The sequence below is a fragment of the Taudactylus pleione genome, unplaced genomic scaffold, assembly GCF_031769625.1.
Source record: "Taudactylus pleione unplaced genomic scaffold, aTauple2 ptg000007l, whole genome shotgun sequence".
NCBI classification, from domain to species: domain Eukaryota; kingdom Metazoa; phylum Chordata; class Amphibia; order Anura; family Myobatrachidae; genus Taudactylus; species Taudactylus pleione.
In genome coordinates this window covers 23,614,045-23,686,133 of record NW_028284410.1, presented here as the reverse complement: position 1 = coordinate 23,686,133, position 72,089 = coordinate 23,614,045, and the positions used below count along the sequence as shown (strand labels likewise).

General features: G+C 45.7%; 1 long non-coding RNA gene and 1 pseudogene across 3 annotated transcripts in view; both read left to right on the top strand.

Moving 5' to 3' along the window:
- LOC148542978 (uncharacterized) overlaps positions 1-5,175 on the top strand; it is a 7,898-nt gene extending 2,723 nt beyond the window's left edge. For all 3 annotated transcript variants that reach the window (XR_015875246.1, XR_015875249.1, XR_015875248.1), the window contains exon 3: positions 4,656-5,175. This is a non-coding gene — a long non-coding RNA (uncharacterized LOC148542978). The remainder of the gene's footprint in view (positions 1-4,655) is intronic.
- Positions 5,176-32,682: 27,507 nt separating this feature from the next.
- On the top strand, positions 32,683-55,224 carry LOC148542977 (protein kinase C delta type-like; annotated as a pseudogene).
- The last annotated feature ends 16,865 nt before the right edge of the window (positions 55,225-72,089 follow it).

Genomic DNA, 72,089 nt, shown 5'->3' with positions numbered 1-72,089 from the left:
TTGAACAAGGGGATAAGTGGGGACAAGCACGATACTTTTTCGCACTTAAAAAACCGGCGATGTCGACTAAAAGTCCTGCATGCGAAAAGTACGGGACTTTTCACACCTAAGTGAATATGCCACTATATTGGGTTGACCTCCTTGTGTGTAAAATAAGAGGCATATAGGTTTCATCCTCTGTGTTCACCTGTGATTGGCTAGGTGACCTAACACCCGGCACTGAAATATGTGGTCCTAGTAAGCTGCACATGTACAGGACAGCCCATCTTTATTTGCTTATGTTTGCTCATTTCCCTATTGCTTTGTGGACCAGGCTGCAACAAAAATGTTACAATCTTGCAGCACCTCGTCGTCAGAATTTTCAAACTGGGTGTTTTCAATTGAGGAACGCAGAGTGCGCCACTTGTATTTAGACTGGCTCTAGTGACCTGTGGCTAGTACACTAGTTGTCAATGACAAGCAGTACATAACTTGTTATTGACTTTACTTGGCGCTAGGATTTTGATGGCAACACTAGTTTTTATTGTGTATAAACAAGGCAGTGATATTGGTAAATTTAAGCTAGCATTGTCTTTCTATCCTCACTCAAATGGAAGGGTTAACTCCGAAAAGGAGTCAGTCTATTTCTGACAAGTATTAGAAACTAAAATTGGCAGGTATTTCTGTTTGTAAAGGTGGAAACAAGAAATCTCATGCGCTACAACACAACAGCTTTGTTAGCTGAGAATGAGCTGTCCATTTAAATCTCCGTTATTGCTTGCATGAGTATTGCGCTGTGCATTCACAGTTTTAGCAGATAAAGGGGCCTATGTATCAATAATTGCTGCAGTTATCACTCTGTATCGCAACACTGTCATTTTTTACTTAAAGGTTCAGTTGCCATAGCCAGATGGAGGCTGTGGAAGATCCCCCTCCCCTTCGAGAATACCACCATAGGCATAAAGCGGTTTACGCCATCTGAGGATGGTATAAACCAAAGGGGCCAAACTCCGCTTTTTGGAGTTTGGTACTTAGGGGTCAGATCGTAATCCCTATTGCAGTAGGCTCCCATGTTTACTGCATGTTAGTGTAAACCAGAACAATTAGTGTTCCAATAACACAGAGGGTCTCATTCAGATGCAAGCGGGTCGATGGTACCCAAATGTGCATGCGCCCGACGGAGGCTGCTCCGTTGTGCGCATGCGCGAGACCCGGCGAGCGACGGGGAAGCCGTCGCTCGGGGTCTCGCACCAAAGGGGGCGTGCTGTCGATGGTGAGTGACAGCACGCCCCCTTTGGTGGGCGTGCCGGGGGGCGTGGCTGCTCAGACAGAGGCGTTCCCATGGGAACGCCTACCGTCTGGGTCCGGCCCCACTGACATCACTAGTGATGTCAGTGGGAGTGATTTTGGCTCTGATAGAGCCAAAATCACTCCAGGGCTTGCGGCAGCGAGACCCTACCGCAGGGTCTCGTCGCAAGCCCGATGGTCTTGACCATCGCGACCATCATCATGGACGCTCGAATAAGCTGTGGGTGGTAACCCACAGCTATGCGAGCGTCCAGGAGGACGCAACAAAAAAAACAAAACGCCCTGATTCAGAGCGGGCGCTCGTTCAGATCGTCCGGCTCTGAATCAGGCCCAGAGTGAAAAATAGTGTTGGGCGTGTTTCCATACAATAAAAGCAATAAAAGAAAAAAAAAATGCTTGTGGTTATGAAGTTGGCTATTGTGGAAATCCTACTGAGAAAGTTGATCTTAGACTATCCACATGAGACTCCATTTTGTAACATGATGGTGTATTCCTTTAAAAGTTATACATAAGTGTGTAAATTCTGAATTCAGCTAGAGACCAGTTTTAGTGACCTTCGTAGACTAGAGAGATTGGATTGTTCCATAGATAATGATTTATGCTTACGCCCTATAATGTGCTTCACTCCTGCAATTATAGAAAAGGAACAATGAGTGTTTTTAGAAGAATTTTAGAAGAATTGCTTATGTTACATTGGGCTCTATTTATCAACATTATTTTTACTAAAATAATGTGAAAAAGGGTGTTTTCACACCCTTTTCACATTATTTTAGTATCACCTATAGTTATTACAGGGCAATTGGAGTAGAATTCGTAAAATTCTACTCCAACCCCTAAGTATCACTTATTTTTAGTAAAGCAGATCGCATTTCCCATAATTGTAATGGGAAATGTGATCTGACCATAGTTACTAAAAATAAATGTGAAAAACATACCGGGGAAAGCCCTGTGATAATAATGCCACCTGGAGGTGGCGTTATCCAGGGTCTCCCCCGGTTACCGGCCTCCTGCCCTGCTCTAACGGGGAGAGCAGAGCCGGGAGTCGGTCCCTGTAATCAGCTGTGTGGTCTAAACAGACCGCAAGCTGATTACTGTAAAAAAAAAGAAAAAAAAAATAGTAAAAAAAAAAAATTACTTACCTGACTCCAGGGACCGGTGATCGGGCCTCCGGTGATGACTCCCCTCCGGTCAGCTGGTCTCCCACAGTGCACTGCTGCCCGGTCATCAGGTGATCGGGCCCCAGTGCAGTATGGGAGATCACTTGACCGGAGGAATGGAAGACATCACCGGAGGCCTGGAGCATGCAGGTAAGTGCTATTAAGGGAGGGGGGGTCGCGGGGAGGGGGGGGGCCGCGATCGTGGGGGAGGGGCTTAGCGCCATGGGCGGGGCTTAGCGCCGGAGGGGGGGTAGCTGCGGCGAACGGTCGGCGCATGCGCGGGCACTTAATCACGGTATTTTTTGCGAAAATACCGTGATAAGGCTCCGAAGGGGATTAGCAGGGACAGAGCTTTATCGCAAGCTCTGTCCCTGCAAGGGATTTGTAGTAAATCCCTGTGATATTGCCTGAATTCGCAAAGCGAATTCCCTCGGTAATATCACACTACAATCTGCATTACCAATGCGGATTGTAGTAAATAGAGCCCCATGTGAGATCATTCTGTCTGTAGAAATCTATAAAACTGTATGACCTGTAGTTAGAGCTCAGAACAAACTCTTGAACACATAACTGGTATTGTGTTGTTTTTTTTTCTCCTCAGCTGAGTACAAAATTGAATGAGCGTTCACCACTGACCACATAACAAGATCTATCACTACTCTTGGATAAGTGTGTGGAAGTCTGCTGTATAGTTTTGTAGATTGCTGTAATAAGCTTTATCTGGATGTTCTACAACAGTCTCCACTTTAAGGGGCCTATGTCAGTGTTCTCCCCAGGCTGTTTTTGGCGGGTGCACCACCCGGTAAGAAACCGCGTACCACCCGCCACATTGGGAGCCGCAAGTGGGGACAGTATCTGGGAGCTGTATAAAAAGGACCAGCTCTTACAGACTTTGCAGCTTATTCATAATCAGACGACTGGGCCTCTAATAATAAGAGAATTAATATATAAAATGTTAATTCAAATCATTATAAGGTCAGGGTTTAAAACATTTTATTATTGCGAAGGCCCCCACCCGGCTACTTCTTGATGCCACCCGGCTGGAAAGATTTTCTGGGAAGAACACTGTATGTATCAAGCTATTTTCATAAAGTTATGTAGAAACTGTAGTTTCTGCATAATTTTTATGAATTGTTATGTACTAATATCACAATGCAGGAGACTTCACAGAAATCGGCAACAGAGTGCTAATTAGCACTGCAGATCACATTCCCCATTATTTTCAATGGGGACTACAATCTGCCCCCCTATGTAACAAACTCCAAAAAGTGAAGCTTATCGAAGTTTGGCCCCTTCGGTTTACACCATCTACAGATGGTGTAAACTGCTTTTAAGCCGACTTACAAGTAGGAAGGAAATCTTCCTCCGGCTGGTGGCTAGAGTTGTCACTGTGTGCATGCGTTGTGCCAGCTTCCCCCAGAGAAATATTTTACAAATGTGAAAGACTTCAACAAAATGCCGGGAATATAACTCACAGGGACAGCGGTTACAGCAACCACTGTCCCTGCAAGTTCCCCTGTGTACATAGTGGGGATATTTTCATTAAAAATTGTCTGCCGCGATTGGGATCCAGAACAATAGTGGCATTTCTGCACTTAATACATGGCCTCCCTGAATCTCTCTATGGTGGCTGGCTTACTGCAATAAAGTTTGTTAGATGTAAACATTTGGATTCAGCTCTGAAGTATGTCCAGTATATTGAACTGTTGACAGTACCAAGGAATGCAGGAAGTCTGAACAAGCTTTCACAAAGCACACTATGGGCTGGTTATGGGGAGTTATCATTAATAGAAGCCACCTGACACTTTGGTTCTCTCGAGCTCCCCCCACGTGTTCAAGATCATATATTTTTGTCACCACTCATACCATGGTGGAAAATGGTGCATATATAATTGAAACCTTTGAATTTTTTTTATATGCATGTGTAAAGAGGCTAAATTGATGATCTTATTTTTGTCAGATGCATTAGGTTAATGCAGGGGTAATACTGCAGTTAGAAAATACCTCTACTAAGCTGTCATTATTTCCCCTCCCTCCTATACCTTCAACCTCCTCTCCCTCCTGCCTCTACTTTCCACTGATACTCATTACTCCCTCCCATCTTCCAGACTTCTCCCATGTTACCCCCCAATCTTTACCCACTTTGTCTCCCAGTTATCACAGTTTTTCATTGTCAACCCAATTCACTTTTTTGTTTCTTCTAATATACAGGGTTCAGACACTGACTCTTCAAAGAAGGCAGAAAATGTTATCAGAGACCAAGTATTGAAATCCAAACATAAGAGCCCTTACATGCTGTGGCACCCTGTGACCAATGAAGCTAAAATCTTTTCAAAAAGCTTGTCTCCAAAATCTATGCACAAAAGCAGAGCATGATCACCTTTGTTTATGGACATTTTGGGGGGTAAGGGTATTGTACTGGTTGCTGAACCAGACATTTGGGGAAAGGTTTGTATGTTGGTAGTTTTATTGAATATCAGGTCTTATTTTGAAGATTTTGGCCTAGTTCGTGATGGATACAAGATTTTCAGGTGGGGAACCATGTTTATTTGTAAATACCTATATAGTATATATTTTTTTCAGTGCATGGAGATAGATTCTGACATCTCATTTTTTCATATGTAGACTTTGCACACGCCATATTGTTACTTATACACTGTATTGCAATAGTTGAGACTTTTTTTTTTTCATTCTAAATTTCTTTTTTTAAACCTCCTGAGTATAAACATTACACTGCTTGAGTTGCTAATTTGATTAAAGAAATACTCTTAATAAAAAAAAATTTAACTTGTGGTATTTATCTTGTTATTATTAAGGGCTCATACATTACATCTAGCAATAACCATTTGTTTAAGGTCCTATGTAAAACTAGAATGATTTAATGCATACAGTGAGTTCCTGATGCTAGTAAGACACAAGTTTGGGCTTGTTCTCTAAATGTAAGTAACAAAAATTAAATCAGACCTCCCCACCATGCTTCCAACCTGCATTTCCCTTTGTAACAATTTCAGATGGGAGCATCTTCGCATTTTAACACTAGATGGTGTTATCCCATTGTAGCCTATTAGTCTAGGAGTCTAATGCTGGGTACACACTTGGCTTACCGATTTTAAAGATTGGTAAGTGCATACCTATTTACCAATATGGCTTATGTGTGGCCAGAAGACCCATTTGAATATGCCCGCCCACTTGTGACTTAATTTATTGGCTTCTGTAGGCGACATATTGACAGGTCGGCAGTACAGCCAGCCAGATGAAACTACATAGCCACTAGATCACAGGTTCTCAAACTTGGGCCTCAGGACCCCAAACAGTGCATGTTTTCCAAATCTCACAGAATCACAAGTGAAATAATTAGGTCCACCTGTGGGTCTTTTAAAATTTGTCAGTGAGTAATGACTACACCTGTGCACCTGCCAGGAGACCTGGAAAACGTGACCTGTGTGGGGTCCTGAGAACCGAGTTTGAGAAACTCTGCACTAGATATATCATCATCGGCTGTACTGCAGTACCAATCACAAAATTCTGTGAATGACCTCGTTCAGACACCAGGTGTACTCAACTGCCGACGCACTAATGATATATAGTTTGTTGCTTGAACGAACAACATATAGCGTTCAGGTGTGTACCTAGCATAGCGAATGCCTAGATAAATTTACCCTTTGGATAGTATTGTGTAGAGGTATAATAATAATAATAATCATTTTATTTATATAGCGCTTTTCTCCTTAAGGACTCAAAGTGCTTTACATTTACAGTACAAAATACAAAATAAGCTTAAACAAGGGACATTAGTGAAATGCTTGGGTGAATAGGTGAGTTTTGAGTCTATTTTTGAAGGATTCTAGAGTGGAGGCCTCTCGAACTGTGCGGGGAAGTGAGTTCCAAAAGGTTGGAGCCACAAAACTGAAAGCTCGACCCCCAGACGAATTCCGTGAGATTCTAGGTACTGTTAATAGTCCTTCGTCAATGGATCGCAGTAATCGAGTGGGACAGTAAGGAATCAGAAGCTGTTTCAGGTACCCTGGGCCATGGTCATGAAGGGCTTTGTAAGTTATTAATCCAATCTTGAAAGCAATTCGCCATCTGACAGGCAGCCAGTGAAGGGAGTAGAGAATGGGTGTTATGTGGCTGGAACGGGGCTGGTTGGTTAATAGCCTGGCAGCTGCATTTTGTACCATCTGCAAGCGGTGTAATTCTTTTGCTGGGAGACCGAGGTAGAGGGCGTTGCAGTAGTCTAGGCGTGATGATATAAATGCATGTATGACTTTAGGCAGATCTTCTGTATGCTAACAGTATGAAAGTGGTGTATGGCTACAATATACACACAGCATTTACACACATCTAGCACTTCTGATCTGCACACATGTTCATATTGATGGCTAAAGTAATGAGGTCCACATGAAAAATTATCCAAATCACCCATTTATATAGTCATTTGCACATTAGAGTTTTACAGAGAAACGACTTTTTGGTTACAGGGCTCTCCTGGCCACCAAAAACAAACATTTTGTACTGGATATGCAATTCGTACGCAAGGAAACGTAGCTCATTGAGCTACCTTATTAAATATGGTTGGACTAACCCTGCTGCACCGCAATCACTGTGGGCAAAGGATAGAAGGAAAGCCCAAGATTTCAGATTTGGTCCAAATTCTATTTACACTGCTGCAGATGACAAAAGCTGTGGATTCAAAAGATTTGTCTTTGTTTGTCCATCCGATGTGCATTCAATCAATCCCAACGCACCCTTCTTTTCAGCCTAGTGTTAGGGATGTTCTTCCTCACCTTACGCTGCCGAGTACTATAGCCCTGAGTTGAAAGGAAGAGAGGTGGATTCTGGCTGTCCATCTTAATCAATCAGGACACCTGAACTGGACATTGCAATGCTTACTCACCATTGGAAGAAAATTATCAAACAACCATCAATGGCTAAACCATTGAATATATACCATTGAGTCTATCCTGGACTCCCCTCTCCTTCAAACCACACATCCAGAACCTCTCACAGTCCTGTCGTTTCCATCTCAAATATATTTCCAGGATCAGACCCTTTCTCACCCAGGATGCTACTAAGACTCTAATACACTCACTGGTCATGTCCAGATTGGATTACTGTAACCTCCTCCTATCTGGCCTCCCCAACTCCCATCTCCTCTCCAATCTGTCCTCAATGCTGCCGCTCGACTCATCTTTCTCTCCAAACGCTGTACATCTGCCTCCCCTCTCTTACAAGCCCTCCACTGGCTCCCCTTCCCCTTCAGAACCCAATTCAAGGTTCTCAGACTCGCTTACAAAACCCTCACCCAATCCTCTCCCATTTACATCTCTGACCTCATCTCCCTTCACTCTTGTCCGCCCTCTTCGTTCAACAAATGCACGTTGCCTCTCATGCCAACTGATTACTTCCTCCCACTCCCACCTCCAAGATTTTGCCTGTGCTGCTCCCCACCTTTGGAACTCTCCCCATCAGATTCTCCACCTCTCTACAATCCTTCAAACGGGCTCTCAAGACACACTACTTTCATCAATGCTTTCCAGCTCTCATCCTAACTTGCTGCTACAGTACATGCTCCCTCCTCCCTGTCTTCCCCATCTGTATCATGCCTGTCTGTCTGCCCCTCCCCTTGAGAATTAAGCTCTTGCGAGCAGGGCCCTCTACCCTCTTGTGCTTCTCACTTTATTTTCATCTACTTCTTACCACTAGGACACTTAACACTTGGTTGCTTATGCGCTGTTGCTTATTTGGGTGTTATGGCCACCAATGTATCAATGTATATTATCTATATCCTTTTCCTGCACTGTATTGTATTGCACTGTAAGTCACTTTTTTGGTTATGTACTTTGTAAAGCGCTGCGGAACACTTGTGGCGCCATATAAATAAACGATAATAATAATATTGTACCCAGAAACTGATGTAGATGGGGAGTTCCTGGGATTTTACAATCTAAGGATGGGTAGACATGAAGAGGGAAGATCAGAAGTTGGGCAGTTAGGAGTAGGAGTATAAGGGGTGGGTCATAATGACTTGGAAGTTGGAGGCAAGTCTGATAGGTCATTCCAGAGGGGGTGAGTGGAGATTTAAGAAGAGTGGTTGGTGCTTTTGTAGGTGAGTGGAAGAAATCTGAGAGGAACATGGAGCTGATGGCGCAAGTAGCAGAACAGGAAAAGGGAACACTAGTATGAAACATTTTGGACTGGAAAGGCTCTAGGGTGGAGTTCAGGAAGTCATTGACAAGTAGTTTGCATAAAACCAGGTGAGAATTCATTTCAGTGGGCTCCAGGCTGAGAATCGGAGTTGCAAATTGTGCATTGCTGGCTTGTCTGCTTCCTCAAGCTCTTAAAACAAGTAACACACCTAGCTCCCACTAGTAGTTACCACTGACTGAGGAGGCTGGGCTCTAATTATGTAAATTGAATGGGGAAAAGTCCCCTATCTACTGTCTATCCACGCATATTAGTCTAACATTTCAGTCATTAATGACTTTTGAAAGGGATAACAAATGTTTTACCTTATAAATACAAGATCACCCCACATGCAGTACCATTGGCAGCTCCGTTCCAGCTTCCATCCGTGTATGTGATAATGTAGTCAAAAGGAGAAACAAGTGACGCCCACCAGCATAAAGTTACTACGGCAAGACAACAAAACAATATTAGTCAAATTTAAATGCATATATATTGTGGGAACAGTATGGACACTATACGGAACCCGTGTACAAATCTTATGTATATAAAATTTATTGGTCTGTTCGTTTGTTTGTCCGGTTATGCATTCGTCACCCCTGCACCGTTTAGGATAAAACCAATGCTAAGTGATCCAGTTGGATCTTAGCCATGTTTTAGGAGGCTTATGGTTCCGGTCGGACCTCCCGTTGGTGTACACTGGGCAGAATTTTGACCCAGGGAGCCTATTCTGGGCCTTCCACTTGATGGATTTGGATGAAAACTTCACAGAGGGGTTGCAATTGATCAGGGATGCCTAATGGAGTGTTTGGGGTCCCAGTCGGACTTCATGGCAGAGTTTACCGGGCAGAACTTTGACCCAGGGAGCCTTTCTTATACCATTGCGTAGAATGGAAACATTTATGTATTTGGGTTTTTATATCTCCTGATAATGAATCTATACACCCCTCCCAGAAGTGTGTTCCTCCTTGTGTAAGGAAGCTTCCAGCCAATCCATGTGGAATACATAGAATCATTTAGTTTGGAAGAGAGACAAGGAGGGAGGGTCACCATGGATCCATTGATGTAGGATACATTTGCGGGCAACTTCTGATATTATTAACATTAGGATTTTGCTGCCTTGCAGTTGAGGGTACAAATCCCAGGATTGCCCATTCCACAGTAAGAGGTAAGCGGTTATGGAGAAAAGTGAGACTTGGAACTTGACATTCGTCTGAGATGACATCGGTAAAATGACACTGTCTACCCCCTAGGTGTGGTCTCTATTAGGTTCCCCCAGCATTGGATATTTCCAAGGGAACATTAAAAAGAGAAAAAAGAAAGTCCACCCTATACCTGAAGCTGAAGTAAGCTTTTATCCCTGTTGCTTCCACAGATAAAAATATTGATGTGATACACTATTCTGTAGCTCAGAGTTGCTAGTGAATGTCTGTGTTTCTTAAAATGATGAGCAAAAACCTGTTCAACATCTTTCCATTGCTTGGGGGCATTTCAATTGTTTCCAACCACGGCTGGGAGTATTGGGCGCATGACAAAGCAATTCAATTGTTGCTCCGATCGCACGAATGCCACAGATGGACACATTTCTGCTCGCGCCTTCCTGTGGTGGCAAGCGGAAATGTGGTAAAAGTACTGGTTTTGGATGGTCGTTTTGAATGCGACGTACGCAAAAAGGCATGGGCGCCTAAAAACAATTCAATATCACTCCCTGATTGCTCATCACTTTAGACGGGAGATCAGGCGCGATTAAACAGTTGAATCGCCACCCCCACCCCCCCTAGTCTGATAGCAGAGCGGTGTTGGGCCATTCTTTACTTATACTTGCACACATATGCTAACCCACAGGCATTTAATAACATAAACAACATATCTGCTTGTGCAGGTCAGAACAAATTTAATTTGTATTCTTGTGCCAGAGTGAATTTAGGAAGGGATGTAGTTATGATCCTAGCGGTCAGGATACTGGTGCGTTCTCACCTAGTTGGGATTCTGAGCACCGGGATCCTAAGCGTCGGCATACCGTACCCAACCCTTTAGAAAACGTAGTGCGTCCTGAACACGTATAACATTCCCCGCTGCTTTAGATAAGGAATGTTTTGTTCTGTCTGTACGTTTAGAAGTTATGTCACTATGTACAAACCAGGCTCTTACATTTTTGGCACTTTTTTGATATGGTAATAACTGAGTATTCCTTAGTTGTGGGATGCGATTTTTAGTTAATAGAAGTAATAGCTGTTAAGTAATAATTGACAAATGGAAATTTCTTCGATAAAGACTTTTTCTCCTTCATCCACTAGGGGACACAGGAGTATACACTGGGGATATAGACAGGTTTTGAGTGGAAACAAGAGGGTGAGTCCGCACTAGTAGTTGAATTCAAGCGACTCATTGAAGAGTCACTATAACGCAATTAAGATACCAACATATTAAGTCACTGGAACAAAATGATTTCAGATAGCTCTAGGTTGCTGGTGCCTCCCCAAGATTTGTGCTGAACACATATACAAAATTCTTTAGATGCAAGGAGCAAAAAAAGAAAACGACAAATATGCCTTTGTGGGGGCACTCTTATACAGAAGTTAAGAATCGTGATGTATACAATAGTAAGGTGAAAATAAAACTTAACATTTAATGATTTGCTTATTAAAAAGGATTCCCATCTGAGGGTGAAAAATGTATATCAATGAATAGATATCAATAAATAGAAGGTCATATATATATAAACAAAGATAATAATAATAAATAAAATAAAATATTTATAAAAATGAAAAACAAGAATGGAGAGTGTGTCCTGGTATCAGAAGATTAAATGAGACATTTGCGCATCATACATGAAGAGTGCCCTAATACAAATAGTGAAAAGATATGTAAAAAATGTGAAATATTAGGAATTGAAAAGGATGGATGATAACGAAAAAACAAAGAAAAAATGGTTTTGTGTGATCTAAGTGTTTAAAATGTGAAATGTTAAAAGTATTGGGTTACAGATATAAATTAAGTGTAGAAGGAAACAAAGGGCCTGATTCAGACCCACTTGCGAGCGGCTGTCCGCTCGCAAGTGGGTCGATGGTGTGCACTGCGCATGCGCACGACGGAGGGAGCTCCGTCGTGCGCATGCGCGAGACGCGAGGAGCGGAGGACTTTCCTTCGCTCGTTGTGTCTGATCAAAGGGGGCGTGCTGTCGATGTTGATTGACAGCACGCCCCCTTTGGTGGGCGTGCCGGGGGCGTGCCTCCCAGACGGGGGCGTTCCCAAGGGAACGCCTACCGTCAGAAGCCGGCCCACTGACATCACTAGTGATGTCAGTGGGAGTGATTTTGGCTCTGATAGAGCCAAAATCACTCCGGGCCTTGCGGTTGAGAAACTCAACCACAGGCTCCGGCTCGCAGTGGCGATGGTCGCGATGGTCAAGACCATCGCGACCATCAACCTGCACACTCGTATAGGCTGTGGGTGGTGACCCACAGCTATACGAGCGTCCAGGAGGACGCTCCATAATTATGGAGGTGGGCCCTGATTCAGAGCGAGCGCTCTGGTCAGAGCGTCCGGCTCTGAATCAGGGCCAAAGACACAAGGTCTATGTGAAAAGTGTTTTTCTTCCTTAGGGTCTGTTATTGATATATTTTGCCATTTATGTACATCTAATGTCATTTAGATCTATTATAAGGTCACCTTAACACACAGCAGAATATTTCATATATTCATAATATTCTGTAATATTTATTGATTTATGTATATGTGTTGACCTTCTATTTATTGATATCTATTCATTGATATACATTTTTCACCCTCAGATGGGAATCCTTTTTAATAAGCAAATCATTAAATGTTAAGTTTTATTTTCACCTTACTATTGTATACATCACGATTCTTAACTTCTGTATAAGAGTGCCCCCACAAAGGCATATTTGTCTTTTTCTTTTTTTGCTCCTTGCATCTAAAGAATTTTGTATATAGGTTTTGAGTAGAGCCTTGCTTTTTAAATATTATTGAAATAGAAGTTGCCCCCCCTTCTATACCCCACCGGCCTCAGTTTTAGATTAGTGCCCAAGGAAGCCGGGTGCTTGTCTCCAGCCCTGTTGTTTTATTTAACATTTCTATTTATTCTTTAATGATCTTCACACGCAGAATGCATGCTGCTGCAGTCTGCCTACACCGTGGAAGCTGCCAGTGGCTAGGGTAGGCTAGTGTCCGGGTCCCTGGCCACAAGATCAAGGGACCCTGGTGGCCCCGTGCACTGGATGGCCATGCGGTGGTAAGTGTAACCCACCACCCTTGATTAGAAGGGGTGATGGGCTTGTCACGCAGGTCCCCCAGCCCAACTAGGGAAGCGGAGCACAGCGCAGCACAGTGTAACAGGTTCTGAGTCACGAGTCCCGTCGCAGCTCACCGGTAGTTGGGCATGGAGCATAGCGGCGATATGGTCACATCTCATACCTCCAAATCTGATGGCTTTGCCAGGGGCTTCCATTGCTGTGGGGAGCTCCATAATAGCCCGGCCATGCTACAAGCCCAGGATGGAACTGGACTCTGTCTCCCCTAAAAGGGCGTGCGTTCTACATACAAACTCTGCTATTTTCTCTGCATTACCCACTCATACTATTATTATTATACATCTGCAGGCTCAAACGTTGGTATATATTGCTCTGCATCTCTGTGAGCCCCCTCTCTCATGCAGTCGGGATCTAAGTTATACTGAAGTGTATGTGAAAGAGCAACAGTGACAGCAGCTGGGTTAGCATACTTTTGTCTCTGACTAGGCACCCTCCCTACTGAGGTGATAGGGAATACGCCTTAGGTTCTATCTCTGCTTACAAAGGCAGTTGACATGATTGCATTATTGTAGCTATTTCAAACTCTACCTTACGGTTGAGAGGTTTTACCTAATTTACTCCTCACTGGGATTATGGCTTTGCCTGACATTCCATATCCCTCCTACATGCTGGACCTCTATACTCTCTTAAGCAGATGAATTGGCAGTACTCGGCACCTGTTATATTTATATGTCTCTTGGTACTTTTTACAGTTTTTATATGCACCAAAGGAGCACTCTTATGCTATACCACTTTCACGCAGTAAAAAGACAAAAATCTGGCTTTTACTCGGCATTTGATGCAGAGGTTTTTTAGTGCCGGTCCCAGCCTGTACCCCCCTTCACACAGAAAAGCCCGATAATTTGCGGATCAATCCTGGTATTTCTTCTCCGTGAAAGGGTCATCCCAGGTTGCAATTCCAGGCACTTCGACCTTGGTAAAAACCAGGGTCGAAGTCCCGGGAATTTCAACCCGGGTTGACATTTTCCGGTGGAAAAAGGACCTGTGTTGATCCACAAATTACCAGGTTCAAATGCTTGTTCTGTCAATTTGCTTTTCTGTGTGAAGGGGGGTACAGACACTGCTTCAGATAAGCAGCACATCCCTGCATCACTGACAGACACACACATCAGTAACAGAAATACATTTCTGACAGAAATTTTTTTTCAAAATGACTACAGAATTCAAAGCCTGAAATCAATCCATACTTGACGACTTTTTTTATCTTCTCCCCTAGAGAAGCCTGTAGGGGAGACAAAGCTGGTCACTTCGGGGGCAGGGCCGGCTCCTATGTCATTAGGCCTCATCAAGTATCTGCTATGTTGGTGTTAGACGTGCGTCCGGTATCCGCCATTGGTGCAGTGGGATTTAGACAATTGATGGAGGTAGTGTGTCCCCGGTACCAAATCCCATCTAGATTCCACTTCACTAGGCAGGCGATACCGAGACTGTACAGAAACGTCAGAAAAAGTGTCCTCAGTGTCCTAAAAATGCGGTTGTACCCAATGTCCACTTAACCACGGACATGTGGACAAATTGAACAGGGCAGACTAAGAACTATATGACTGCGACAGCTCACTGGGTAGATGTATCACCTTACGCAGCAACAACAGCAGCGTCACCAGTAGCAGCATTTCAGAAACGCCAGCTCTATCCAAGGCTGGCTACGCTGTGTATCACCGGTTTCAGTAAGAGGCACACCGCCGACAACCTCTTACAGAAACTGAGGGAAATCATCGCCCAGTGGCTTACCCCACTTAGACTTTCCTGGGGATTTGTGATATCTGACAACGCCACCAATATTGTTCGGGCATTACATCTGGGCAAATTCCAGCACATCCCATGTTTTGCTCACACAATAAATTTGGTGGTGCAGAATTTTCTGAAAAATGACAAGAGCGTGCAGGGGACGCTTTGGGTTGCCCCAAAATTTCTGGCCACTTTCACCATTCAGCGACAGCGTGCCGAAGACTGGAGCGCCAGCAAACACTCTTGAACCTGCCCCGCCATCACCTGAAGCAAGAGGTTGTGACGCGGTGGAACTCAACACTCTATATGCTTCAGAGGATGGAGGAGCAGCAAAAGGCCATTCAAGCCTATACATCCACCTATGACATAGGCAAAGGAGGGGGTATGCACCTGACTTAAGCGCAGTGGAGAATGATTTCCGTGTTGTGCAAGGTTCTCCAGCCCTTCGAACTTGCCACACGTGAAGTCAATTCAGACACTGCCAGCTTGAGTCAGGTTATTCCCCTCATCAGGCTTTTGCAGAAGCAGCTGGAGAAAGTGAAGGAGGAGCTAAGACAGAGCGATTCCGCTAAGCATGTGGGACTTGTGGATGAAGCCCTTCATTCGCTTTGCCAGTATTGAAATCAGACCACTACATTTTGGCCACCATGCTCAATCCTAAGTTTAAAGCCTACGTGGTGTCTCTCTTTCCGGCCAACACAAGCCTGCAGAAGTGAAAAGACCTGCTGGTGAAAACACTGTCAGCTGAAGCAGAACGTGACACGTCAACAGCTCCTTCATTTTCTCCTGCAACTGGGGCTGCCAGGAAACAACTTAGGTATCCTAAGCAACCCACTGGCGGTATGGCAGGGCAGGCAGGACCAAGTCTGGACATCTGGTCCGGACTGAAGGAGCTGGCAACAATTTCTGACATGTCTACTGTCACTGCATATGATACTGTCACCATTGACAGAATGGTGGAGGATTACATCGGTGACAGTATCCAAGGAGGCATGTCATACAGTCCGTACCTGTACTGGCAGGAAAAAGAGGCAATTTGTAGGCCCCTGTACAAACTGGCTCTATTTTACCTGAGTTGCCCCCCCTCCAGTGTGTACTCCGAAAGAGTGTTTAGTGCAGCCGGGAACCTTGTCAGCGAAAGGCGTAGGAGGTTGCTTCCACAAAATGTGGAGAAGATGATGTTCATAAAAATTAATTATCAAGTCTTCCAGGGAGACCAGCCTCCAGAACGTACAGAGGGACCTGTGGTGGTGGATTCCAGCGGGGACGAGTTAATAGTCTGTGAGGATGAGGATGTACACAATACTGAAGAGGGTGAGGTTGAGGACGACAACTTGCCTCCGTAGAGCCAGTTTTGTGCAGGGACAGATTAATTGCCAGCTTGTTTTGTGGGGGCCCAAATGAACCAATCATTTCAGCCACAGTCGTGTGGCAGACCCTGGCGCTGAAATGATTGTTTTGTTAAAGTGTGCATGTCCTGTTTATACAACATAAGGGCGGGTCGGAGGGCCAAAGGACAATTCCATCTTGCACCTCTTTTTGTTCTTTGCATTATGTACTGTTTGGGGCCTAGTTTTTCAAACTGCCATCCTGTCTGCCACAGCAGTGTCACTCCTAGATGGGCCAGGTGTTTGTGCCGCCCACTTGTGTCGCTTAGCATAGTCATCCAGCTACCTCGGTGCAACCTTTTGGCCTAAAAACAATATAGTGAGGTGTTTAGAATAGACTGGAAATGAGTGGAAATTAATGTTATTGAGGTTAATAATAGCATAGGAACAGAAAAACCCACAAATCCTGTGATTTTAGCTGTTTTTATGCTTTTTTCCCCAAAAAATACAGATCCAAAACACAAAACCCAGAACCCAAAACACGGAAGGGTGGTTTTGGCAAAACCAATCCAGATCCAAAACACGAAGAAAGATCCAAAACCAAAACACGAAAAGTGGCTGGTGCACACCCCTAGTGCATATGTGCATGAATGCTGGCAGGGTGAGTGTGTGTGTATGAGTGCTGACAGGGTTAGTGTATGTGTGTATGAATGCTGACAGTGAGTGCGTGTGTATGATTGCTGACAGGGTTACTTCCTCTTTTTAGAGAGGTCATTGCTGAGATGATTAGAACATTTTCGTTTAGCATCTCCTATGACCTAAAAAAGGTGGTGTATATGGGGCGATTCAATTGTTTCTGGGTATTTAAGCTCCCGTCTAAAGTGACCAGGAGATATTTAATTGTTTGCATGTCCTGCCCTGCGCCGGACATGACGGCTGCAATCTCGCGTGAGTATGCACAGGATTAGCCGTGTTAACCGTCTTCTCCCATGCTAAGTGGCGGGGATGCTATGGCTTTATGCGGAGTACTGCTCGCACCTCAGGAGGGTGCGCAATGACTGCAGCCTCTGGGGTGGGGGGAGGTTTGCACTTAGGTGCAAGTCCAGCTACTAATGATGATGGCTGCGGCTGTGGACGTAAAATCAGTGGGCAGGATAGACCCCCACATGCAGACACACAGATGGCATACATCAATGGATTCCTGCATTAGCATAACACAGTAAGGTAAAACCAATCACAATTTGTCAGTGTTACTATCAGTACTGTAAATTAAGCCACCCTCACACTAGACCCAGATGGTTAATAACAAAGTCATTGGTAATACAATTAAACGTGATACATCCCATAGATGCACAGGAAAACTTGCAATGTTGATGCCTAAAGTAATAGACATATATGATATTTGGCAGTACATTGCATTTCATTGAATTGGCCCCATAATGTCCATCCAGCATAAAAGAGTAAATATAAAATAGACAAGAAATATACCCGATTAAAAAGGATGAAGACCAGATTAAGGGGCATATTTATTAAACAATAATTGCTGGATGTCCTTTAAAAACAGCTATTTTCCTGGGGTACCCACAAATATTAGGGATCCATCAGAAGTACCATGGAAGGAAAACGGACAAATACGGTAGTTCGGACAAATTGGTTACATCAAACGGATTTAACTAATTTGTCTAAACACCAATTTTTGTCTGTTTTCCAGTGTTTGGGAACAAATGGTGGATTGTCATCCCATACATTACCAGATTTTCCTTCCAACCAGCCAGATTGGACAGATAATATTATAGAGTGTACCTAGCTTTAGAAATAGCTAGAACCATGCCGTTTGATAAAACCGCAATTTAATAATTTTCTACTTATTATAAAAAAAATAAAATTATATTCTATACTTTTGTAAGTTATGTTTAATCAACTGTTATTTGTATTGAAATTGGGTTTTCTTTACATTTTGGTATGTTAGCTTTTGAATAAACCATTAAAATGTAATTTAATTATAGCATTTATTTAAAAGATCATTTTATACTTTAAATAAATGTTTTATAGTTAAGCTAGCATACACATACATATATAAGCTGCCTGAACCTATTGCCATATAGTGCACATTGGGTCTGATTCATCACATATCGCAATTGCAACAGCGTATGCAGATCGGTGTGTACAACGCATGCTTATGCATCGCAGTGCGCTTGCGTGAGTTAGCATTGCAATAGAACTGCGATCACTTATGCAGATACAAAGCTATTGCAGAGTGAGTGACAGAAGGTCAGCGTTTGGGGGTGGTGACGGGGAGAGGTCGGAGAAACACAGGTGTGCCTGTCCGTTTGAACACCGTTACTTGGGCGTGCAGAAATTAGCCATTGCGACGGCATATGCAGCTTGTGTACTCACTGCGTGTGACGAGGTTAGCAATTCCAGAGTAAGGTCAGACCTGCTGTAATTCTGCTTGAGGGGCTGATGTTACTTGATGTTTCCGATGTTTATGCAGGACTGCAAGGTATTACGGATGCGAGATAGCGGTAGTGGGTGGTAGTGGGCGTCTCTGTGCTGGCTGTGCGACAGCTTTACTATTGCATTCATTAGCATATTTTCGCAGCAGACCTGCGTACGGATTTGCAGCTGCGATCACAATAGCGATCCGTAGTGAATCAGGCCCAGGGGATGGCTGGCAACTTTTAGCCTGGGGGGTAAATGCATGCAGGCGGCCCTGGCAGAGGAGTAGCGTGTAGCCAGGGTGCCCGGAGCATGTGCATGCTACGGCCACCCCCCCCCCTCAAGTGTTCCAGGGAGGAGGCAGGTCCATATGGGATTAATGTAAAGTAAAAAAAAAGATTAGAGGCAGCCCCCTTTAGTACCCATATGCAGTGCCCCCCTGGCCCCAGGAGAGGACCCCCTTATGCAGGCCTCCAGTAATGCCCCCAGTAGTGATCCCTCCTATGCAGTGCCCCTTATACAGTGCCCCCAGTAGTGGTTCCCCCTGTGCAGTGCCCCTTGTGCCCCCAGTAGTAAGCCCCTTATATAATGCTCCAGTAGTGGTCCCCCATGTGCAGTGCCCCTTGTGCCCCCAGTAGTAAGCCCCTTATATAGTGCCCCCAGTAGTGGTACCCCTATGCAGTGCCCCCAGTAGTGGTACCCCTATGCAGTGCCCCTTATATAGTGCCCCCAGTAGCAATCCACCCCCCATGCAGTGCCCCCAATAGTGGTTACCCTTATGCAGTGCCCCTTAAATAGTGGCCCCAGTTGTAGTCTCCCCCTTATGCAGTACCCCCAGTACAGTGGTCCCCCGATGCAGTGCCCCCAATGGTATTCCCCTCCCCCCTATGCAGTGCCCCTAGTAGTAGTTCCCTCCCCTTGTAGTGCCCCTAGTAGTAGTCCCCCCCTTGCAGTGTCCCTAGTAGTAGTCCCCTCTTGCAGTGCCCCCAGTAGTAGTAGTCCCCCCCTTGTAGTGCCCCCAGTAGTAATCTCCCCCTTGTAGTGCCCCCAGTAGTAGTCCCCCACCCTTGTAGTGCCCCCAGTAGTGATCTCCCCCTTGTAGTGGTCTCCCCCCTTGTAGTTCCCCCCCCCCAGTAGACACACGTTATAAAAAAAACAAAAACACTTACCTGAATCCCCGCTCCCGCCGCCGCCAGCCGCTCCTCCGTCTGTCCTCCCAGGCCGGCCCGCTCTGCATTAATTATGGGAGAGACGTCATGACGTCTCTCACATTACCCACTGTAGGAGCCGGAAGATGGAGTGGCTCCGGCAGTGGGCGCAGCAGCAGTCAGTGAGAGTCTCACAGACTCTCATTGGCTGCTACTTAAAACAAACACACAGCTGCCGGTGCCGGTGGCTGTGTGATTGTCAGTCACTGTGTAGCGCTGACCGATCAGCGCTACACGCGCGGTGCAGGCAGCTGTGACACAGAGACACAGACAGCCCGCGGGCCGCATGGCGCTGCAGCCCGGGGGGCACATGGCACCCTGCCCCCCGGCCCAGCCCGCCTCTGATCAGGCCCATTGTTCCAACACTGATTTATTTTAAATTGATACTTGGTGATGTAAGGCTTATTCTGTTGTAAACTATGCTTTAGCAAAACCATGACAGCTATTTCATTATTTAATTCAAGTAGGAATTCTTCTCTTTAACCACTTGCCTGGCATGGACACATCGGATGCAATCACACCAGGCTGGGCTTTCCCTGACATTGTCGCATCTGATGCGACCAGTCAGAAACGCCCAGTCGGTGGCTGCTGGAATATAATCTTCCAGTACCCGCCCATGTTAAAGGGACCGCCTGGTCACTGTAACCAGCAGCTGCAGAAACAAGCAGCCGCTGGATATAGGTGCTTGCAGCTGCGCCTCTCCACATCTAGCCGGCCCCCTAGTGTGTATACCCGGCGGCTTCAAATGATCAACTGCTGGGTAACATCAGCCCTCCACCTAGTGTGCATTCCCAGCCCCCGAATGTGTGTACACCCGGCGGCTACAGTGGAGCAGCTGCTGGGGAAATCAATCCGGCCCCTACTGTATATACTCGGCAGCTACAATGGAGCAGCCATCAGGGAGAATTGGCCAGCCCCCTAGAGTATATAACTGGTGGCTACACTAGAGCAGCCACCGGGAAAATGTGATGAAGGAGCAGCTTTGCTCCTGTGTATGCCCGGCTGCTGCTCTTCTCTGCAGCCACCGGGATAAGAATAATATGACAGGGACCCGGGTGAACAGTGGTGGGGGGTAGCGCGGGCTGGCTCGGCACCCACTGACACACTGGCATGAAGAAATGTAAATACAGTTACAGTAGGGATTGCCATCAGTGTTATAGCCATCTATGGTTACCACCAATGTGTGTAACCATTAGCCTGAAACCATCGATGGTCAGCCCTATTTGTCAGTGGCTAGTGCAGGTGAAAAAAAACAAATATATATTTTTGGGGGGGGGGAAATCGATATTAGTATCATTAATCCTTTGAATATTGTGAACCTGTATTGATCAAGAATATCAATACAGGACCGACCGATTCGGAATGGTTAGATAGTTGAAAGTTCAAATTTTCTAAAATTGTGTTGGATAAGTGTTTAAATAGATGTTCTGGACCTAATTCAATAATAAAAAAAACGACAACTTCTGAGCAGTTTTTGGAAAAATATTCGGCAGTTAAGTGGTTAAAGTTCTGTAACTTATAGTATAATGTGCATTGTCTGTGATCAAGAGAGGTTAGATAAATAGTGATTATGTTACAATCAGGACAATATAGGGGGTGATTCAGCACTGGCCGAACTTACAAAATTGTACACAAGACGTTTTGCAATTCCGTTCTTGCTATTATGTTAATATACTTTAGTAGGAAGCGTCATGCACGGACGTCATCCACAGGGAGTCCAGAATAATTTCAGTTGTCTTTAAAGTGCCCTGATTTGTTCCAGTTGTTCTAAGGTGACCTGATTTGATCCTATTATTCTAGGTGTCTGCATTTATTTCTCACAAGCCGAATATCCACTACACGATCCACTACCACCATAGGGTCTTAAATGATGTGGTTGAAACTTGTATTAATACAATAAACACACAGTAAATATATGCCCATGATATCACAGTTGATGTATATTGTATTCCTTTTTTAACTATATCTGTTCATGACACTGATTATATGTATGATATTTTGATGCAAACTGTTGGTATATTATGTTGGGTGGTGGCTCGTCTATGCCTGTGTAAATTTACATGTTTATACATATTGTCATTTAGGTTTCAGCAACAGAACACTTTGTACACAGAGTGTACAGGTAACTGTTTTTTGTCCAATTTGGCTAAATCAATAATTTCTGGAACCTACAGTAGTACAAATATATTTATGGTGTTATTTTAGAGAAGCTATCTCTATAACAGCATTACTACAATGGAAGTGATAACCTGTGTATTTTAGACAATTTTTTCCTACTTTCCATTAACACCTGGATTTTTCTTCTCCCTGTGATATTGCAATTTTGTGTATAATTTAAGGGATAAACTTTAATATATTCGACCTATCTTTTTCTGCTACTGAAAGGCAATTATTACTTTCTAAAAACAGATTTTGTTATCACATTCTATGTGATTGAATTGATACGTAATTTTATTTGCACTTTATTTTATGAGTATATAAATAAAAATTGTGATTTTAACTCCTTAACATACACACTACAGTGATATTAAGAGTGCCCCAGAAAGGGGTCTTCTTGTCTTGTCTTGTCTGTGCAAGAAATTTGGTATTTCAATGGACTATTTTCTGACTCCAGGGAGCACCACCAACAATTTATAAACAGAAGGAGACAAGTATTCTCCCTATATATTTTCCACAGTTGGTTTATAGAATACATAACAATTTTTCCTGTGCATTATCTTTTCCCAGATATCCTTACGCTTTTCTTACTATGTTTAAAAATGGGGCAGACTAGATGGGCCAAGTGGTTCTTATCTGCCGTCAAATTCTGTTTCTATGCTGCAAGCTATGCAATACAGATGGAAGCTCTTGGTCACATCAATCTCCAATCAAATAGATAAAATGCCAGCCCAAAGCATTCGTTAAGAATACAGCCCAAGGGGCACATTGAAATGATAGAGTAGGCAGAATGAAAGAGTATGGTGGATTCAGTCTGGTCACTGTGCCATAGAACTGGCAGAAAGAAAGCGCTTGGTGGAGACACACACATTTTGGCACCAATAATGCCAGATTGTCACTTTGCCATTACTTTTTCATCTTCCTCTTCTACAGTTTTTTCTAATGGCAGAATCTATGGATGTTGGTATCCGTGTCAGTGGTGTGTGATGGAGGTCAGTCCACAAGATGAATACTTAACCAAGTTGAGGTTTATTACCCAGCAGGGACAGGATGCAGGTAACAGAAACATTAATGCAGAAATGCACACATAACAGATCACGGTTGGCAGAGGAACACATGTCACACAGTGCCAGATGCAGCCAGGAACAACAGGGTTAATAGCAGCCTATATAATATAATGTTGGCAGTGGCACTTACATAAATATATACAAAGCGGTGTTTGTATAATGGTAATTTCAGGTTATATTGGGTGAGGTGCATAACGCATCGCATTTTGAATGAGAGGCATCCCGCATATCATCTCAACCATAACTGTATTTATTAACGCTGTAAGCTTGAAAAAAATCACAAAGGACAGTAAGAACTGTCTTTTGCGATTGAAGGATTTCTGAGTTTAGGACCGAGAAGTCCTTCTGCGCATGCGTCCAGTGACGCACGCATCGCGTGGGGTGCTGGCAGGAGGAATTGCATATAGAAGCCCATAGGCTTCTACTGGGCAACGCCATCTAGTGATGGCGTTGCCCACTGCATTCCGGAGGTTGGTGTATATGCGGTAAGTGGCCAAACCTCCGAAAACATCATTTTCAGGTGTTTGACCAGAAAATCTGCATTGATACATCCCATTCACAATGTGGTATATGGGGAGATGTATCAAACCTTCAAAAGAGATGAAGTAGAAAAGTTGCCCATAGCAACCAGATAGTAACTGTCACTTTATAGACTGTGACTGTGCTAGATAAGTGCACTTTAGCAACTTAAACATAGTTCAAACCTTAAAGCGTAAATAGCAGAGCCTTTAAGTTCCCAATTTAAAAACGGCTATAGAAGGGGTTATGTGTAGCCATGATTGCTGCTACTGATTGGTCCTCCCACTGACAATACCCTCCGCAGTGCTATACCACCCTGGTCTGGTCTTATGGGGCTGCAAGATTAACAATTGTCTGGGGCAAAACTGCTGCATAGAACCATCCTGAGGGCACCAGAGTGGGGAAGAGGTATATTGATAATACTTGGAAATGCATTTAAATATGTGTATTTTTAGATGTTACCGTATATAGTAGGATTTACTCATGTGGTGGTACATCATTTTTTTTTTTAAGTCTGCAGTGTCTGAGGGAAGCCAAAGTATGCTTTCTACTATTTTGCTAAAACAACTTGTCACCTTAAGTCAGTGCTTCATTGAAGTGGTCATACAGTAGCACACAGTATACCATACCAGCAGGTACAGGGAAAAGTCAGGCACCTATCCCTAGCCTGCAAACCAGGGGCTGGCTAGCAACTTTCAGCCTGGGGGGCAACACAAGCAAGTGGCCCTAGTGTTGTCAACCTCGACTAGAGGTTGCATGTAAAAAACAATAGCCCTCACAAGAAAAAAATAAAAAACATTTGCCCTCATTCAGAGGCGGTCGCAAGAAGCGATCACTCTCTCTGAATGAGGGCAGCCGCTTCTTTTTTTTTAGTGCGGCCTCCTGGTCGCTAGCTAAACTGTGGGTTACCACCCACAGCTTAGCGACCGACCAGGGTGATGGTCGCGATGCTCAAGACCATCGTGACCATCGGGGCTTGCGACGAGACCCTAAGGCTGGGTCTCGGCAACCGCAAGCCCCAGGGAGCTTCCTGCTCTGATCGAGCAGGAAACTCCCCTCTGACATCACTGCTGATGTCAGTGCAGCCGCCCACAAAACGGTAGGCGTTCCTTAAGGAACGCCTCCTTTTGTAAAACCACCCCTCCGCCCCGCCTACAAAACGGGCTGAGCTGTCGATCAACATCGACAGCCGGTCCTTTTGTAGCGAGCTCCGGAGCTCCAGGACTTGCGCACATGCAGTGCGGCCGCTGCGCATGCGCAGGACCAAAACATCAACCCGGTTGCGAGCGCTCAGCGCTTGCGACCGGGTCTGAATGAGGTCCATCGTCCCCTACAGGAAAAACAAATCTAATGCAATGGCCCTCACAGGAAAAAAAATAAGACACATATTCATTGCCCATGCCACACTACAAATGTCTGACCTGACCTCTCATACTCACATAGCAGTCAATCAGACTGACAGACATTTTATCTGGCAGCCTGACACTCAGCAGATATCGCGGGCATACACTGTAAGACATCTCACAGTGTATTGGTCCTGATGTCTGCACTACGCCCGCGGGGAGGAGATATTTCCCTGTTCCTTCCCTGTGAAAGAACAGGGGAAATGTCTGTCGGCCATGGGTGGGCATACACTACCGACATTTAACTTACAAAATATTGCATCAGATGGGCATGCAGGACATCCCGACTGATCAATATTTTACTCTCGGTCACCCGCACACACAGTACAAATATTGGGGCGATTCACTGATATCGGGTGGAATGCCCGGATAATTGTATAGTGTATGCTCAGCATTAGCGTTAGGGGCAGGGTTAGTGTGTGACAGTAACATTTTGGGTAATTGTGTGGTGCTTAGCGTTAGGGCCAGGGTGAGTGTGTGGTGCTTAGTGTGAGTGATAGTGTGCCTAGCAGGAATACAGTAAATGATGAGTGTAGAAACAATGAGGCCAAGTGAGTATTATACACAGGGTGAGTGACGGGGAAATGAGTAATGGCTCATACAGTACACACTAGGTGAGTAATTGAACGATATGGATGATAATGATATCGTTCATAGTGTGCAATATCGTTCAGTGTGTATGCACGATATTGTTTACGATGCACGCTCCTGTGGATCGTTAACGATGTCTTCCATCGCCTTAATATGCAGGACAATCTGACGATATAGTCAGATTCTGCAAGTTCGGGGATGTGGCAGGGTGACGTCACTGAATTATATTGTTAACTGATATATTCAGTGTGCATGCTCAATGTCGCTCCCGACATCGTTCCCAACATTGAGCCAGGCAGTTCAAGGAATAACACTTAACGATATTGCTCATGAAGCATATCGTTAAGTGTGCATGAGCCTTAAGTGACAGGCAGTATAAGTGACAGGAATATTAAGTGTGTGTTACAGGGGGGCTGAGGACAGGGACACTAAAGGGGAGTTATAGGGAGGTTGAGGGCGTGTACACTGAGGAGGAGTTACATAGAGGGTGAGGGCGGGTACACTGAGGTGGAGTTACATGGAGGGTGAGGGCAGGTACACTGAGGAGGAGTTACATGGAGGGTGAGGGCAGGTATACTGAGGGGGAGTTACATGGAGAATGAGGGCACGTATACTGAGTTACAAGGAGGGTGAAACACTAAAACAAACATGGCGGCGGTGACAGACTCTTATTGGCTGCTGCACCCTTCCGGTTCCTGCAGTGGGTGAAGGGAGAGATGCCATGACGTCTCTCCCATAGTGCAGAGCGGGACCAGAGGAGTGGACGGAGGCAGGAGCGGGAATTTGGGTAAGTAAATTATGTGTGTCTGTGTGTGTTTAATGTGTACGGAGCCCTACTGGGGGCAATGTATAATGGGCACTACTGTTGGCACTATATGAGGGGCACTACTGGAGCCACTGTATAAGGGACACTACTAGGGCACTGTATAAGGGGCACTAATGGAGGCACTGCATAAGGGGCACTAATGTAGGCACTGCATAAGGGGCACTACTGGGGGCACTGTATAATGGGGACTACTGGGGGCAGGGCTGCCATTAGAAATTGTGGGGCCCGCACTGACAAAATAGGCAGGGCCCCTCCCCCCAGATTCTTTCCCCCTCCTGAAGCTGCATGTGGCTCAGTGATGTTACTATTTGCAAGGTGACACTAAAAATAGCTGCCTTAATGGTATTAGTGCACTTTATCGGAGTTAAAAACAAAAAAACAAATTTGTTTTAATATGTGATACTGTATAAGTTATTATATTTAGCCTAAATATAATCACTTGTACGCCACATGATGAAACAAATCATTCCATATATTAAAAGTCTAATTACTTACCTCCTTGAAGGAGACTTCTTCTGTCTTCTTCCCCTTGTCTGGCTGGCTTGCTGGCACTGCTCCTTATGTGTGGTGGCTCCTCTGACGGCCTCTGTCCACTTCCAGCGGCGCAGTGTGGACAAAACAAAAAATAAAACTTTATTAAAGTGGAAGTGGGGGGATCATGTAGTCAGGGCCAGGGGCGTAAGTTCATTCCCGTCGCTCGGAGGAAAGTTAGCTTTTGGTTGTGCAGCACTGGCCAGCTGAGTGGGCCTCAGCTGACGCAGGTTGGGGGGCTTGTGAGGCCAGGAAGTCTGTATTCATGGACGCTGACCCTGGCCTCATCCATCACAGAAAACGGGGCTGGCATGCCCCATTTCCATGGACACAGGCTGTCCTCGCTGCGCATACACAGGTTCCTAATAACTATGAGTCTGGATGAAAACCCTGATCTGTGTTCTCTGCTGAATCAGCCCCTTTGTCATGATATATTTATAGATCAAGATAGTGTAAAGATAGTGTAATAATGTCATTATAATAGATTAGATACATCTCCAGTGCTATTTATATATACATATATTGTTATCAATAATAAATGTTGCATTATAATCAATGTTTCAGTTCTTTAATTACTTTTGTCAAGATAAACAGACATAAAATCATACCTTATATACCGGAACTGATCCCCGGAGCTGGGACTGCTCACCCGCCCAGCGGCTCATGCTAATGACGTCATCACCTTGTCCATGTGCCCATGATGCTCACTGAAGTGTCACCATCACCATAGCTACTAAGATAAACAAAGTACCTAATAAGCAATTTGAATGCTGAACATATCACATAATCACGAAACCCTAAGGACTAGCCAAAAAGTTAATAACACAATATAGCCGTAACATTGCTTAAATCTAAAGGCATACTGAGACATAGCAAGGACTAGCATCTATCATATGGCGACTATATATATATATATATTACAGTCCTACCTAAACACAGACAAAATAATGCTCATAGATGAGCTGAATTAATGCACATAAAATATGGATTAATGCTCATAAGAAAAAGGCATTAGAAATACTCTCATTAAGACCTCTAGGGTAAATCTCATCCAGACGAGCTATCCAGCGCGCCTCACACTGTAGAAGTTTGGTAGCACGATCTCCTCCTCTTAGTAAAGGGGGGATATGGTTGATCATCATATATCTAATACTTGATAAAGGATGTTTATACTCGCCAAAATTACGTGCCACCGGCTGTTCGCTAGTACCAACTTCCAAGGCATTGCATATCGCTGAGCGATGGGACTCCATACGCTCCTTAAACTTTCTTTCAGTCTTACCAATGTACGTAAGCCCACATAGGCAAATGATTTGGTAAAGCACGAAACAAGAGTTGCAATTCAGTTGGAATGTAATCAAAAGTTTATTACCGCTATGGGGATGAGGGAATGAATCAACAGGGATTAGATACTGGCACGTCACACAGGGACATATACTACAGCCCAGATTCCTCTGAAAAAAGAGAACCGTTTTACTCCCCTTACTAAGTTTAGAAATATCGTTTTTTACAAGAAAATCCCGTAAATTATGTCCACGTGAATGACAGGGCATGAGTTATAATTTAATCATCAGATTAAATTATGAGCCAGTGGTTTTTAGAATTTTGATAAATTATGGGAGAGGCTGTATTGTATTTATTAACCAAGGGGAACTTGGGTCCAGTGGACAATTCCTGTACCTTTCTTGGTAACAACTAAACACCCTCTGGTTTGCTGTAGCAATTTACGTGAATATCCCTAGCATAAAAACGTTCTATAAATTCATCTAACTGAACTATAGCCATGTGTCAACAGTGACCTTGCACTGTTGACACGTCCCACCCTAATCATTTGTGAATAGGGGAGACTCCTAATCGAACTTTTCGAGCGCCAACTTTGTGCCTGCAACAAAAGATTCCTATCAGTAGGTTTTGAATATAGTGTAGTACTGATTGCATTAGCTTTAATTATTATCTTGACATCCAAGAAATTAATTTCCTCCATACTCATGTTATAGGTGAACTTAATGGGTGCATTACTCTGGTAATGAGACTCCATCAGTTTTTAAAACTCAATTACTTCTCCTTGCCAAAAAAGGAGAAGATCATCTATAAACCTGAGTATGTAAGAATATTTGATGAAATGGAGGGATGGCCAAAAAACTTCAAACATCACAATGTTAGTGTATACCAGAGCTACGCTTGACCTGCAGAAAAAAAATTTTTTATTATAGAGAAAAAATTATTAGTCAAAAGCAGCTCAAACAAACGCAAGATACAGTCAACCAATGCAATCAAGAACTGCTTTTCGTAATAAAAACTTTTTGACACATAATAACCCAAAGTCATGCGGAATTGAAGTACATAAACTGTCCACGCCTATACCAATCAACCAGCAATTGTTAGGAATTCTTGGAAGTGATTTAAGTCTATTCAGCAATATTGTAGTGTCAGCAGCTGTGGACTCACTCAAGGTCCCTGCTTGAGCACATCACTGTTTTGTTTTTTCTTTATATACAGTACAATGAGATGGAAAAAGGGGTCTCCTGTGGTCCAATCTTACGTAAACTCAGTGTAATTTGCTCTAAAGAATCAATGTGCACATGATAATGGTATTTTCGGCATACACGTAATTTAGATACCTAGATTTATTTCTCAGCTCCTTATCTCCATATGGGAACAGGCCCACACACTGACTATTGGCTTGCTTCTAGTGAAAATATAAACTGCTACATTGTGTCACAGCAGTATTAAGTTCACCTTATGGGGTCAATCCAATTAGGTGCCCCCCACATCCACAAGTAAGTGCAGCTGTATGCCACACTTACTGTACCTCCGGACTTGACCATTTGTGTTCGCAGACCCACAAGGCTGGATACAATTGTCCCTGTAGTTTACGGAGCTATTGAAATTTCTTATATAATTTGGCCTTATATTCAATAAAAACAGTTTGCAGGCAGTCCTCTAAAGAAACCTCACAATATTATGCCCATATCCATCAAGAGGCAGGTAATAAGTCCTATACACATGCTAGAAATCTGATTTGAGTAACAAGTGCATTATGTAAAAACTAATTAGAGCAGCAATTACTGATCTTGTCATCCCATCCATAACCACCAAGATAGCAGGATGTTCCCTTCAGAATGTCATTATCAATAATAGAGTATTCATGTGCAAGGTCGAAAGACCAAAACAGACCAGCTGGGAAAGGGTCTTAGTGTCGCTCTGCAGTGTGAAGGCATGGCCCTGTTCTTGGTCAGGCTGGTTAAAGAGTGGTGGGTCCTTGGCAAGCAAGACATGGAAAGTGCCCCTATGATGATCAAAAGGTCTCTCCATCTAGCTCTGCAACAACATGAGGCAACACAAAGTCAATGAGGTTAAAAGTGGGGATAAGTTATAGTGGGGATTGGCTCATTGCCCAACTCGGTCTAAAGGGAGGAGGAGGTTAATTTTCCCCTTGTTGCATAGTGCATGTGGGAGTCATGCCTCCATGTCATCTGGTGAGAATTGATGTGTGTCGTGCTATTTGTCACCCCTCCCCATTCTCTCTTATACTACTAAATAAACGCAGTGACAATATCTTTGCGATAACCATGTCTCCGGCTCTTGCTTTCACAGGCAGTAGGTGTGAACAAAAGCCCAAGGAAGATGAAAGATGGAGCACATTATAAGGTCCCCAGGTAGGCTTATCTACAAGAGGCCTGGCATTTATCCTCTGGGGAAGTGGAGAAGCTCTGGAATCAGAAATACACATGCCTGGATAACATTAAGAAAGGTAAAGGGACCCTGTGTGATTCAAATGTGCTGCAGTGTGCATATGGGGCTATGCGTGATATGCTGCATTAAGAGGCTGTGCTGTACGAGGGGTGAGCTCGCTGAATAACTGCAGCATTTAAGCAGTGCCAGATTAAGGTCCTAATGAGCCTGGAGCTGATAATAATTTAGGGCCTGTTGTATGCTGCTACAAAGGGTGTCACCAGTGCTGAGACTACTGATGTGCAGGCGTGACCAATGCTGTGTGGGTGTGGTCTACCCAGGTGGTGTGGCCTGTGCTGTGGGGTCTGGCTAACTCCACTGAGGGCATAGCTTGTGCCTATCTTCAACCACTATAGTGGAGCTATAACATATACATATATACAGTACTGTGCAAAAGTTTTAGACAAGTGTTGAAAAAATGTTGCAAAGTAAGAATGCTATAAAAAATCATTCACTTTGCATTTTGCAAACTAGTAACACTTCTATTTTTGAAAGCATTCTTACAGTACTTTGCATTTTTTCCACACTTGCCTAAAACATTTGCACAGTACACAGTACTGTATATATAAATATATATATATATTTATTTGTTACAGCTCTACTATAAAGTGGTTGAAGATAGATGCTAACTAGGCCCTCAGTAGAGCTAGCCAGACCCGAACGGACCCCGATAATTAACATTCTGACTCGCTGCAGCTGCCGGAGCAATTCATCATTGCTCTGGCGCGGTGACAGCTGATACGATATCAGCTGTCCCCGCGAGCCGCTTCACTGCTCCTTTTCGGAGCAGTGAATCTTTTCACTGCTCCTGTCGTAGCAATGACAGGACTGCACATGCGTGACCTACAGGTCACGCAGAGCACATGAGCCCCGACGTCCGGCAGAAAAGCCGGACAGGGGCGGAGGGATCCAAAAGTATCCCTCATCACAACCCGGACCTCCTTCCCATAGGGAAGGAATGGGTTGCGATGCCAGAGCAGGAGCATTCGCCATCTGAAGATGGCGAATGCTTCCGCAGTCAAGCTCCGAAAATATTATAGTTTTGGAGCTTGATAAATTCTGTCCCCATACTAGTGTATGGGGACAGCGGGCCATTCCGTAAAAGTAAGGTAAGTAGGAGATATATGTGATATCATCTGCTTTACCTTCTTAATGAATGGCCCGATAACTTTATTTTTACAATTGCAGCCAAAAATGGGCATTTTCACCTGCTTTTGTACAAATCAAGTGATGATGAATAGGCCCCAAAATGTTCACAGATTATTGACATATTTCTATAAGTGTTCATCCCACATCACTAGCCACTATAGTAAATTAATTATAAATAAACTGTAGCTGTAGCCTTTAAAAAGAAAAGAAAATAATAAATGCAATCGCAGATGTGCACATGTGAGCTGGCTTGGGCTCTCAGTTTTACAATTTAAAAAAAGAATACAAAAAAAGTAAAAAAAAAAACATTGTTAAAATGATTTATAATAAAACGTTAAGTCTTTGATAGCCAACACAAGCGGTAATGTGGTTGAGCAAGTACAGCTACAATACTTGTTACAGTAAATAGGCTTTCCATTGCGAAGCCTTTTGGAAGCCTTCACCAGATAGCAGTGTTATCTTTTACCACTTTATGTCCCCCACCCAACTAGATAGATAGATAGATAGATAGAAGCACACACATATGTATAGTTAGCATGAGAAAGGAGTAGGATTTCTCTGAAACGCCACTGCTGAGCCCTTAATTTATAAGAGATTTATAAGGAGTCTAAGGGGCCAATTTATCAAGTTGGTTTTTATAAAATGATGTAGAAACTGCATAAGGAACCTTCAGGATGTGCACAAGTGTCACAAATCTACATGCATATGGCGTTAATAAATGCCACTATGCTGCATTCGGTAAGTGTGCGGGATGTATCGCAATCAAATGTGGTGCTTGATACATCCTGCCCTAAATGCCATAGAAACACAATTACAGCCAGTACAGGGAGCAGGTGGCTGGTCTCACGGCCACTGACATCACAGGGTTCCATCAGTGACAGTTGGTGGTGAGTGACGGGAGTTGAGCAGCCAGAAGATGGAGCCCAATCACAGAGAGCGAGGAGACCAACCAGAGGAGGAGAAGGAGGTGATGAGAGGTGAGAAGAGGAGGAGAGATCCTGTGGCATCCAGCCAGCTCCTGTATCCCATTGCAGAAGATGTCACAGAGTTGAACATTGTTACCATCAATGAGCTTGGCGAATATGAAGAGGTTACACCTGGTGGAGGAGAGGACAGGAGCAATGTTACCCCAGAGGGTCACCAGCGCAAAAGGGAGAAGACGAGTTCCCATCAGGCCATGTCTGGCAAGAAGAAGAGGAAGCTTCAAAGGAATGGAGAGACAGGACAGCGGAAGAAGAAGAAGAAGGAGAAACATCATGAGGAGGATGCGCATGGGAAGAGGAAGAGATTACACCAGGATGTGGCCGAGGTCCAAGAGAAGAAGAAGGTCAGGAAGGATGGTGATTCCCCCCATATAGTGGACACTCCAGGTAACGAGAGATATGTGGTTTTAACCGAAAAAGGTTCCTCCATAATTTAGAACCTGCTCTCCTACTGCTACTAGTTATAGATCACACTGTAGCTGATTATCTGTCACATTTTACTTAATATTTCCCTGAGCCACATTGTACTCACATAGAGGGAGGTATCATGGCTGCCATAACTTGGATGAGGGATTGAAGCACATTGATTTAATGTGATTCAATGTCCCAATCAAATTGGACCTTAGAGGCCTGTAGGCTCTAACAGAGACATTTAACTTATTAAACTAAATCCAGCACTAATTCTACATTTTTGGAAGGTCATATTTATATTTATATCTTACAATTAACTTAACCCATTTTAATGTTAATTTGTAACAGTATGATGTCCCTTTACTAACAGGCAGGTTCTCATGTACCTTATCACTGATAGCTCCTCGTCATCATTTTACCACAGAGCTGACGTCCTAAAATGGTTAATTATACTATAGCGTTATATACAGTAACTTATATCACTCAGGGAGATTAAACCGATATTTTTTACTTTGCTTGCTAAAACCCAGCAATACCAGTAATATTATATTGGGTAACAGACGCTAACAGCAGAATATCAGTGAACAACATGGAGTAATAGACTGTGGGCTGTATTATATGTATATTAGCACCTTGATTATTTGTATTAATTGGGAGCACATTGCACATCACAATGACAATTGATATGTTTCTGTAAGTTACTGTGAAATGGGGAGTTTTGTTTTTAGCTGTAATATTATAGCACTACTAACCCAAAAATACAAAGAACTACTAATACCTTTAACATATGTATATATGATTATATATATGTCTTGATAAAAGGGAGAGGTCCCTGAAACGTTGATTACATGACGACTGGTATCATGGTCATTTTTTGCTTTCATTATTAGTCTCTTGAGTGCCGTCCATTTTGCTGTTATTTATATATATATATATATATATATATATATATATGTAAATTATATGCGTAGAGCTTTTATAGAAGAAACAACTGATATTTAGTGAGAGATGTATCAAACATTAGAGAGAGATAAAGAGGAGAGAAAGTACCAACCAGCCAGCTCCTAATTGTCACTCTACAGGCTTTGTTTGAAAAATGACAGGAGCTGTTTGGTTGGTACTTTATCTCCATCAACTTTATCTTTCTTCAAGGCTTAGTACATAGACCCATTTATCTCTCTCCACTTTATCTCTCTCCGAGGTTTGATACATCTTCCCCTTAGTCTAGTCTTTACAATGGGTAGTAAAATACAAGATCCCATAGGGCCCCTATGCCACAGCTGGTTACTGATTTGTATAATATTAACTATCTGACTTTTCATTTATTTAAAGAAAATAATCATAACCTATTGTTATGTTACCCCAATAGGAGGAAGCAGAGTCTCCTCATCCTGCCCTGGCAAAAGAACCCCATTATCCATCAGGAGGTTCATTTTCCACAAAGAGCTCGGCCAGGGCAGCTTTGGGAAGGTAAGATTTGTATTTTCTGTCTGGTTTGTCCTTATGTAACTGTTATGCCTAACTAGCTATATTTGGTATGCAGTCGGGAAGCCGGCGGACCTAATCCAGACAGCCGGCTTCCCGACTGTCATATCCCGGCAAGGGTCTAAAGACAGGCGTTGGAATGCCGACGCCTGTCATTAGACATACGCTGGGAGCCCAACGCCCGGTATCCCGATCGAAGGATAGCCGGGTGGCTGTGGGGGGGGGGGGGGAGGGTTAGCGTTAGGCACCCCCGGGGGGGACTTAGGGTTAGGCACCCTCCCGGGGGACTTAGGTTTAGGCGGCGGGGAAGGGGAGGTTAGGTTTAGGCACTTAGAGGAGGGATTAGGGTTAGGCACTGGGGGGGAAGGTTAGGGTTAGGCACCCCTAAGGGAGGGTTAGGGTTAGGGGGGAGAAATAGGTTAGTATATACTTACCTTTGACGATCGGGATTTCCTCCTCTGCCGGGATGCCGCTGTCGGGATTCCAATCATACCGATTCCCTATATTTACATATAACAAACCTGCCACCTTGACTTTAGGTACATAATAGTCATTTATAAAAGTTTGCATCCAAATCCCATTTGTGTCTGTGTGAGCAGCCTATTTTTATCGATGTGAATAGTGAATATGGTGTTTGCGAGGAGTGAAATAGTTGTATTTTCTGCAGGAAGGACTTGGGCAGATTGGGACCCCGTACTGATATCCCTAAATGACATACCTATAGGATAAAGGTTAAACCAACAGTATTTTAGGAGAATGCTATTTAGTTGATGAAGGGGTAGTAGGTAGGCTGCTGAAGTGACAGTGTTACATTTTCCACATGCCTATTGTCAGTTCTGTATAAGTCATACTTGCCTACCCTCCCGATTTGGTCGGGAGCCTCCCAAAAATCGGGTGCCACTCCTGACCTCCCGGGAAGGCAGGCAATCCTCCCGGCTGCTGCCCACCCCTCCTATCCCCCCCGCAATTACCTCTGAATCCCCCGCAGCGGGGAGGGCCGGTGACGCGATTCACGCTGAATCACGTCATTTTGGCCCCGCCCCCTGCTTCACAATGCCAGGTCTGGTATAAGTAGCTGCACTACAGAGACAGGACAAGGAAACCGCAGTACCTGGCAAGTCACTGCCCAGAAAAGGCTCCTGGGTACAGGGGGACCCATGCTGCACACCCTACACCCCAGAGCCGTATTTAGACCTCTTGGGGCCCTAGGCAAGGTACCGATTTGGGGCCCACCCTCCCTCAAACAATTCATGTACTTTGTTAGGCTCTGTGGAAACCTTGTGGCGCCATATAAATGAAGGACAATATATATTTCACAATATGCCAGAGGAAGACGGGGAAAGGGTGACAAGCAGAGGGTGATAGGAAGAAGCAGTGGGTGACAGGGAGAGGATAATAGGGAGAGATAGAGGTCAAGAGAGAGTGGGTGAAAGGGAGAGGATGACAGGGAGGTGCAGAGGATGATGGAGAGTGGGTGAAAGGGAGATGGTGACAATGAGAGGCAGAGGGTGACGGGGAGAGGGTGACAAGGAGAAGCAGTGCGTGACGGGGAGAGGGGGACAGCGAGAGGCAGTCGGTGACTGGGAGAGGGTGACAAGGAGAAGCAGTGCGTGACAGAGAGAGGGGGACAGCGAGAGGCAGTCGGTGACTGGGAGAGGGTGACAAGTAGAGGGTGATAGGGAGAAGCAGTAGGTGACAGTGAGAGAGCAATGGAAAGGAAGAGGGTGACAGAGTTGGTTGAAAGAAAGAGGGTGACATGGAGAGGTATTTGATAACAGGGAGGAGATAACGGAGGGTGGGTGAAAAGCAGAAGGTGACAGGGAGAGGTAGAGGGTGACGGACATTGGGTGATGGGAGGAAGGTTACAAGGAGAAGCAGTGAGTGACAGGCAAATGGTAGAGGCAATTGGTAGAGGCAGCTGTAGGTTTCTGAAGGAGGGAGCACATGGGGTAAATTGCTAAGGAAAAACAATGCTATTGGAGAGAGGGAGAGAGAGAAAATCAGAAGGTAACAGTGAATGAAGAACTGACCTTTCACGCAGTCCTTGAGCAGAGAAACTACAGCAGGTAAGTGTTTTCCCCTGGCCAACACAGCAGGAGCCGAGAGACGGAGGAGATCTGAACCCACATGACTGACTTTAGACCCAACAGTGACTGTAGCGCTCCTCTCCTCTGGTTTTCATTCCGGGACCGGTCAGTAGATTGTGACGTAGGACCTCTGGGTAACATTAGTCTCAGAGGCAGTGGTCGAAGTCAACATTTTTAAATGTGGGTATGGAAATATTAGGGGTGCCAAGGCCCAAATCCTGAGCCCCCCTTACATTTCCATACCCCCACTTCCTCCCCTCACAGGACACCTCCCCACACATCACTGCAACTCCCAACACCACACAGCACCTTCCCACACCACCGCACATCCCCACACCGCACAGCACCACACCTCCCCACACAGCACAGCACCACCTCCCCACACCACATAGCAAATCACCTCCCCACACCACAGTACTTCCCCAACTCACTGCACCTCCCCACACCACAAAGCACCAACTCTCCCCACACAGCACAGCACCGCACCTCCCCACACTGCAGCGCACCTCCCCACACAGCACAGCACCGCACCTCCCAACACAGCACCGCACAGCACCTCCCCACTCCATACAACACAGCACCTCCCAACAAAGCTCCGCACCTCCCAACACAGCACCGCACAGCACCTCCCCACTCCACACAACACAGCACCTCCCAACAAAGCACCGCACCTCCCAACACAGCATCGCACCTCCCCACACAGCACCGCACCTCCCCACACAGCACAGCACCTCCTAACACAGCACCACACAACACCTCCCCACACCACAGCACCTCCCCACACCACCGCACCTCCTAACACAGCACCGCACAACACCTCCCCACTCCACAGCACCTCCCCACACCACCACACCTCCTAACACAGCACCGCACAACACCTCCCCACACCACAGCACCTCCCCACACCACAGCACCTCCTAACACAGCACCGCACAACACCTCCCCACACCACAGCACCTCCCCACACCACCGCACCTCCTAACACAGCACCGCACAACACCTCCCCACACCACAGCACCTCCCCACACCACTGCACCTCCTAACACAGCACCGCACAATACCTCCCCACACCACAGCACCTCCCCACACCACCGCACCTCCTAACACAGCACCGCACAACATCTCCCCACACCACAGCACCTCCCCACACCACCACACCTCCTAACACAGCACCGCACAACACCTCCCCACACCACAGCAGCTCCCCACACCACAGCACCTCCTCACACCACCGCACAACACCTCCCCACACCACTCCACAGCACAGCACCACCCCACTCCACTGTATCTCCTAACACAGCACCTCCCCACTCCACTGCACCTCCCCACACAACACAACACAGCACCGCACATCCCCACACCACATAGCAACTCACCGCACCTCCCCACTCCACAGAGCAACTCCCCTCCCCACACATCACCGCACCTCCCCACTCCACAGCACTTCCCCCACCACAAAGCACAGCAACTCACAGCACCTTCTAACACAACAAAGCACCCCCCACCACCACCTCACCTCCCAACACAGCACCGCACTTCCGCCCAGCACCACACCACCTCACTTCACTTCCCCACCACACAGCACAGCAACTCACTGCACCTCCCCACACCACAAACCACCCCCATCCCCTTCCCCTTCACTCAGCACCGCCACAAACAGGCTCACCTCGCTGCGCTCCAGTAACCGCTGGGGTTCCCTTCCCTCACTGGCATCACCGCTCCTCATGTATTTTCATTCTAGCTCCGTGACAGCTCATGAACCGACAGCCAATTAGGGGCGACCACGCGGCCGCTGCTGATTGGCTGCCGGTCCGCGAACTATCATTGGTTGGCCAGCGTTAAATTTAATCAGGTAGGGGCGGGCTCAGATGCTGAAGGAGGTGCCGCTCAGAGAGGATAAGGTAAGAGGAGAGGAGGAGACTCAGACCACCTCCTCCCACTTAGTTATGGCCGGCCGCAATGTGCTGTAATGAGTCGGGGTGACTCGTTATTAGCACTGCTGTTAGTGCCGCTTTGGGCCACTTCATTGCCGCGGGCGACACTGTCGATATGCCTACAGCCTAGCAGGTAGTCAGGGACGGATTTCGTAGGGGGCCCGTCTGTGGGCCCCGTGGGACCCGCCGGGCCCTAGGCAGGCGCCTAGGTTGCCTAGCGGTAAATCCGGCCCTGCTACACCCATATAATTATACCTACCTCTGCGGAGTCCCACATCGGCTGGCACTGCACACAGGAATCACAGAGAAAATGACGTGGCGGCACAAAGCCAAAGTCTACTGCACTGCCGGAGAGGAGGGGGCTGCATAGAGGCTGCACATGGGCCCCTTCTTTCTTACTCCACACCTGAATAGATTTACTTATTACTATAGAATAAAAGTAATTGCTATATGTGCATGCTATTGTGAAAATAATTCTGTGCACATTAAATCAAAATACCCGGCATATACAGCTGCCAGTCATGCACATACAGTCCCAGCCCCAATGGCAGGGTTGTCTTAACAGCAGTGTGGGCCCTGGGCACAGCAATACACTGGGGCCCCAACCCACCCATTCACGGGAAAAAAAATTAAATGGTCAATAAAATTAAACTCTCCTCCTTGCCCATCAGACCTCCCACACATGCAGAGAGACTCTGTCTGACTGGTCTGAAGCCGGCGGATGAAGTGAAACTGAGACTGAGGTGAGTACTCGTCACGGGGTGGGATGGGGTGGGGAAGGTTAGATCGGAATACAGTGCACTGGCGGCCGTCTTATAAAAATATAACAAATTTACCAACTGGCCGTGGCTGTACGGGGGAGGGTTGGTGGGCCCCTACAAGCTTCGGGCCCTTGGGCAACTGGCCAACAAGCCCAATGGAAGATATGGCCCTGTCCAATGGCATTGTCTGGTTAGCATGATTACCAAATGCTACCCTAAAGCATGTAGATTAACATTGGTGGGTATCGGATCAGGACAGGGGACATGACATCACGGATTTGGTGTGTCTACGTCATGGGTGGGTGCATGAAAAGCACTAGGCTGCACCTTATCCCCATCTGTTCTCAATCCTATTCACTTCCCCGAGCACCAGTGGCAGGTGTGTGCAGCACCCATTCACCACTGCTATACAGAAAAGCAGTGACTAGACCTCCCCAAATGCTTATCAACTCAGACAATGCAATGCAATCACTAACATATTTTACTGTATACATTAAATATATTACATTCCCTTATCTCCTGACACAGTATATTATTATTACTCATTGTACGACCCATACCTCATATGAGAGTGTTTGTCATATATATCAGTCTTTCCTCCTGACTCTCTAATGCCTCTGTCCTGCACAGGTGATACTGGCATCTGACACCGTGACCAGGAGACAGCTTGCAGTGAAGATCATCAGGAAGAGGGAGGTGCTGCAAGAGGACGTGGTGAGAGAGGTGCTGGTGGAGCGAGAGGCCCTGCACGACGTCTCTGGATCGGCCTTTGTCATCCGAGGGCTTTTTGCCTTCCAGACTGAGGTACTTTCAGGAATATTTCTATTAACCTTCTTGGTCTGGAAAATGGTGATGCTGTTCCTGGGCATCCTTATATGCTGGAGCGGATGCTATTCCTGAGCATCCTGTCATCTATAATTATAATATGATGACTTTTTTTTGTGCAAAACAATGTTATGTAGTACTTTTACAATGGTATCATACCACTACTCTCTTACATACTGCATGAGCAATACACCACATTTGCTGGCCCTAATAAAATATCCAAACTTGCAGAGGCGTCACTAGGGTTGGTGTCACCCGGGGCTGTAATGCACGGTGACACCCCCCTCCACAAAAAAAAATATATATACACACGGACCAAGATACACACACACACACACACTAAAGTGATATATATATATATATATATATATACATAATCTACAAACAAGCAGTGGCACTTGGTGTGATTCAAATGAGAAAAACAACTATTGATTTACATAAAAAACATGACTTCTGACGTTTTGGGGATTAATACGCCCCTTTGTCAAGGTGTAGAGATGAAAGAAAAAAGATAAAATGAACAACTTACCTTAATATAGATGTAGAAGCCCGCCATGAATGTGAAGAAACTGAAGCTAGTGGACGCGCTGGCTTGTCCTGCATGTCTCACTTGGATGACATCACTGAGCCGGCAGCGTCACGTTGCTAGGCAGCCAAGGACGCCATCCGGGTAACAGCGTGTATCCATAGGAAAGTGCACTGTGAATTAAGCCCAAATTACAAAGCAGTATAGTAAGAGAAGTTAGCAAAGAGAGGTTAAAAAAGAGAAGTAATCCCCTGCGCTCGCAAAGGCCGTATTATCCAAAATATAAGGACTGGTGTACTGAGGTTATACAGGACGTGTCTCAGATGAAAACATGGCAAACATCCTTGTAGGTTATAAAAGTGCAAACCTCTGCTAATAAGCATTGTAATTAGGGATGTGCGCCGGACCATTTTTGCCGGATTTGGATTTGGATTTGGTTCTAATTCGTCGTCCGGCTTTGGATTTGGATTTGGATTTGCCAAACTGCGGTGACTGGCTTTGGATTTGGATTTGGATTTTTTTACAAAAATTGACAAAAAAAGCTAAAATCACATAAATTGGTCTTTTTTTTCTTCCTAGAGTATTATTAACCTCAATAACATTAATTTCCAGTCAATTTAGACCATATCACAGCTTATAATATTGTTTTCAACATTATTGGCCAAAGGTTGCAGTGAGCTGACTGGTTACTAAGCGACAAAGCAGCGGCACAACGACACAGACACCACAGTATAAAGCACATCTATGACACATTGCCACACAGCAGTGGCAGAAATGAAAAGTAGTGCACCCACCCAGTGGGGTACGGCCAGCAGAGTCACAGTACTTGTTTACAAAGTGGGCTACGGCCCTAGGAGTCACAGTGCACAATCTTATTAGCATTACACCGCACATAGGGCCTGATTCACATTACACCATAAAGTAGTGTCTCTTATTTATGTTACGACACACAGTAGTGCCCCTTTTACACAATGCCCACAGTAGTGACCCTTTTACACAATGCCCACAGTAGCGGTGTCCCTTACACAATGTCCCCCAGCAGTGGTGCCCCCTATGCAGTCCCCTTAGTAGTACGGTCCACTATGCAGTGCCCCCAGTTGAATGCTCCCCAGTAGTATGCCCCCCATTAGCAGGCCCCCCCAGTAGTATGTCCCCCATTAGCAGGCCCCCCCAGTAGTATGCCCCCCATTAGCATGCCACCCAGTAGTATGCCCCCCAGTAGTATGGCTCCCCCAGTAGTATGGCTCCCCCAGTAGCAGGCCCCCCCAGTAGTAGGCTGCTCCAGTAGTAGCCCCCCCTGTAGTATGGGCCCCCCCTGTAGTATGGCTCCCCCAGTAGTATGGCTCCCCCAGTAGCAGGCCCCCCCAGTAGTAGGCTGCTCCAGTAGTAGCCCCCCCTGTAGTATGGGCCCCCCCTGTAGTATGGCCCCCCCTGTAGTAGGCCCCCCCAGTAGTATGGCCCCCCCCAGTAGCAGGCCCCTCAGTAGTATGGCCCCCCCAGTAGCAGACCCCCCCCAGTAGTATAGCCCCCCCCAGTAGCAGGCCCCTCTGTAGTATGGCCCCCCAGTAGTATAGCCCTGCCCAGTAGCAGACCCCCCCCAGTAGTGCAGACCCCCCCAGTAGTATAGCCCCCCCCCCAGTAGCAGGCCCCTCTGTAGTATGGCCCCCCAATAGTGCAGATCCCCCCCAGTAGTATGGCCCCCCCAGTAGCAGACCCCCCCCAGTAGTATAGCCCCCCCAGTAGCAGGCCCCTCTGTAGTATGGCCCCCCCAGTAGTATTGCCTCCCCCAGTAGCAGACCCCCCCCAGTAGTGCAGACCCCCCCCCAGTAGTATAGCCCCCCCAGTAGCAGGCCCCTCTGTAGTATGGCCCCCCCAGTAGTATAGCCCCCCCCCAGTAGCAGACCCCCCCAGTAGTGCAGACCCCCCCCCCCAGTAGCGCCCCCGGACCTTTGACAAGTAAAAAAATAAAAAAAATAAAACTTACCTGTATCCCCGCTCCCGCGCCGTCCGCTCTGTCACACGCTGAGGAGGGAGCCGGAAGACGGAGCTCATGTGTGAGCTCCAGCCGGCTCCCTCCGTGCAGCAGCCAATGAGAGTCTGTGTGACTCTCATTGGCTGCTGTAACAAACACACAGCTGCCGCTGGCGGCTGTGTGTCTGTGTCTGTGTAGGGCAGAGCGCTATCACTGCGCTCTGCCCTACACGCGAGGAGACCTGATGTCGGATTCTCTAGTGAGAATCCGACATCAGGCGGCCGCCGTTCGGCCCCGAACGGGGATCCGAGTCAGGCGGTGAACACCCGAACAGGGTTCGGGTGGACTCGGATCCCCAATGTTCGGAGCGGTTCGGATTCCACAGAATCCGAACCGCTCATCTCTAATTGTAATCAGTTAACTCATGCTTATTAGCAGAGGTTTGCACTTTTATAGCATAGATAATGTGGGCAGAGGCACAATGTGGAGAGGGAGCACACAGAGGAAAAAGGGACAGGGGCATTGATAGGTAGGGGGCAGAGGCACAGATGGGGAGAGGGACAGAGTCACAGATATGGTAAGGGCAGATAGGCACAGATATGGGGATGGGCAGAGGCACAGACATGGGTAAGGAGCAAAAGCACATATACGGGGAAGGGGCAGAGTAAAGAGCAGAGCAACATATAGGAAGGGGGCAGAGGCACATATATGGGGAGGGGGCAGAGGCAGGAATGGCAAAGAGGAGGACAGTGGGACAGACTTTACAGGTGAGAAAGGCTGAGGTACCTTAGGCTAAGTGCAATGTGTGCACGACGGCGTTGTCACTTTCTCTCATATAAGTTTCTTCTTTGTGCAGTGCACTGCATGCACACTATGCCCAGCCAATGGGAGCAGGAGAGGAGAGCTGGGGTCGGGACAGCTGTACAGGGCGGCAGACAAAGTAAACTAGCGGGTTGCTGAGATGGGGGAACTGCATGTGAGAGGGGGTCCGATTCTTCAAACTTCCCCATGGGGCAGGTGCCGATGATCCTGGATCTGGAGGGGGAGGGGTCGCGGCCAGCGTTAACGGGGGGCGGAGCCTGTGACTAGGAGGCAGAGCCTGCGACTAGGGGGCGGAGCCTTGTATGAACACTAGCAAGCTGCTGTAGCAGGAAAAGAAGATTCCTGTCTACAGCAGCACAGCGTTTAGTGGCCTCTTGGGCTGTGGACCTGCCCCATTGGTAATCCGGCGTGCGCCATGCGGGCAGGAGTCTGACGGAGGGGTGCAGGCAGGAGTGTGTGGCTTTTGGTGTCACCCCCTTGGAGGGTGACACCCAGTGCGGCCCGCACCCCCCTTGTGACGCCACTGCAAACCTGTTTTTAAGTTATATTTGATACACACAATGCACAACCCACAGAAAATGTATATAATCTCTCTCTATCCATCTCATCAAGTGATCTACTCATTAATTGTCACATCCAGTCATTATTACTGTGACACTGAGCTATGTGCTATCTGTAGATGCCGATAAGTGGGAACAATAATATATTGTATTATATTGGACTTGTGTCTGTCTACTGACAGGAGCTTCTCTTCCTGGGGATGGAGTTCGCCTATGGAGGAGACCTGTTTGACCTTCTGGAGAGAAGAGGGTCCTTGGACCTACACACGGCAATGTAAGAGCAGTAAATGGGGTGAAAGAAGACTGAATAGATGAGGGTCTGACTCACATAATGATATATAGAAGCTCCAGGGTTACAGAGCTTGGTGGATGCAATTTCTAATGTGTCCTTGGCAGCTGGGTCAGTTATCACCCACCCTGGAACATTGGGCCTGACTCAGAGGTGTTGGGAGTTGCATTTGTTATTGTGATTTGTGGTTTGGGTACGTGGCTGTGATAATATGCAAATTCTATTTTCTGCCTTCCCCTTGTGCACCAGCGTGTGACAGAGAGTAAATGTACTGAGACGCCCACTTATAGTGTTTGTGGACAGTATAACTGCATCAGTAGTTCTGAGCCTTCTACCATCGGCTCACCATCGCACTCACCATCGCACTCACCATCGGATCACCATTGCATTCACCATCGACACTTGCAACAGTATGGCCTGCTCAATGTTTTCTTCTCATATTTCCTACACATGGCCCCTGTGGCTGTGGATGTACATTTGGGAACACAGCTGTGGTCACTGACATGTCCATGTCACTCCCATATCACATCATAAGATGCTTTTATTATTTTTACAAACACTTCAGGCCGTCTCCCATTCACTGGCCAGGAACGCCCATGGTTGTGCTCCACCGGCTCTACTGCAAGCATCTCCATACACAACAGCGGTCTCTGTGTACACAAGCGCCGTACGGGTTTTCAGGACTTTCCGCACAAGTGCAGTAGCAAATAATCGCTCATCTGCGCAAACATCGGCATTGCGTCTACCTGTGAATCCGGTCCATTGTGAAGTAACAGTCATAGCTGACAGCACTGTGACTAATATAAAGTACAAAATGCAGTCACAGAAATAGCACCTGCACATTATTCTTCATCATTTTTTGGTATTTGGTTGTAAAAGAAATATATGTATTATCTAGTAGGATTTCAGCCAATGTGGTAACAAAATATGCATAAAATGTACACATCACATTCTTCTCATAGTCATGCATGAGAGGCCCAACTGGCAGTGGTATGTGCCCTGATATCCTCATGTCAGCATTACCACTCTGCACTGACTGTTACATAAGCCTATTCTTCCTTCTGATGGTCAGACACAACCAGGTTATATCTGAATATGGGCTATCACATAAGACAAATACGCCTCCTGAGCAGTTGGTGTCAGCTGTTACCAGCAGTGGTGGATGTTACCTTGGGCTGCAGGACTGCACCCCCCCCCCCCAGTAAAGATCTGCCACCACCAGTGAGCCCCCGGTACTTGCAGTGGCTTATTGGAAGCGCTATCTGCTATCATATGCTGGAAGGAAGTCTGGACAGTGATTGGCAGATAGTGCTTCCAATAGGAAGCCACTTCCCTGTCTTTTTGCCAGCTCTGATGCTTTCAGGGGCTGCAGCTGATGCAGTCCCTAGAAGCCGGGGGCTTGTGCACCTCCCTCATTTTTTTCTTTCCCTACGTCACGGTACTGCTCAGGTGGGCAGCAGAGTGGCAGTCCCCCTCAAGACAACAGGTATGAGCCACCACTGGTTAACAGTATTTTATGTGTTTATGTAGTGAGTCTAGTTACATGTGTAATTCTGTATGTAAACTCTTTCTGTTCCCTTTCTTTCTCTACCAGTTTCTATGCAGCTGAAATGGTTTGCGGATTGGAACATCTGCACTTTAAGGGCTTCATCCATCGGTAAGTACATTTATTTTCTCATTGTAGTAGATATTGTTCTCAGTTCTGCCATTTTATTATATTTCTTTGTACACTTATGTCACATTTACAATGGTGAGTACAGTAAACTGACCATACACGGATAGGGCCTGGTGCTGATTTGGATAAAAATCTCCCGTATGTTGCTCTCTAAGGGGCCAATTGTACAACTCATGATTTGTGGATACATTATTACTGGAGCAATTCACTATAGCTCCTGTGCAAGTGGCTTTTGTACTGAGGGCATTACAGGGGGCATTACTACTGGGGCCACTACCACAGGGGGCATGACTACTGGGGGCATTACTCGGGAGGACTAATTACTCCTGGGGGCATTACTCGAGGGGGGGCATTACTACTAGGTGCATTACTCGGGGGTCATTACTATTGGGGCACCACTTCTACGGGCATTACAATTGGGAGCTCTACTTCTTGAAGGCAGGGCATTACTACTGGGGCACTACTACAGAGGGAGCATTACTATTAGGGGCACTGATACAGGGGCTTTACTACTGGGGGCATTTATACAGAGGGTACTACTACAGGGGGCATTACTACTGGGGCCTCTACCACAGGGGGCATGACTACTGGGGGAATTACTACTGGGGACACAACTACAGGGGTATTACTACTGAAGGCCTTTAAACAGGGGGCATTACTATTGGGCACACACAGGGGGCATGACTACTGGGGGCATTACTATTGGGGGCACAACTACAGTGGTATTACTACTGGGGGTATTTATACAGGGGGCATTACTATTGGGGACACTAACACAGGGGGCATTACTATTGGGGACACTAACACAGGGGGCATTACTACTGGGATCACTACCACAGGGGGCATGACTACTGGGGGAATTACTACTGGCGGCACAACTACAGGGGTATTACTACTGGAGGCATTTATACAGGGGGCAATACTATTGGGCACACACAGAGGGCATGACTACTGGGGGTATTACTATTGGGGGCACAACTACAGTGGTATTACTACTGGGGGTATTTATACAGGGAGCATTACTACTGTGGATACTAACACAGGGGACATTACTACTGGGGGCATAACTACAGGGGGCATGACTACTGGGGGCACTACTAATTGGAGAATTGCATAGGGGGCACTACTCGTGGGGGCATTACTACTGGGTGCACTTAATAAAGGGCACCACTACTGTGGGCACTGACACTACTGAGGTCCCCATTGCGCATACCCCCAGTTCATCACATTTAATAGGGGCCCCCGCATGTTTGTTGCCTAGGGGCCCCCACAGACCTTAATCTGGCCCTGCTTGTACTGCACAGAGATTTCACCGGTCCCCTGCCAGGCCAGTCTGACGCTGCATCTGACATGCTCTTTCTAATTCAAAGCAGCAAAGGCACCTGTCAGAAGTCCCATACATCGGTTAGACTTCTAGGGAATGGACTCCCACTAAAGTACTGTTTTATTAACATACAGGATTTAGTAAAAACCCTTAAAGTGCTTTATTGTATATTGAAAGATGTAATTGCAAGTTATGTCATTTGATTGTCCATGTTAACAGCTTATTTTACTTAGAGAATCAATACTATGGGGCCTATTTATCAACACTAAAATAACGTTTTTAAGGACATTCCTTAATTAACGTTATTTTAGTATTCATGAAGTATCTTAACGCAGGAGATATCACTGATATCTCCTTGCTAAGTCTCCCTGGGTTAATTTGCACACACCCCATACATTAGTATGGGGATATGGAAATTATGGTATTCATCAAATTCGGAAAGTTTTGTATTTTCGGAATTTGATGGTGTTACCATACGCCACTGTGAGGTGGCGTATAGTAGGTAACACTTACCTGCTTTTAGCTGGGCAGGTTCCCCGGCATCTTCTTCCGTCGCTCTGTTCCCTCCTCTGGCTCCTGTGGTTGCTCTGACACTGTGTTCTCCCAACAGAACACAATAAAGTTTAGAAAAAAAACAACTTTTTTTTTTCTAAACTGTACTGTGTTCTGCCGGGAGAACACGTGTCAGCAAAGCAGATGGAGCCGGAGACTGCTGCACGGGCAGGTAAGTCGGGGACGGGGGGGAGGGGGGTGGGCACACAAAATTACCGCAGCTGTAGGCATTGCTGCGCATGCGCTCATTTTACAGATGTAACAGCGCATGCGCAGCACGGATTACAGCAGCGGTAAGGTAGAGTAGATAGGGAAAACTATCTATTTCCTGAAGAGCTGTCATCGCAAAAATGACAGCTTTTCGAAATAGATAGTTATGGAGAGGAGGAATGATGAATTCCCCCGGTGATTAGGTAGAACTCCATGCGAGTTCTAAACCTAATTACCTCCAGAGAAAGTTTAGGTATGATGAATAGGCCCCTTTGTGTTGATAGAAATAGTTATAGAACAGAAATAAAATGTAGAATCTTCCTTTTCAGAGACATCAAACCAGAGAACATCCTCATTGATGGCGCAGGCCATATTAAAATTGCAGATCTGGGCCTTGCATTAAACAACATGCATGGAGGTCTGGTCGCCTTTGGCTATGCAGGGACACCAGGCTATATTGCCCCCGAGGTGAGTTATAGAGGATGTCTTATATGGTAATATTAATGCTAAATAGTAATTACACTTCTACAGATAGTAATCATGTCTTACTCTGGGTGACCTAACCACAGTTATAGTCTATCAATGCAACATAGCTCAGCTATTTACCTTGCTAATATATACACAATAATGTAACACAAAATTGGGGTGCAATCTACTTCTTTATTTTTATATAATGATAGAGAGAAAGAGAGACAGAGGGAGCATCAAACTTTTTGGTTTTCAAGTGATCTGAAAAAAGCTGTGTAACATGTGGTATTGTATAATGTAAAAGGGCTGTAGGTAATTCATCACCATGGAGAATATCGCTGATCAGAATGTGAGCAGTGTAATGACATCACAGGTGTAATGTTATGTCACACGTTCTGACTATGGGTATTCTCACTGTGGATGAATCATACATAACTCATGTAAGATAAAAAGGGTCCAATAATTTCCCAAACTTACAAAGAAACACAGAAAACAGGTTACAATGAGCCACCTGCCATATAGCCCTAGAGCCGTGTGTCATATGCCAGGGAGCTATGACCAGGGCACTATCTATGTTCTCTCTGTGTTTGTCAGGGTTTTCTACATCTGCTCCCATTTTACCCTACAGTACAAACACATATTGGTAGCTTAATGTAAGGCTATAAAGACTGGGTAAGAGTGTAATGAGTGTGATAGGGAATTATTTTAGTGGGTAATGACACAGGAGTCTCATAGAGGTGGTTCTTACAGGTGAGTTGAGGCAGATGTCAGAAGGATATGTAAGAGGCCATGAGGGAGAGTATTTCATGAAGTGGTTTGAGATGTATAAAGGGTTAAGTTGTAGAGGGGTTGTATGAGGGTAAGGGTGAGTAATTAGAATTGGGTTCTGAAGAATATAGCTAGCCATAGTAGGAATATGCAGAATGGTGGAGTGTCAGAAGATATAAACCAGTTTTGCAGCATTCGGGATGTATTGAAGTAAGAATAGATGGGTGATTTTTGTACTCACATTATATACATTGGAGTACACAGGAACCATGGGGTAATGAGATGAATGCAGGAGCTTGGACACTTTTAAAAAGTTCTACTGAAGCCTGAGCTCCTCCCCCTATATATATCCTAGCCAGTAGAAAGCCAGTTATTTTTATAACCCAACTGTAATATAGGAGAGAGTGGGTGAGATGCAGCAACATCAAAATTGAGGTTAAATGGAATGATGCATATGGGGAATGCGGTCAAACCAAGTTCCAGAAAGCAAAACATTCTGGAGTTTGGACTCAATAAGTAAAGCCAGCTATAGTGTGAACTTGGTATGAACTTACACCCCTGTATCTGAGATTGGTAAAATGTAAAGTGAAAGCTAGTGCTATTACTTTACTTCTTGGTTCTGACTATCCAGTCATGCAAAGCAAAATACAGTAGTAGTGATATGCATCAGGAAAAGTTCCAGCCCTCCAAGGAGGGATCAGAAGCTTATTTTCCAGCCAGGCCTCTCCCAGAGGCAGATAAATCCTAAGTGCAGGTTGGAAATCGTGCCTTCGGCAATCTGCTGGGTCCAAGTTCCTGGCAGTTGTCTGGCTCAGATACAGTGCAAGGTGCAGATCACTTTGGTCAATATGGGCAACCCCCTCCGCCATGAGAGAGCAGTAACTGTCCCGTGTTCCCGGTGGGCCATTCTTGGATCCCTCAGGGAAATATTACTTTTACACCAATGTATGGAATCTTAGTACAGTATTCAGACTTATACAGTATTTACATTATAGAGAATAACCTATAGTATGTAGTAAATTAAATCTTTATTTTGGCAGATGGAAGATTTCCTTGGGTACAACAGTGCGGCAGACTGGTTTTCCTTTGGAATCGTACTGTTCCAAATGCTAACTGGAGAATCCCCGTTCCTGTGCAGGCTGCTTGACCTCCCGAGCTTTTCATTACATCCTGATGCGCAAGACATAATTGAAAAGGTGAGTGTGAGTAAGTGCTGAGTATGCTACTCAGGTTACAAGATCACTCATTTAATATGAGAAACAGGAAATGTAAGTGATAAATATAAATAGAAACATTTACAAAGAGTAACACCCTAAGTTAGCAAAATACAAAAACAGAGGGGACATATATTTGTATAATACACCATAACAAACCTACAAAATAGTTATAAATTCAAACTAAAGCAAATGTATTAAGCACGCATTAAATCACAACAATGGAATATGTTAGTGTGACAACATAAAAGGGGGACAGTAATGGCAGGGTGACACGTTACATACCTGTGTATTCAGCATCATGGACCCTTGTATTTATATATCTGCACATAGCAAACAGAGATAACAGGTGCCCACTGTACCAGTGCTGGTTTTACATGGATGCTGCACTTGTAAACACACAAAACACATTCACTCACAAGATGCACTCTTGTCATTTTGCTGGAGGAACGCTTGTGATCGCTACCTGCCAATAAACACAACAGCCCACCCACATGGCTGCAATATACTTTCCTTGTCTAGCATGTGCCTCCCACAACAACCTGGCTACTCATATATACATCAGGGCCCTAAATCTCGCTGACCAGGTGAACAACAACAATCCAGGCTGGGTGTAGTGGTCTCCCTAACACACACTACCCCTATACTCCCAAACAAGGCATTTACACCAACAATGCAGTAATAGTTGTGAAGCAAAGTAATAATACAGTTACACATCCATGCAACAGTACAGTGGCAGAACAAGCAGGCACCTTACCAACAGCATACCTTTATTGTGGGCCTGACTGGGATATGCAATGCCTAGATGACAAGGTTACTTAGAATGCGGCATGTTCTAGTTAAGGGGCATACACTCTAAGCTTGGGAAAGGAATCCACCTATCCATGGACCAACAACAATTGTTACAGGACCTAGTGCCTTTCCATGCTGCAGACCTAGGGGTCTATTTACTAAGCAGTGTTAGGAGACAGAGTGAAAAGTGGTAAGGTGCCAGCCAATCATCTCCTAACTGCCATCTCACAGGCTGTGTTTGAAAAATGACAGTTGGGAGCTGATTGGCTGGCACCTTATCACTTTTCACTTTGTCTCATAACACTGCTTAGTAAATAGACCCCCTAGTGTCTGCCTGTAAATTGGGCTGAACAATACCTATAGGACATAATATCCTCTGCAGCCTTGGGCTGAATATCTGCCTATGAATGTGGTAAATCAATACCTATAGGGCTTGCTGTCATCAGGCCTGTTGCCTACCTAACGGGGCCAATATTAATACGATACAGGGACTAATGACATAGGTTGCTCTGGCCTATTGCCCACCTTTTTAGGAGCCAGATATATTTTTCCTACAGGGCCTAATCCCCTCTGCACATTGGGCCTACTGCCTATCTAACAAGGGTCTTCACTAATGCTACTGGGCCTACTGCCCATTTATGCCCTACCAGGCCTAGCCTATCACACTCCAGTACTAGTGCCTGATGGGGCCCACAGGCCTTGTGCCCAAACACTGGATGCAGCACAATTGGACTTATCAGTCATCTAGTCTTTGGCTGAGCCACGCCTGGCTCCACCATGGTTACCCACCCTGTGCTCACATGGGAGAGGCTACTCTCCACTGCCTCAGGGCTTCCATTGGTCTTCAACCTAGGGGCAGTGGCCACTGCTGCCTCAGGACTTCTGCAGCCATTGGATTCACACTGTATTTAGCAGTGACACCTGGATAACATTGGTACAAATTGATCGGTACCCCTTCATCATAGTATGGGACAAATCGTACCCCTTCCCCATGAGGCCACACCCCTTTATCGGGGGCTCATCTTATGTACCTATTTGAAAAATGGGCAATGCTCTTTCTGGCCCAGGGCACCTAAAAGTCTAGTTACGGCCCTGGCCATGCCTGAGGCTGCCACTGGTTCCTGGTACATTGGCAGCCAGGATCTTTCCAGCCGAACCCGTTTCACTAACATATAGACGTCTCCTCATACACCTAGCCTCATTACCACATACAGCGCAAGTCATCCGTCACGAATGAGCAGCTCTGAGAGGTGTAGCGTAGAGTCTATTTCTTTACATTTTGCATCTTATTCACGTTCAAAAAAAAGGGGAAAGGGGGATCTGGGAATAATTTAATGCACAGGACCTATTGAAATTGATAAGTAAGTATAAAATACCAACAATATAGATTAAATACAAATGATTATCAAAGCAATATACAATGTTGGTGGTGCTCCCTGGAATCAATATATAACTATATAGGGTTAAGTTTTGCTCAGGCAAAACACAAAAGAAAATTCCTTTTTGGGGCACTCTTATTAAATGAAATATGTCATGTGATATGATGATAATTTCTAAAACGTAACTTTTAATAGAAACATACCCTATAAAATATAATACATATATAAATATCAACAATAATATCTAAAAAAATGTTTCAAAATATCTGTAGGCGAAAAATATCGAAAACAGCAGTGTATACCCATTAATATGTTACACTGCCAGATACATGTAAATCTTATTCACAGTGCCATTGTAATGATGTCAACGGCTAGAACACATGCAATTTCATACCTAAACAAAATTCTGACATCTCCTTGCCCTGATATCAAAAGACGTTAATAAATTAGTATCATGTACTCACATAAACATAAATGTTAATAGAAAAATAGCCGCACAGACTAATTGTTTTACTTGTCCTTCCCAAATCATAAATTAAATATCTAACATTCTTATCTTTATATTTATTGGGAGGTGCTCCCAGGAATAAAACATCACAATAGATAAGCAAAAGAAGAGCAAAGTATTCCTATAACGGGGCACACTCGGACTAATCTAAATGAAAAAACAGTAATAAATGACCCAAAAACAGAAATTATATGAATAAATTAAAATATAACTTTTATTAATTACTTATAAAATATTTAGGCGAAAAATAATATGTGTATAAAATTACAATACATATATTGTTTACCACTAAACTTTAATGTATCAGAATAATTGACGTTACGTCACTGACGTGTGTGTAATTTAACGTCAATTAAATTAGATAGGATTATGTTTCCTATCTAGTTAATATCGGCCTCTTGATTGCGATGATATTAGATATATCAGTCCTGTAAAAAAGAGGGCAAAGGGGGAGCAAGAGAAAAAAGCTAATATATATAAATTGCACTCAAAATTAGTATATATCCACAGTGCAAATAATCATTAATGCAATTCTCTTGATAGTGATCGTCCGCATGTGTATCATAATATCATTCAATACAAAGTAGATCAGAGATACACAGGTTTTATAGAATAAGTGAAAGTAAGACACCTAGGTGTCCCCCACTTCTGCTGTCTCCTGTTGTACCTATTCACCTGGTATTTTCACAGGTGATGAGAGAGTGGGGGGCTGGTGTCTATAGAACATAAAATGTAATGGCTTAGTTGTTAAAGGTCTATTATAGCGGGAGTTAAATAATCTCTGGTGCCGTTGGGTATAGCAGAGGTCAAGTGCACCCAGACCAGTCAAATCACCACCTAGAAAGAGGAAAGATTTTACCTGTGCAGAACTCAGTCTGTTTAAAGTGACGTGTCAGATTTGCAGTATCTGCGTCTGCTGCCTGTCAGCTGTGAATCAGCTTTGTCTCACCAGTCCCCGGCACGCATCAGCATCCTGCTCACAGACGCCTGCATTGGCTGTGTAGGGCTCCGTTACGTAATGGTGGGGGTGGGAGAGCATCCACGGTCAGCTGATCGGATCCTTGGTTGGAGGTGTATAAAGTTAGGTTGACGCGCGTTTCGCCCTAACTTTACATATCAGACATATCTGTCCATCGGCTGTGCAGCGCAGCCAGTACGATATGTCTGTGAATTACGCCGTTCACAGACATATCGCTGGTACACACTGGCCGACGGGCAGCAGATATATTGGCCGATCAATTGATTCGCCAATATATCTGTCAGTGTGTACCCAGCTTTAGATGCACATTTTGAGGGAAAAAGACGCTGAGAGGGGCTGTTTGGCATGACTGAGGTCACAGTGTATGACACCACATCTGTATATTGTATAAAACACAGACATCATATATACACATTTTTGACAATTTTTGTCACATCTGAAAAATGATTTGGTGGAGACAGCTATTACCTGTCATACATTTATTCTTGAACTCATCTGATGTGGCTAAATGCTGCCTGTCTCATCTTGCAAGTTAATAATAATTACTGTAACAATTTATCTTCATATATGGATAACAATTTTATTTGCAGCTCAGCTGTTACATAGTAATGGTCTTGTTGCTCTTTCCAGCTCGTGTGTGAAGATCCTGATGAACGTTTGGGTGCGGATGGTGTAATAAGATACCATCCCTTCTTCTGGAGTACGGATTGGGAGAGGCTGGAAGCCCTTCAGATACCACCCCCATTCGTACCCAGCAAAGTAAGTGCACAGATATTGGGCCTGATTCAGAGTTGTATGCAAACCCAATGGTTTGCATCCCATTGTGTATAATGTCAGAGATTCTTGTATTGTTTGTGTCTGACATATAAAGGTGTTTTCTCTGACTCTTTATATGAATACATGTCTCATATTTCTTCTCTCTGCAGCCATCTGAGAAGTCACTGCCGCACCTGACGTTAGAACATCTCCTGTCAAGTGTAACATCAGCCTGTGACCCAATAAGTTCTTTCCACCAGGAACTATTCCGGGGATTTTCTTTTGACACCAGCATATAGCTGCCCTGCTGCCATATACCACCTGGCACCCCTTCATGTCCCTGCTGCAAATAGGTATGGCATAACATCGCCCATCGGTTCTCTGATGCCCCCGCAAACCAGAATGTTTACCATCTAACATTCCCCCAGAATGAAGGTAAGATCTTCTGTCCTGTCACTGTCCCTTATTATTCTCTGATAACACCAAATTCATCATATGTTCTCTATCACCCTGTGGGGACACTGGACCAGGGACATCCCAATAATACCCCTATGGGTGGGTGCGTTTGCAAGTTACAGTATCTGTAGAGTATGCAAACACATAGAATTTAATATTTTGGGTATACACAAAAGTGTAATTCCCAAGCTTGTCCCAGTTGTATTAGTGTAGTAATAGTGTAGCATAGTAATAGGGATAGTGCAGTTTTACTCTAGTGTTCAGATATGTTAGTAATAGTGTAAGGATATAGTAATAGTATAGGGATAGTGCAGTTATACTCTAGTTTTCAGATAGTGTAAGATATCATAGTAATAGTATAGGGATAGTACGATTCTACTCTAGTCACTCCCTAATGAGTAAATTAATAAAATCCCCAGGAAGCACAAATTTACTAGTTTCACCCTCCTCCAATTGCATAAAACATTCCCAACACAACCCCCCCCCCACTAACAGGGCTATTTATTGGAGAGTGTTTTTATGTCACCACATTTCGCCTCTCCCCCCACCCTGCCAGCCCATTCTCAAATAGAGCTATTCAGATAAAACACTCCAATACTTCCCTGCAGGAGAGTTACAGAAGCAATGCACCTAGATCTGCATGTTTAAGGCGTGTGACTGGCCGGCTATTGAGGGGCTAGGTGGAGGCCGGAATTTTAATTAAAATACTTTTCTAGAACTTCCCTGCAGGAAAGATTGGGATGTACTGGGAATACACTTCCTAGGCCTGTCCCTGGCACCCTATATTCAGTGTATTACAATGCATCCAGAAAGTATTCACAACGCTTCACTTTTTCCACGTTTTGTTATTTTACAGGCTTATTCCAATATGGAATAAATTACTTTATGTCCTCAAAATTCTACACACAATACCCCATAATGACATTGTGTAAAAAGTTTTTTTGCGATTTTTGCAAATTTAAATAAAAAAAACTAAGAAATCAAACATACATTAGTATTCACAGCCTTTGCTCAATACTTTGTTGATGCACCTTTGACAGCAATTACAGCCTCAAGTCTTTTTGAATATGATGCCACAAGCTTGGCACACCTATCTTTGGCCAGTTTTGCCCATTCCTCTTTGCAGCACCTTTCAAGCTCCATCAGGTTGGATGGGAAGCGTCGGTGCACAGCCACTTTCAGATCTCTCCAGAGATGTTTAATTGGATTCAAGTCTGGGCTCTGGCTGGGACACTCAAGGACATTCACAGAGTTGTCCTGAAGCCACTTCTTTGATATTTTGGCTGTGTGCTTAGAGTCGTTGTCCTGCTGAAAGATGAATCGTCGCCCCAGTCTGAGGTCAAGAGTGCTCTGGAGCAGGTTTTCATCCATGATGTCTCTGTACATTGCTGCATTCATCTTTCCCTCTATCCTGACTAGTATCCCAGTTCCTGCCGCTGGAAAACATCCCCACAGTATGATTCTGCCACCACCATGCTTCACTGTAGGGATGGTATTGGCCTGGTGATGAGCGGTGCCTAGTTTGCTCCAAACATAACGGCTGGCATTCACGCCAAAGAGTTCAATCTTTTTCTCATCAGGCCAGAGAGTCCTTCAGGTGCATTTTGGCAAACTCCAGGTGGGCTGCCATGTGCTTTTTACTAAGGAGTAGCTTCCGTCTGGCCACTCTACCATACAGGCCTGATTGGTGGATTGCTGCAGAGATAGTTGTCCTTCTGGAAGGTTCTCCTCTCTCCACAGAGGAATGCTGTAGCTCTGACAGAGTGACCATCGGGTTCTTGGTCACCTCCCTGACTAGGGCCCTTCTCCCCTGATCGCTCAGTTTAGATGGCCAGCCAACTCTAGGAAGAGTCCTGGTGGTTCAGAACTTCTTCTATTTACGGATGATGGAGGCAACTGTGCTCATTGGGACCTTCAAAGCAGCAGATATTTTTCTGTACCCTTCCCCAGATTTGTGCCTTGAGACAATCCTGTCTCAGAGGTCTACAGACAAATCCTTGGACTTCATGCTTGGTTTGTGCTCTGACATGCACTGTCAAGTTGGGACCTTATATAGACAGGTGTATGCCTTTCAAAGTCATGTCCAATCAACTGAATTTACCAGAGGTGGACTCCAATTAAGCTGTAGGAACATCTCAAGGATGATCAGTGGAAACAGGATGCACCTGAGCTCAATTTCGAGCTTCATGGCAAAGGCCGTGAATACTTATGTATATGTGTTTTTTTTTTTAAATTCAATTTGTGTGTAGAATTTTGAGGGCAACAATGAATTTATTCCACTTTGGAATAAGGCTGTAACATAACAAAATGTGGAAAAAGTGAAGCATTGTGACTAATTTCCGGATGCACTGTGGACCTGATTTAGACCCGCTCGCTAAGGTGCGATCGCTCACTCTGAGCAATTTCACCCATCTGCGCATGCGTATAATTCGCAGTGCACATGCGCAAGCCATTCGTTGCAATCTGATTTTGGTTGCTTGCAAGCCACTATCAGGTCGCTGCTTTGAGTGACAGATAGTGCCGTTTGTGGGTGGTAACAGGGGAAGGTGCTTGTGAACGGTGGAGTGGTGTTGCGAACGCAGGCGTGTCAGTCCGCCAAAATGCTGTTTAAAGGGCGTGCATAATTAGCAAAGTAGCATCATTGAACATGTCACCTGCATGTATTTCAGCCCGCACTGATCGCAGTGCTAGCGGAGGGGAAAGGCGACCCCAAGGGCTGTGAGCAGCTCCGATGGCTCACGATGGTCCCGATTAATCATACATTTCACGGAGATGACGTGTGTTGAGAGTGGCAAGGGGGAGTCTTCAGACACTTGCGAGCACACTTTGCCGTTGCTCGCTAACACACAGTGGGCATCCTTACGCAACGCAGTGCGAGATCTTAATTTAAATATCCAGCCCCTTCTTGCCAGCGAGTGATCGCATCTTGCGAGCGGGTCTGAATGAGTTCCTGTATGTGTAGATGCCTGTGAGCAATGTTGGAAATGTCACAAACAGAATAAAAACTAAAACAACACGATACCAGATGCATCTCAGTGTCAAAGTGCACTACTGACTTTTCTGCAGGGTGGGCTATGGAAAGGGGAGGAGTTTGTAACAGTTCCAAACTCCTGGCTGATCCACTTTTTCCCCAAGTTCCAGTGCCCCTAGAGGATAATAGCAAAACAATATCTAAGGCGTGTGATTGGCCGGCTATTGAGGGGCTAGGTGGAGGCCGGAATTTTAATGAAAATATCTTTCTAGGATTTCCCTGCAGGAAAGATTCAAGAGATGCATCTGGATCTGTATGTTTGAGGGTCTGGGTATTATAGTAGGCTTTCCTCAGTGAAAAAAGGCCACCAAGAAGCTGGTACCAAACTGTTCTGGGCTAAGGCCCAGAACATCCATGGTTACCACCCAGGAGAACAGCCTCCTGTAAGATGGCCTCATAATGGGCAGACTGTGCTTTAGTTTGTAGCTACATTAACCGACAACTCCAACCTTACCTGCCTCCCAAATACTTTATGTGCAAGTCATGGTCATCAGAGAGTGACTTAAACTGCAGGCTCCACACTCCCAGTCGAGAGGGAAGTCACTCTTCTGAATCTGGGCCTCTGGTGCGTGGTCCAGTGCTGTGGCCCAATGGCAGGTTTATAGTGTAGGGTCTTTCTGTTACTGCCTGCATGCTCCCAGGACACAGTTCTACGTAAAGGGACCAGTGGGATGTCCTGGGATTACACTGCCTATGCCTGCCCTTGGCACCCTGTATTCAGTGTACAATGTGCAGATGCCTGTGAGTAATGTTGGAAACAAATTGAAAATAAAACAACACGATACCAGATGCATCTCAGTGCCAAACTACACTACTGACTTTTCTGCAGGGTGGGCTATGGAAAGGGGAGGAGTTTGTAACATAGTTCTAAACTCTTGGCTAAGCCCCTTTTTCCCCAAGTTCCAGTGGCCCTATAGGATGATAGCAAAATAATAACTAAGGTGTGTGATTGGCCGGCTATTGAGGGGCTAGGTGGAGGCCGGAATTTTAATTAAATTATTTTTCTAGAACTACCCTGCAGTAAAGATTCAAGAGATGCACCTAGATTTACATGTTTGAGGGTCTGTAGATTATAGCAGACTTTGCTCAGTGAAAAAAGCCCACTAAGAAGCAGGTATCAAACTGTTCAGGGCAGTGGTGGAGCTCCCGGAGACAATGGAGTAATTTGCTGCCGGGCTCCAGCCCTTAAGGGGGCACCTGGCTCCATTGTCACCCGGGCCATTCCGGGCACTGCTATGGAGATGGAACGCCGTTGATCGGCGACCACCTCCAGCTCCGTCAATACGGGGGGTGTGGTCGCTCCCCTATTTGCCGGGCACCCACTGAGTGTGTTACCAGCGGGCGCCCGGCTCCTTCTTTCCCCCCTGCTGTAGGTCCCGCAATGCACTATGGGAGTGACGTCATGACGTCACTCCCATAGTTCCGAGGAGCAGGCACCGGGGACGGAAGGCAGCAGCACTGGAGCAGGGTTTCAGGTAAGTATTGTTTTTTTTTTTTGTATGTGTGTGCGCTCGTGGGTGGGGGGGACTCACTACATGGGGCTTTATTGGGGGCTCACTACAGGGGGCATTACTGGGGGCTCACTACAGGGGGCATTACTGGGGGCTCACTGCAGGGGGCATTACTGGGAGCACTACAGGGGGCATTATGAGGGCTTACTACAGGGGGCATTACAGGGGGCTTACTACAGGGGGCATTACTGGGGGCTTACTACAGGGGGCATTACAGGGGGCTTACTGCAGGGGGCATTACTGGGGTCTTTCTAAAGGGGGCTTACTACAGGGGCATTACTGGAGGCTTACTACAGGAGGCATTACGGGGGGCTTACTACAGGGGGCATTACTGGGGGCTTTCTACAGGGGGCATTACTGGGGGCACTACAGGGGGTTTACTACTGGGGGCTTACTACAGGGGGCTTACAACTGGGAGCACTAAAGGGGGCTTACTACTGGAGGTACTGGAAAGGGGGACCACTACTGAAAGTACTGCATAGGGGAACCATTAGTGGGGGGCACTACATAGGCGGCACTGCATAGGGGGACCTCTACAGAGGGCACTGCACAGGGGGACCACTACTGGGGGAACTGCATAGGGGGGCGGCAGCTGGGGCTGGCAGAGGTGCTGGGTGGGTGGTACATATTAATTTGGGGGGGGGGGGTACCAACATTTATCTTGCCTCCGGGCACCTGGGATGAAGTTACGCCACTGGTTCAGGGTTAAGCACTTCCCCCAGGACCTGGAACATATATGGTTACCACCCAGGAAACAGACTCCTGGAGAATGACCATATAATGGCCAGACTATGCTTAGTTTGTAGCTGCTTTTCCTGACAGCTAGATTGACTAACAGTGTAGTGTTAGTGTAGTAATAGTATAAGTAACAGTGTAAGGTTAGCATAGTAATAGTGTAAGGATAGCATAGTAACAGTGTAGGGATAGTTTAATAATAGTATAGGGATAGGATAGTAATAGTGCATGGATAGTATAGTAACAGTGTAGGAATAGTGTAGTTATACTGTAATTTATGGGTAGGCTAGTAATAGGGCTATTTAATGGACGGCATTTTTATGCTGCCGCACACCACCCCCTTCCCCCCAACCCTAACCTCAAAAAGAGCCCTAAGTTACTCAGATAAAGAAATCTAGTACTTTCCTGCAGGGGAGTTATAGAAGAAATGCACCTAGATCTGCATGTTTAAGGTGTGTGATTGGCCGGCTATTGAGGGGCTAGGTGGAGGCCGGAAATTTTATTAAAATATATTTCTAGAAGTATCCTGCAGGAAAGATTCAAGAAATGCACCTGGATCTGTGCATGTTTGAGGGTCTGTGTATTTTAGCAGGTTTTTCTCAGTGAAGAAAGCAGGTACCAAACTGTTCATGGTTAAGCACCTTCCGTAAGCTATATCTCAGTGCCAAAGTGCAACAGTGCTGTAACAGGACTTCCGAGTGTCCTGTTCTGTCCCCACCCCCTGAGCGCATGAAATCATGCACCAGAAAGAGCAGCACTGCCCAGAGCATCCTTAGGATGCTCCACGCAGCTGTACTTACATGCAGCAGGGTGTATAGCATGCTAGGAGAGTCCAAAGGAGGTCCACTGCCACAGTGATGCACTGCGCTATGTGTGACATCACCGATCGCACACTCCTAGTTATTGCCCTAAAGTGAGTTCTCTGCAGGGTGTGTTATGGAAAGGGGAGGAGTTTCCAACATAGTTCTAAACTTCTGCCTTAGCCTCTATATCTCCAAGTTCCAGTGTCCCTAGAGGATGATAGTGAAATAATAACTAAGGTAATGTGGCTATTTAATGGAGGGCATTTTTATACTGCTGTGCACCGCCCCCCTCCCCCCCAACCCCAACAGCCCCAACCTCAAAAAGAGTCGGTAAGTATAATCTATCTATCTATCTATCTATCTATCTATCTATCTATCTATCTATCTATCTATCTATCTATCTATCTATCTATCTATCTATCTATCTATCTATCTATCTATCTATATAAACAATGTGGTAAGCAGCTCATCCTATGAAATCCTTTCCAGCTGAGAATCTAAAATGAGAACATACAGAAACAAAACAGGAAGGCCACTCTTATTGAGACATTGTGAATCCTATATCGGTGCGTACTTTAATGAAAATAAATCAGGTTTATCTGAAATCCTTCTTTCCAACCATCAATGGACTGATGGTTGGAAAGAAGGATTTTTATTTTTATTTTTAAGTAACCAGATTGAACACCATGTGCAATACCCATTCTGTGCAGGGGCGTATCTATAATGGGTGCAGGGTGTGCGGGGAACACGGGCCCCTGGGTCCAGGGGGGCCCCGCAATGCACACCCTGCACCCATAATATTACTTACCTCTCCGGAGTCCCACGTCGGTGCGGGGGTCCGGCGCTGTAAAACGACTGGAAAATGGCAGCGGTGGCCATTTTTCCGTCGTTTGCGCATGCACAGTACGGGAAATATGGCCGCGGCGGCCATTTTCCCTGTGATCTGTGCATATATTATAGACTCTGGGCACACTCTAGTGCCCAGAGTCTATAACTCCGGCACTGGCCGCGCACAGCTCAGTGCGCTGCCGGCCGCCAGGCAGAGAGGAGGGGGCCCGTGTCGGAGACTGCACATGGGCCACCTCCTCTCTAGAAACGCCCCTGGTTCTGTGCATGTGCAGAACAGGTCCTGCATCATCGCATGTGGTGCCACCGAAGCCTTATTGACTGGCTGCATTTGGAGGCAGGGAGGGAGCGACGCCAGGCAGCCTTCGTGAAAACTGGGAGTGCTGAGGCCAGGGTCTGCATCTTACGATTTCCTGGCCCAGGCAGAGGAGTTCTAGTGGAATCAGTATGATTTACCACCGGCCGACAGCGGAAGACCGTCAGTGAAGATCCCGACACGTAAGTATTTTTTCTAATTACTAACCTAACCTCCCACCCTAACCCTCCCTTAGGGGTGCCTAACCCTAACCCCCCCAAGTGCCTAACCCTAACCCCCCTACCCCTAGCCTAACTCTAACCTCCTGGGGGGGTGCCTGACCCTAAGTTTCCCCCTGGGAGCACCTAACCTAACCCTCCGCACACCCAGCGTCCGGCTTACCTTCGATGATCGGTAAGCCGGTGTCGGGCCTCTGGTGTAGGTCTAATGACAGGCGTCTGGATTTCGCCACCTGTCATTAGACACTTGCCGGGATTAGACAGTCGGGATGCCGACAGTCGGCATTTAGACCATCGGCATCCCGACTGCATACCGTTCTGGTCGCCATTATGAGTAAGCTTAGGCTTACTCAGATGGCAAATGGACTCAGCAGCAGATCATAGAAGATGGCATAAGTCGTCTGTTTGTACAAGACTCCTCCTACGGCATTAGGATATGTTAGCATCGCTGCTCCGTCCAAGGACTCTGAATCCGGCCCATAGTGTAGTACTTTGAATTTAATAAATAAAATTAATTTAAAAAGTCAATGAGCATATCAGTATCATAGCAGCAGATCCAGAAATTGATATTATCCTCTCCACAGACTTCACTCATAAGAGTGAGAGCTCCAAGTCCACACATCCTAAACTGAGGCTTGGGATGGCCAGAATGCTACACAGTACCATCCTCAGGATCTGTGCATGGCTATTCACAGGCTGCGATTGCTCGCAAGAAGACGATTGTTGCAAACCGTATGCGTATAAGTCGCAGTGCGCGAACCAGTCATTGCGATTGGGAGACAATCGCTCTCTGCATATTGCCAGAGCGCCAGTTTGAGTGACAGAACGGGGCATCTTTGGGTGGTGACTGTGTAAACAGGGTGTGCTTGCACTAGCACAGGCGTGGGTGGGCGTTTTTACATCAACTTAAGGGTGCGAATAATTAACACGCAGCGTCAACATATGTGTCATACGAGAGAAATAAAGGCAGTGTTGATCGCAGTGCTTTCGGTAGCCTAGAGTCTACCTTAAGCACTGCATGGTGGTTCAATGTTGCCCGATGGTACCAATGTTTTCAAACACTTCCTGGAGATGTAGGCGTCTTTACTCCTCGCTGGTGGGCATCTAACTTCACCCGGTGATCGCATGTGCAGGCATAGGAGGCGTCCTCAAGCCTTATTGTGCAATCGCATCATTTGCATATTTTCGCAGGGGGGGTACACAAACTTAACGCATCTGTAGGCAGTGCTGCGCATGCGCTGGTTTTACAGATGTAACAGCGCATGCGCAGCACTGTTTCCAGATGCGATAAGGTAGTGTAGGCAGGGAAAAGTATCTATTTCCTGAAAAGCTGTCATCGCAAAAATGACAGCTTTTCGGGAATAGATACTTATGGAGAGGTGGAATGATGAATTCCACCTATAATTAACTAGAACTCCATGAGAGTTCTAAAGCTAATTATCTCCAGAGAATTTTTAGGTTTAATGAATAGGCCCCACAGCAGAGTTGCCTACCTTTTCAGATCTCTTCCCGGGAGAAGCCCGGGTAAGAGAAGCAGGAGGGGGGTGATGGGGGCGGGGCCTGACGATTAGCGCCATTAACCCCCGCCCCCTCACTGTAAAATTGCCGCGATAGGCTAGAATTTGCATAGGGGGCGGGGCCAAATGACATGATTCATGTAGAATCATGTTTTAAGCCCCGCCCCTTACACGGAGACCCGCGATCGCCACGGGTATTCTCCTCATTCTGCCCACTTCACTAGGAAGTGGGCAGAATGCGGGAGAAATGCCTACCCTTCCGGGGGTGCGGGGGGTTACCCGAAAAATCGGGAGCCTCCCGCGAAAACCGGGAGGGTAGGCATGTATGCTCCACAGTCATTTTTATTTCACTTTGCAAACATGTTTCTCATTTGTACAGGTTGTGGACCAGATCTAATTTTTGCATATGCAGAATCAAACACTTTTCCATTCAGCAAAACATTTTTTTTTCTAATCCCCTTCTTTATACCATTTTCTCAGCTGATTGGCTCCTTTCACTTTATCTCCATCCAAGGCTTAGTGAATAGACCCCTTAGTCACTTACCACCTCCATGTTAAGCAGAGACTTTCCACATTTCTCTGCTTTTCTACTTTTGCTGTGCGCATCCAAGTTTTACCCTTGCTGAAATGCACATTAATTGCGTAGACTGATACATGCTCACATTCACCAACGTATTGTAAGACGCTCCTGGGAATTAGCTCTGGTTGTAGTCTTCCAGTCAGTGGTGCAATCTTTGATGCAAAACAGGGTCTCTAGCCTGCAAATTTCAACATAAATGATGCTTTATTTGTAAGCAAAAGGGAATAAAAAATACTCCAAGGGGCATATTTATTAATTTTTGCGATGTACCCCCTATAATAAAGATTCCTCATCACTGCAGTACATGGCAATAAGGAATCTTTATCAGCAGGAATGTATCATTCCTGAGTTGCTGAGTTTCAGAGCACGTAATGGTGATTTGTAAGAAGTACAGTGATCACATATACAATCACTTTATTTCCTGCTTCTGCCCCCAGTACCAGTACTGTGTATGTGCAAACGTCCATCTGTGCATTTGCAAGTGGAAATCACTTAAGAGGACGAGTCCTCTCTTGAAGAAATATGCGGTAAGTAGCCTGTAGGCTACACAAGAACTAACACGATCCATAGCATTGCTACTTTGTACAATAAACTCTTGATTTAATCTCTCCTATGTGCCATCCTTTAATATGTACACTATATAGTGTATAAAATTAGTGGCGTAAAGAGAGTGGGGCAAGCAGGGCAAGTACCCTGGGTCCTGACATGAGGGGAGGCGTCTGTGTGGGGTCATTGTTACGCTACGATAGGAGATAACACTGACAGTGCTGTAAAACTTACCAGGAGCATGGCCGGTTCTACAACATGTGGAGCTCAGGCAGAGGCGGGCTGGGCTGGGGGGCAGGGTGCCATCTGCCCCCCGGGCCGGTACAATCCTGACACTTTGGGGCCGCCGGCAGGCAGCCAGTGGCCTCACTCTGTAATGCTGTTAGTCGGAAAGCATTCTCTGCCTGCTCCCCGGCCGGCGGCAGCGATGACCCCACTGTGTGCATGTGTCTCGGCCCCTCGCTGCAGTGAAGGGGCAGCATATCTCTGGCAGCGCCAGCAGCGCTGTGTGCAGCAGGGACCCGGCTGGGAGCGCGACGCTGTGTGCAGAGCAATCCGGCTGGGAGCGCGACGTTGACCTTGTGATATCATGTCACGCTACCTGCCGCAAAGAGGAGCCGCCAGCCACCCCGGAGAGGACCAGCTACCAGAGGACCTATTAAATGGTAAGACTCAGTGAGGGGGACAGAGTCTGTAAAGTCAGGAGGCTTGAAAGTAAGGGGGCCAGGTGGCTGGAAAGAGGGGGAGGGGGCAGGAGGCTGAAAAGAGGGGGGGGGCAAGAGGCTGGAAAGAGAGGGGGCAGGAGGCTGGAAAGACAAGAGTGCAGGAGGCTCGAAAGACAAGAGTGCAGGAGGCTGGAAAGACAAGAGTCCTGGAGGCTGGAAAAACAAGAGTGCAGGAGGCTGGAAAGACAAGAGTGCAGGAGGTTGGAAAGACAAGAGTGCAGGAGGCTGGAAAGACAAGAGCGCAGGAGGCTGGAAAGACAAGAGTGCTGGAGGCTGGAAAGACAAGAGTGCAGGAGGCTGGAAAGACAAGAGTGCTGGAGGCTGGAAAGACAAGAGTGCTGGAGGCTGGAAAGACAAAGGGGCTGAAGACTGGAGTCATGAAATGCTTGGCAGGGACTTGTTGGATGAGGTGGAGGTTGGGGCACATGCGACAAGGAGAGAATGACAGGAGGGTATATATGACATGGGGAGAATAAGTAGGATACATGTCACAAAAATTAGGGCACGAGCACAAGCCATTTACAGATGACCCAGTTGGGGCCACATGCTTATGCTTGCCCCCCAGGATGAAAGTTGCCAGCCAGCCCCTGAGCTCAGTGCAAAAGATTCCTATATAGCCCTACGTCCTTGTATACATAATATGTGTATTACATATTTTACCTAACAATATCTATAATGGGTGTGGTATAGAAGATTGGCAGTGTCTAGAAAGACACTCCATAGATCGACAACAGATGGTAGACATACAATATGCCGACAGGGACAATAGGTCGACAGTATAACTGGTTGACAGGTACAAAAGGTCAACAGGGATAATTGGTCAACACATATTGTTGAAACAAAAATGTTAGACATTGTTTTGTAATTTAAGCCTAATCTTCACCCTAGCCCTAACCCTCCCCCAAGTACCTAAAGCTAACCCTGGCCTAGCCCTCCCCCTAGTGCCTAACCCTAACCATCCCCTTTTGCAGTCTAACCCAATTCTTCTGGAAACTGCCTAACCCTAACCTCTAACCTTTAAAATGTTGGCAAAAAAATGTATCGACCGACCATTTTTGAGTAGACTATTTTTTTGTGTTGACCAGTTTTTTGTCGACCATTTGTCCCTGTCGACCATTTGTCCCTGTTGACCATCTGGTGTCGACCATGTTGAGTGTTTATCTAGGCACTGTTGATCTTTTATCCGGATACCATCTATAATAGCTGTAGATATATATAATCTTGTACCCTACACTAATACAATACATTATATATATATATCTTAGGGCCTGATTCAGCAAGGATCGCAACTGCCATTATGCACGCAATAAACCAGTTGTTGTGTTTTGCGCATGCTTATGCATCGCAGTGTGCGTGCGCAAACCAGCCACTGCGACCGGGACTGCGAATGCAGACCCATCGCAGAGTGATTGACAGGTAGAACCGTTTAGGGGAGGTGATAGGGGGTGGTCGGCGAAACGCAGGCGTGCCAGTGTGCTTGAACGCCATTGCCGGGGGCGTGCATAAATTAGGCACTGTGATGCCATACGCAGCTTTGGCTTTCACTGGGATGAGGTTAGCAATTCCTGAGTAAGGTCAGACCTTGTGCAAGTGTGCATAAGGCTCCGATGGTACTCGATGTTACCAATGTTTTCGCAAAGTATTACGGATGTGTAAGGTAAGGTGGGATTCCTTATGTTGTGCTGCGATGGCATAGTGATGGCAGTGGATTAGCATATCATCGCAGTGAGACTGCGTGCGTAATCACAGCCGCAATCACTGTTGCGATCCATACTGAATGAGGCCCTCTTCCCCACTCCTGCCTCCTCTCTTATTTTGTTCACTGCATCCCCCTCTCTCTCCATCATCTTTATCCTCTAAAGATAATGGGATCTATTTACTAAGCAGTGTTAGGAGACAGAGTGAAAAGTGATAAGGTGCCAGCCAATCAGCTCCCAACTGTCATCTCACAGGCTGTGTTTGAAAATGGCAGTTGGGAGCTGATTGGCTGGCACCTTATCACTTACTTATCATTTTTCACTCTGTCTCCTAACACTGCTTAGTAACTAGACCCCTAAGTCTCATATAGATCTTTGCACACTCGGCAGGCCTGGCTGCCATATTTCTACACCCAGAAATGGTGCATTTTATGTAATCAGTTATACGTGTTATTATTTAGTGTTAAAAACAAACATTGTAAATAGATGACAGGGGGTACTGTGTTTAGGGATCTCCCTAGGATGGAATTGCCTGTTGCTGTCAGTGAAGCGCACGGAGTTCCATCCCCAATGTTCTACTGTAAGAGGCAACAACATGGATTTTCTACCTCCTTCCAAATCAGGGTTTCCTCCACTCCATATATGCCCATGTACATCACAGACACTGGGTGGCCACTAAGGTCTATGAACCCTTTACATATAAGCACAGCCCACAAGAGATTCCATGTAACACAGGGGGAGCCACAGGAAGGGGAGAACACATCACAGATTAGGTCCGTATGTATTGCTACCCTCACAGAGTCTCATGGTTGTTTTATGTGACCGGGAGAAGAATGAGATGGTGGGGTTGTGCACGGTGAGTATTTTGTTCTGTGGAGACCTGCAACCCAGCACACAAATGCCCTATTGTGGCACTGAGGAAGAAGAGAGGCTGTGTGAGGATGCCGGGCAGCCAATGAGACCTGGGAGAGGATTGGGTGTGAGTCTCCCTTCTGGTCTCAGGGCCTGATTTCCGTGATTTATTCTAATGCAATCGCAACTGCGATCTCTTATGGATTGCATTAGAGAAAATATGCTAATGTCTTCCAAAGTTTACCCGTGCATAGGGATGCCAACTGCTGACTTTTCATAAGTGACCGATGATGTGCATCAGCCAAACATCGGGAACATTGAAGCAGGTCTGGCAGCCACACAGCTCCTAAGTGAAGTCTGACCCGTCTCCCACACTTCATCTCTCCTGACATGCTGAGAGCTCTCATGCTATGAAGGAGATAGCAATGGCTAATTTATGCACGTCCATGAAACAGAATGTAAACTATAATGACACGCCTGTGTAATCACAAACCAATCGTTACGCGTGCACAGTACAGCTTGAGCTTACACACATGCGTAATGGCTAAATATCGCTCAATCTACGTAAAGATCAGCGTTGTGTAAGTCTCTGAATCAGGCCCTCAGTGCGCAGATGCTAGCTGGACATTTAAGCCTATTATATATAATACAGAAAGTTAGCACTGCCAGTGGCCAATCACATGGCTCCACTTGCAACTGAAACACTGTAATGGGGTGTTCTTACACAGGTAAGATTAGAGAGGGCATGGTGATGGAAATACAGAGTTGGTCGGATGTGTATTGATTGTTTTTATGTTTATATTTAAATAAAATTTTATATTTAAATAAACATTGTCAACAACAAAGCTGTTTCCTTTATTTTTCAAAGGGAGGTGAGGGCAAGGGTGAGGGTACGAGGTACAGGACAGTAGAGCACGCAGGGTATGTTTCTGAGTACCCAGAAACCTCCCCCTGACAGACTGGAGTGCAGATACCATGTTCTTAAGCCCCGCCCCTTCATGGAAAATTGCTGCGATTTGTGGGTCAATATGGTGGAGGCGGAGCCTATGACACAATTTCATTAGAATCGAGTAATTTGGCCCCTACCGATTGATCCGTGAGGGGGTGGGGCTTAAGAACATGTTGCCAGCTATCACAATAGATGAGGCAGTGGGGCCATCCTGCCTGAGCTGAATGTTTTTATTTCGGATGTGGGTGCCATTCCAAAGCATTGGAGCAAGTCCGGGAGTCTGGGGGAGCAGTAGAATAACCTAGCACTGCCCTGGACATATATGTACATATTGGTCTCCTTATGCACTGGATAGTGTATTATTATACAATATTAATAATTAAACCTATAGATGTTCTAAACGCTAACAGTGCATATTTTCCAAATCTCCTAGTTGGTGCACAGGTGTATTATTTACTGGCTGACACTTGTTAAAAGATCCACAGTTGGAGATAATTATTTTATTTGTAATACTGAGGAAAGCATACAGCACTAGTAAAATTCTATTATATACTATTTCCATTCTGGTCATGGTGTGGGCTGGGGTGGTAGTTTCCAGGCAACCGGAATCCCCTCTGCATTTGCCCATGTTGCATGTTTTTCTCCTTTGGACTTGCGACGAGACCCTTGTGGTAGGGTCTCGTCCATCGCAAGCCCCAGTGGACTTCCTGCTCAGAGTGATGTCAGTAGGGCCGCCCACAAACGAAAGGCGTTCCCTCGGGAATGCCTCTGTTTGTCCAGCCATCCCCCCCTGCCCACCTCCCAAACGGGGCCAGCTGTCAATCACAATCGACAGCCGCCCCGTTTTGGTATGAGACCCGTAGTGACGGAGCGCCCGTCGCTGGCCGGGTCTCGCGCATGCGCACGCCGGAGGCGCCGCATGCGCAGGGGGTAAACATCGTCCCGCTTGCGAGCGGGTCTGAATCAGCCCCTATCGTGGCTCACAACCATTAATTGGCAGTCTTTGGGGTCTATTCATCATTCTTTTATAGACATGGAAATCTCACTCTCTGTGTCTTTTACACAAAACAAATAACACTCCAAGGTGTATATTTACTAAAGTGCTGGTTTTTAGAAGTGGAGATGTTACTCATAGCAACCAATCAGATTCTAGCTATTATCTTCTATAAGGTGCTAGATAACTGTTTAGAATCTGATTGGTTGCTATGGGCAACATCTCAACTTCTAAAAACTTGCACTTTAATAAATATACCCCCAATTATGTCTGGGTAATGCAGGAAATTCCTCTGATATCTCCTGCTTGCCTGACAGCACCAAAGTGGAACGCAGTCCTCATATATCAGTTCTGGGACTTACTAATATTTAATTCAACAAGCTTAGAAAAACATATAATTATCAAAATTTTGTGTAGTTAGACTCCGTCTCAGGTCATGTAATTAGCTCTGATTTTCTTGTAAATCACTGTTTCAGCTGTTAAATAAAATGACAATGAATGGAATGCATTGTTGAAATCATTAATGTTGTTTTCTCTGGTAATAGTTGGCCCCATAAGAAGTTGGTCACGCCAATGTGTTATTACACAAAACAATGAGGTTAGTATGGTATAAACACTGTCCATGGGCCTGGTACACTTTGTGGCCAATGTAATAACAAAGAGTCTAGCAAAAGCATCATCTTATGGTTGATGCTAGATCCTATTTGGAGAAAGGACCTCTGTGACGTTGCAGTCACGTGACCGCTGCAGGAGGGCTGGACCGCTCCTGCGTTACCATCCACGAGGGCATAGAGGGGGAATAAATATTTGCGGCGAGCGTAGCGAGCCACCGTGCCCGAAGCGTGGCGAGCGTACCGAGCCCACGAGGGGACACTTATGGCCCCCTGTTAGCATCCCCGCCCCTCCCCCTTTCATGCCGGTTCACGTGGGTGTGACGTCACAGGTCCCCTGCAGTCCTCTATTCTAGTCATAACCGTCATCTTATGTTGACCTAGAGTCTATTACACTTGTGGGCAAAAGCAGTACAGCAATCAGACATGAGTTGGTCTGGACAATCACATATAAATAATTGCTGTGTTCAGACATCCTTTGTACACCATTGAGCTGGGGACAGAAGTTATAAGTAACTGCCAGACTTGTGCTATTCATTCTCAGGTACGCCGGACAGTAGTGCAGGTATTGGTCCCCATACACTAGCTTCGGATTGTCACGTTCCTGCGATTCAGAGATACTGGGTTGCAGGTTCAATGAAATCCAACATGTTGGGTTTCACTGATTTGCCAATCACGATTAAAATATACGAAATATTTGCAAATCGGTAAAATTTAACATGTATAGTTTCACTGATCCTTCGATGGATATTGGAACTTCGATGGCCGCCGGTTGGA